The sequence below is a fragment of the Cibotium barometz genome, chromosome 43, assembly GCF_041138505.1.
Source record: "Cibotium barometz isolate CiBa-2024 chromosome 43, ASM4113850v1, whole genome shotgun sequence".
NCBI lineage: Eukaryota > Viridiplantae > Streptophyta > Polypodiopsida > Cyatheales > Cibotiaceae > Cibotium > Cibotium barometz.
The window spans coordinates 24,962,862-25,034,950 of NC_141088.1; the positions used below are offsets into that span (position 1 = coordinate 24,962,862).

At 40.7% G+C, this 72,089-nt stretch overlaps 1 protein-coding gene across 1 annotated transcript; it reads left to right on the forward strand.

Annotated features, from left to right (window-relative positions):
* Positions 1-45,047: 45,047 nt before the first annotated feature.
* On the forward strand, positions 45,048-49,689 carry LOC147613717 (chloride channel protein CLC-c-like). The gene is made up of 8 exons (XM_086781684.1): positions 45,048-45,464; positions 45,565-45,891; positions 46,267-46,467; positions 46,650-46,827; positions 46,909-47,171; positions 47,628-47,900; positions 47,977-49,081; positions 49,209-49,689. The coding sequence occupies exons 2-8, from the start codon at positions 45,641-45,643 to the stop codon at positions 49,362-49,364; spliced, it is 2,427 nt and encodes an 808-aa protein (XP_086637810.1). The 5' UTR covers positions 45,048-45,464; positions 45,565-45,640; the 3' UTR covers positions 49,365-49,689.
* The last annotated feature ends 22,400 nt before the right edge of the window (positions 49,690-72,089 follow it).

A 72,089-nucleotide genomic window follows, 5' to 3' on the forward strand; every position in this document is an offset into this window, starting at 1 on the left:
ACAAACTTTCAAGTCATAGTTCCATGTCCAGAGTTTCTTCTACATTGACACATAACCAACCCCTTGACTTGCACTTAATTGCATAGGTCCAAGGACGGACCTACATCAGGCAAGGAGAGATGTTAATTCCCATTGATGGCAATTAACTAGGCGGACGGCTTCAACAACGGGCCCCACTAGATTTTCTTCAAAGTGTTCGGAGTCATTACAAGTAATTGGCATCAAAGGTTTTATTAATTTGGATGTAATTTATCCGCCCAAGTGGTTTTTTACACTTAATGCATAACTTATGATTTTTCCACTCTAATGAGCTACACAGGATGTAAACAAGGGATGATCGAGCTAAGTGTAATTCTGGCATCGAGTTCACATGTATACTAGTAGTCTAGAACACATTAGATGATAGATTTACTCAATGGCCGCCCATTCCTGGGTGCCCGGCCACTTAATAAGTTTGTATAGAGGAAAACTCATCTAATGAGAGTGGACACGTCCCTTGTGTGAGAATAGAGAGATCTTGCTTCTTATTCTTTCCTCTATCTCTTGTGTGTGAGTGAGAGAGTGAGTGTGAGCTTGAGGGCTTTCTTCTCCACCTCCATAGCTTCTTGCTGTGAGAGGGAGTTGTCCTTGGTCTATCTATCAACATTGTTTGGTGACAAGCAATGGAAGCTACCATTCGAGCTATCTACTACACATAGTGGTGGTTGGAAGGCCTCCCTTGTTGCGAAGATAAATATGGGTGCAACCTTAAGCCCCACAATACATTAATCGGTAAGTCTAAACCTAAAGCTTGATCTATGGGAGTGTGTGGGTACAATGCATTTTTGTTTAATTGCTTTGGCCTTTAGAATTTGGGATTAACAAAAGTATGGGTGGAGCAAGGAGGGGATTATATAGAGAGTCTGCAGATTGATATTAGAGCCTCCTCCCTCTTATTTGTTGTATCTATTACCCTTCATTTTGTATCTTCTACCCATATATATTATGAGTTAGCTTTTCAGTTGTGCCTATATATTTTGTATCTTTTTGTTAATGGTTTGGGAGTGAAGCTTTGCGAGTGGGTGGGACATCATGCCCGTATGGCCTCCGATGGGGGTGAAACTTTGCAAGTGGGTCCATGGCGCTGCTGCCCCTTCACTCACAAAGTTTCATCACCATCGAACGCCGGATGGTTGGGACGGTGTGTTGCCACTTGCTATTTTTTGCATAGTGCCGAAGGGGTCCCCTATGCAAAAAATAGCGGGTTTGGGTGGGACATCACACTTGTATGGGGTGATGTGAGTAAAACCTTCCAAGTGCATCCATGGGATTGCTACCCCTCCATTCCCAAATTTTCACCACCATCGGATGGGCGAGATGGTGTATTGCCACTCGCTATTTTTTATATAGTGCCCAAGGGATCCCCTATGCCAAAAATAGTGGATTTGGGTGGGCCATCATGCTCGAATGGCATCCGATGTGGGTGAAACTTTGTGAGTGGGTCCATGGGGACACTAACCTTCCACTCTTGAGGTTTCACAACCGTTGGATTCCAGATGGGCGGGATGGAGTATTGCCACCTGTAATTTTTTGCATAGTGCCCAAGGGGTCCCCTATGCAAAGAATAGCGGGTTTAGGTGGGGCATCAATCTCGTATGGTGTCTGATGTGGGTTAAAATTTTCAAGTTGATCCATGGGTCCGCTATCCCTCCACTCCCAAAGTTTCACCACTATCGAACATTGGATGGGCAAGATGGTGTGTTGCCACCCGCTATTTTTTGCATAATGCTCAAGGGGTCCCCTATGTAAAAAATAGTGGGTTTGGGTGGAGCATCACGCTCCTCTAGTGTTTGATGTAAGTAAACCTTTGTGAGTGGGTCCATGGATCTGATACCCCTCCACTCACAAAGTTTCACCACCATCGGTGGAACGGTGTGTTGCCACGCGCTATTTTTTGCATAGTGCCCAAGGGGTCCCCTATGCAAAAAATAGCGGGTTTGGGTGGGACATCATGCTCGTATGGTGTCCTATATGCAAATGAAACTTTGCCAATGGGTTCATGGGGTTGCTACTCCTCCACTCTTAAAATTTCACCACCATGGGACAGTGTGTTGCCACCCACTATTTTTTGCATAGTGCCCAAGGGGTCCCCTACGCAAAAAATAGCGGGATTGGGTGGGGCATCATGCTTGTATGGTTTCCAATGTGGGTGAAACTTTGTAAGGGTATCCATGGGGGGCGGCTAACCCTCCACTCACGAAGTTTCACCACCATTAGATGGGTGGGACGGAGTGTTGCCACCCGCATAGTGCCCAAGGGAACCCCTATGCAAAAAATAGCAAGTTTAGGTGGAGCATCACACTCGTATGGTGTCTGATGCAGGTGAAACTTTGCAAGTGGATCCATGGGGCTGCCCATCCACTCACAAAGTTTTACCACCATCGGACGTCAGATGGGTGGGACGGTGTGTTGCCACCCGCTATTTTCTGCATAATGCCTAAAGGTTCCCCAATGTAAAAAATAGCGGGTTTGGGTGGAGCATAACGCTCGTATGACGTCCAATGTAGATGAAACCTTGCGAGTGGATCCATGGGACTGACACCCCAAAACCACCCGCTATTTTTTGGTGAAACTTTGTGAATGGGTCCATGGGGCTACTACCCCTCCACTCACAAAGCTTCACCACCATCAGATGCCAAATGGGCAGGACTTTGTGCTTCCACCCACTATTTTTTGAATTGTGCCCAAGGGGTCCCCTATGTAAAAAATAGCAAGTTTGGGTGGGACATCATGCTTGTATAGCATCTGATGTGGGTGAACCTTTGCGAGTAAGTCCATGGGGCTGCTACCCCTCCACTTGCAAAGTTTCACCACCATCGAATGCTGGATGGGAGAGACGGTGTGTAGTTTTGCATAGCACAAAAAAGGAGTCCCCTATGCAAAAAATAGCATGGCACCTTACATGTACAAACTTGATAAAAAATACAAAATCACAAAATACATAGTCCAATATATAAAACAAAATGTGACACACCTAGTGGATGTCATACATAGAAACATGAGGTCACAGATACAAACGACATGTAGACTGGTTGATACAAAAACATGATGGGATATACATTTACATGATGGCTAATCCTCATGTGAGAGGACCTGATAAGATTCAGGATGATGTGCCTGCTGTGCCTCCTCCTCCTCGGCTCCTGTACAACCCGCTCTTTGCAATGGTCCTTTAGTAAGATGCTCTTCTGCCATGGCTAAGGACTCACCACGTGTAGCAGCAGCTGCATCACTAAGCTCTTGGTCAATCGCATATCGCCTCTATGCTCGTGCTTCATCTCCCATAAGCGAAGATCAGCCTATGCTCGAGCAGCAAAACAGCCACATGTAGACTACTCCACATGTAGCGAAGATCAGCCTATGCTTGAGCAGCAGCTGCATCACTAAGCTCTTGGTCAATCGCATATCGCCTCTATGCTCGTGCCTCATCTCCCATAAGCGAAGATCAGCCTATGCTCGAGCAGCAAAACAGCCACATGTAGACTACTCCACACCAACCTGATATGTGCCTCAAGACCTTGGTCCACCAAACTCTCTGCTCAACTGGGGTGCGTAAAGCAACCTGTCAAGATTGTAAAATAAACTCATCGATGCGAGCCCATCAATGCGGGCCCATCGTACTCTCTGTGCCTCCTCCTCCTCCATATCTATGGGAATATCAAAATCCTCTAGGGCATATCCTCAGCAACATATCCATCATCAACCATAATAGTTAGGATAGCCTACCGATGATGATCAGTGCTATCGATGGGCCTCCATGAGACAAGATCCACAGTCATGTGATGACCCTGGGTATAAATCATCTATCCCCCAAAGGTGATATAGGCCAAACTCTACACTGCATCAACAAGCTGGACACCTAGTAGTCACGCCAATGAGTGGACAAGGCAGTAAAGATGAAACTGGTGGCGGAACCCTAATGTGTACCACTCCCAAGTGTCAAACTCGCAGCAGGCAAACTCCACAAACTGCGGTATTGGTGTCCGTACGTTGTCTCGTAAACCAAAGAGCCTGGCGGCGGGCGGAAGGGGATAGATAGCAATGCTCAGCATCACACCATGGCAATCTGCATCTCTACTACCAAGTCTGGTTCACTCCCTCATGTAGTTCTCTGCATAGTAGTATGCGATCCATCTCTCCACTTCCACCTCATGGATTAACTGTCTGTGGTGCTCAATCTCCTGGTTCCACTCCTGTGACTCCAAAGTGAGCTGTGACACCTGTCGAGACAAAACTCATCTAGCTTGGCATCCTGAAAAGTGAAAGTGAACAATATTAAGACAAATACAAGAAAGCATAATTGAGCAATGGGAAAATAATTTAAACAATGTTCTCACATGGCTAGTGGGTGTGCTGGTAAAGGTGATGCTACTCCAACTCTCTCCTCGGCCTAGCCTAAAGTAGAAGCCTGGGTGTGAAATTGTGTGAGGCCCTCCACAAACAAGATAAAATATAGGTGGATTACTCCCCAATGTAGAAATATACATCATAATTGAATTACTCTAGAAGGGTTTAGGAGAATACCGTGCTAGTGGTTGGCTCCGAGAAGAGAGCCACAAGGTGTCAAATAGACTCTCTAGCATGATGGAATTGGTATGCACAGGGCCACAAGGTGTCAAATAGACTCTCTAGCATGATGGAATTGGTATGCACACCTAGCTCATGCAATGTGGGAAAAATGGTAGCATCTCCAATCCATGACGTGTTCGAAGTGTAGGTGGGAGATGCTTAGCCTGCTCACTAGGCCTCTTGTCCTAGTCCTGAAGCTGGCCTAAACCATGGTCAGTGATGCCAGGTTGACGATCATGATAATCTACCTCGAACCCCAACATGAACTCTGCATATAACTGCTGTGCAAAGTAGATCAGAATATCATGATGATGGGGCAAGGCACCATAATACGCCACATATCTCGTGGTAGAATGTGGGTTGCCATAGTTGCATGGGTGCACCAAGCTACCTTAAGTGGCCCTGTAATTGCGACTTGCCTATCCTCATGAATGAACACCTGTAATGTCCTCTCTTTGATAGAGGGCAGTCTGGATACCTCTTGATGAGTGTTAAGGAAACCCTACCCTAAAGTGTCGTGGGAAGTTGCCTATCCACCAAGCTCGAGCATGGCTCAAGAGTAAACAGAATGTGGGTGAGAGGGAGAGCTTCAAACCCTAGCAAGCAAACACACACACACAAGAGAGAGCAAGACACAAGAGAGATGGATAGCTGAATTTTCTTCTATCTCCTTCTTCTCTACTCAGCCAACATAACATAAAGATAAGAGTACACAATATATGGGTTAGTACTCAACTACTACAACATACAAGGGTTGGTCCATAATGTTAACCCGACTAAATGAGCTAGCGCTATAACTATGCTAGACTCTAGTAATCCAAAATGGCTATCACACAGCCTGTCATCCCACTGGCCCCGCATATAACCCATAATCTCACCAACCATGCCAGTGGTGTAGATGCGGAAGCTATCACCCACGAGGATCATCAATGTCCGCTCTGTAAGTAGCACTAGTTGAGCTCGATATCTCAACACACCCCCTCGAGCTCAACTTCACACACTGCACTCCAAGTAAGCTCCTAAACATGTGGAGCTTCTCCTTCGTGCCCAATTCCTTCGTGAATATGTCAACTACCTGATCCTCTGTGCTGACATATACCAGATCTACATCTCTTACTATAGAAACTTCTCCCTCATAAAGTGATAATGCACCTCAATGTTCTTCATTCTAGCATGATATACTGGGTTACTAGCCAACGGTATGCTATTCATGTTGTCACAATATATGACAACTGCCCTATCCACCACGGGCTCTCCCATGTCACCAAGTAGCTTTTGAAACCAAGCTACCATAGCAGCACCCCTGTACTCTGTCTCTGTACTCGACAAGGCAACTATTGGGTTCTTCTTACTGCTCCAACTCACAGCAACACTCCCAAATGAGAACATAAAACCACAAGTAGATCTCCAGTCTGCAATACTACCAACCTAATCAGCATTTGTGTACCCATGTAATTGTATCTCTGTACCAGCCTCATAAAAAATTTCCATAATCAATTGTGGACTTTATGTACCTGAGGATCCGTCTAGCCGCATCCAAGTGTAGCTTCTTAGGGGCCTGCATAAACTGACTCACAAGTCCAACAACATAGCTCAATTCTGGCCTTGTAATGGTCATGTAGATCAAACTACCCACTATGTGCTTGTATGTAGTGGGGTCCTCTAAAAGCTCACCTATATCTATGGAGCTTTGTGTTTTGCTGCAATGGCACTAAAATAGGCTTACAACCTGTCATACAATACTTGGACAACATGTCCAAGCCATACCGCCTCTGCAATAGCAAAATGCCATAAGGTGATCTCACCACCTCTATGCCCAAGAAATACCACAGCTCACCCAAATCCTTCATCTCAAACTTTTTCTTCAAAAGCATCCTAACATCATGTATGTCTGTATCACTATCACTAGTGATAATCAGGTTATCCACAAAGATGACTAATAGCATGATCCCTCTATCTGTCTTTTTCACATTTAGTGAAAAATCTACATTGGATATCTAAAATCCAATGGTAACAAGATACTCCCCGATCTTGTTTGACCATGCTCTGGGTGCCTGCTTCAAGCCATACAAGGCTTTGCGTAACCTACCTGCACACAAAATGTAGATGTGCATCACTCTCATGACCTGGTGGCTCCATCATTTACACTTATTCTTGCAAATCACCATGCAACAAAGCATTCTTTAAATCCATTTGATGTAAAGACCAACCCTTCGCTACAGCCATAGCAATGACAACTCTCACGGTTGCCATTCTTGGGCTGAATGTCTCCTCATAGTCTATGCCATAAGTCTGCGCATAGCCCTTGGCAACCAATCTTGCCTTGTACACCTGGTACCTGCTCACTGAACCATGTACACTTCTTCTTGAAAATCACCATGCAAGAAAGCATTCTTTGCATCCATTTGATGTAAAGACCAACCCTTCGTAGCAACCATAGCAATGACAGCTCTCACAGTTGCCATTCTTGCAATTGGGCTGAGTGTCTCCTCATAGTCTATGCCATAAGTCTACGCATAGCCCTTGGCAACTAATCTTGCCTTGTACCTACTCACTGAACCATTAGCATTGCACTTGACTTTATACTTCCGCTTACATCCAATTGCCTTCTTTTCCTTAGGCAAAGGCACTAACTCCCATGTATGTTGCATTTGCATCCAATGTTGCCATCTCCTCATCCATGGCATCTTCCCATTTCTTATTTCCAATTGCCTACTCAAAGCAAGTGGGCTCAACCTCTTGTATTGCTTTTACCATGTAAGCATAATGATGGGTTGTATATCCATCTCAACCTGTCAACAGGGTATCTAACCCTCGTAGACTTGCATACACCTTGATCACTACCAGGTGTCCTCAAAATAGCCCTGGTTCTCGTTACACTAGGAGTAACCATAGACGGAATGCCAAGCTCCTCATCAAGGCTCTACTCAGAGCCACTCGAGTCACCATCCACATATGAGTGACCTGCTGACAAATCAGGCACAAAAGGTTGATCTACCTTTTCCTTCCCTTTCCACGATACATGTGTACCTACATCATTCCTCAACCTACCTGACCATGGGCTAACATTGGATCCACTGTTTGAGGACTCCTAGGTCCACTCATCAGCACCTGTGATTGTTGCTTTACATTTGGTGCAACATCAGCACATCTTACATCTGCATCTTATGTTGCCTTCATTATTGGTGCATACGTTAACTACTCATCTCATCGAAGACAGCATCTCTGCTTACTCCCATCACATGAGTGGTAGGGTTATAGCATCTATAACCTTTTGGCTCCATAGCATAACCAATGAAGATGCATTTCTCTGCCTTTGGATCCAATGTTATTCTCACTTGATTAGGAACATGTACATATGCAATACACCCAAACACTTTCAAGTGAGACACATTCGGTCTTATGCCTGTAAACTTCTATTCATGAGTCATACCACCATGAATAGCTGTAGTGAGTATCCTGTTCATAATGTACACAGCAGTTGCTACTACTGCTTCTGCCTAAAAGTAATGTGGCATATTCTTTTCAACCATCAAGGCACGTGCCACTTCTGCAATGTGCCTGTTTTTCCTTTCAATACCATTCTGTTGCGGAGTGTACCTGCACGTAAACTGCCTCTTGATTCCCTGCTTTCTCAGGAAATCGCTGAACTCATTGGAGAAATATTATCCCCCACCATCTGATCTTAGGCATTTTATTTGCATGCCTTTTTCTTTCTCAACCAAGACTTTAAATATCTGAAAGTGAGCAAACACCTCACTTTTCTCCTTTATGAAATAAACCCACACTTTCCTAGTAGGATCATCAATGAATGGAACATAGTACTTGCAACCTGCAACAATTGTTGTAGTCTTGGTCGGTCCCCATACATCTGAATGTATGACATCCACCAATGGCCTTGCACTAACATGCTTTTCATGTGGAAAAGCATGTTTGGCCTGCTTATTACCAAGTTGGCATGCTTCACATACCTTATGCATACCATCAACCTTAAACTTTGGCAAACTTGCAACAATATTTTGGGCCAGCATAGACTCTAGTCGCATTGCACATTCACATGACCAATGCGCTTCTGCCATATGTCAATATCTGCAAAATGACACATGTTCCATGCACAAACATGGCTGCCTTTATCTCAAGCATGTTCACATTCAGTAAACATCTTCCCATTTTTGTTACCCTTTGCAACCAAGTGACACTTATTTTTGAAATCTTCCACAAAACATCCTTGAGGATTAAACCTCACTTCTAGACCCTGCTTAACCATCTGTCCAACAAAAATCAGGTTCTTTGATATATTCAGAACATGAAGTATATTAGCTAAGTACTTTATTTTGCCATCCTGCGTAGACAATGGCACTTTACGAACATGCGCAATGGGATGCGTAGTGGGTAGTAGTGAAAAGGTGAGAGGAATCTACTAATGAGAGAATCGAGGGTAGCATGAGTGAATATAGGGGTGTGGAAAGATTCTAGGAAAAGGTGCCCCTAGATGTAGGGGAGGTGGCACAAATCAAGCAGAAATCAATGATGGGATTAGATGCTTGGCATCTTGTGGATGTACAACCTATAAATTGAGGCATTGGCCTAATGAGAATTTGCTAGTTTTTGAGTATTCATGCCTACATTATCCTATTAGATTAATTGCTCAACACTAATCTCGTCTTAATCATCATCTAATACTTGCTAATTATGTTGATTCTTGCATTTGATCCACCATAGCCCACTCTTGCTTGCATTTTATCATGGTATCAGAGCCACAGATCCATGCTCAACATGTCTTAGCCCATCATCAAGTGGTTTATTCACCTCATTAGCACATAATCATAATTATAACCACTAATCTTCTCTCCTTTCAATAGCCAAGCTATACCCCCAGCTAATGGAGGAGTCCCCTCTCCCTTCAAACACACCCATTTCCCAAGCCCTTTTAGAGGGATGAACTAGACTCAAGGCTCTCCACGCAGCCCAAAGGAAGGCATTTTTCAGCGCAGGTCGACAGAAGCATCATGTTTATCAGGCGCCTATAGATTTAAGGGAACAGCTTCATACGATGAGCTTGCTTCAAATTGGTCTAATTCCTCTCAGCCCGAGGGGTTTTCAAGGGTGCTCTACATGATGATGATCTCAGATTTGAGAAATTCCTCATCAAGCTCTGCATCAAATCTGCAAGTGACTTTGGTAAAATAGAGATTAAGCATTAAATGTTTGATCAAATATTTTGTTTCTTGGCTTGATCCTCTACTAGGCTAATTGCTATTAATGCCCTTGAAAGGATCTGAGCTCATTTGAACTCTAAGGCACCAGATTTGGCCTCCCTGCACACTCTATTTTCTACACACAAAATAAGGGATTATTTCACTAATCAGTGATTAATTAGTACTAATCACTATATTTTGGTATAATTGATGGTTCAAATTTATCATTGGTATCTGATACAGATCTCTATCACTTTAGATTGCAATTCGAAGACGGTTTGATATCCTAACCATTCAGTACAAATCAGTCACCCTTGGCTTTATGTAATTTTTGGTGAATTCATGCTGATAAACTTGTTGTAATCATCATTAAACATCAGATTAGAGTTACCAAAGGGTAGACACTTCCCTTGAATCTTGAATTGGATCAAGAGGTAAGACCCCCTTCACATTAACAGTGCACAAGAAATAACTAAATTTAATGGGGAGCAGTTCCATACATGGCAAACAAAGACCATGTATTTGCTCATGAGAAAAAATTTGTGGGGGGCTAGTTGAGGGAAGAGATGAATGTCCAGAGGAGATTGGGGAGAATGAGTGGAAGAGCAGGAATGAGAAAGCATTAGGACTCATTGCACTTAGCTTAAATGATGAAATCATTCACTACATTGCAGGGATACAGCGGTCTAAAGATGCATGGTATGAACTTAATAAATATTTGGCACTCAAGCAAAAAAATCAAAGATAAATCTACTAATGCAATTCTACAAACACATGAAGGAAAGTGAACCTCTAACCACACACTTGAACAAATACAAAAGCATTAAGCTACTACTAGCAGCCCATTGGGAAGAAGGTAGAGGATGATGAGGCACTAGCTGTGCTTCTGAAGAGTGTGGACAAAGGAGAATATGAGAACATTGTGGCAACCTTAAAGAATGTACCAGAATTGAAGCTGCATGAGATAGAAGGAGCTCTACTAGAGGAGAAAGAGACCAAGGTCAAAGAGAAGAAAGGGTTGGACCCAACAACTGGAGAGGAAAGAGCATTCTACACCCGAGGAGGACTCTCACGAGGACAAGGACGAGGAAGAGGCAGGGGAGGAGGAAGAACCTTCACTTGCCAACAATTGTGGGAAGCCAGGACACATGGCTAGAGACTGCTTCTACATCAAACCAAATGAAGAAGGATCGGTATTGGCAAACTTCATGGTGGAGACTCCTAAGGAGGAAGAGGAGTCAGGACATCTTTTCTGAGAGAGAAAGAGAAAGAAACCCCACAACCCAATGTAACTTGCCCCAACAAAGTAAAACCACCTCTGAGCCACCGAACGATAATGTAGGCCGTGTGGTAGATGTATGCCAGTGAGCACTTTAGTCAAGGTCAGTGAGCACTTTAGTCAAGGTCACGGGCACTTGTAGTAGCCTTGGACACATAAGAGAGAGTGTCAATGACTATGAGTTAGGGACTTAAGGCACTGGTCCGCGGGCTACTAAGTAAGAGAGAAACTTGGTATAGGGTCTAGGTGTGCTAGAATTATTCACTTAAGGGCAAGTGTTGAAATATGCAAGTGAATGGGCGTGTGCAAGAACAAGCCCTTAGCAAGATACTGTAAAAGGGAGTCTGTAATTAAGTGGGTAGCAATGAAAAGGTGAGAGGAATCTACTGATGAGAGAATCAAGGGTAGCATGAGTGAATATAAGGGTGTGGAAAGATTCTTGGAAAAGGTGCCCTGAGATGTAAGGGAGGTGGCACAAATCAAGGAAAAATCAGTGGGATCAAATGCTTGGCATCTTGTGGATGTACAACCTATAAATTGAGAAATTGGCCTAATGAGAATTTGTTAGTTTTTGAGTATCCATGCCTACATTATCTTATTAGATATTTGCTAGTTTTTGAGTATCCATGCCTACATTATCCTATTAGATATTACTCACTAATCTCGTCTTAATCATCATCTAATCACTTGCTAATTATGTTGATTCTTGCATTTGATCCACCATAGCCCGCTCTTACTTGCATTTTATCATACATACACCTAGTATCAACAATACATGTGCAAACCCTATTTGCACTTCCAAAATGCACTATTGCACTGCAATAACCAGATTTCGAGCAGATGTAGTTCTCTACCAGAACTTCCAGAAAACTACTAAAAATACCCTACAATGACGAAACGGGGCCCATAACGTGCCCAAAACGCGAATCTAGCTGAAAAAACTTTTTTTGATAGGATGATATACCTGCCTTGTAGCTCCGCTCCCGTGAAGACAGCTCCTCAATCGGAGATGTGTAACTCCTAGAGCTACTTGGGGGGGGGGTTGTACCTAAACCAAGAAGGGGAAAGAGATGATTCAAAGATCCCTGCCCCCTTCGCACAACGGATTCGGGTGTGCTAGCAGCGGAAGTAGCACTTCTTGCATGGGGCAAGATCCCTCACTCCGGGCCTCGCCCACCACGGATATACGGACAAGAGACTAATCCCTCGATTCTTCCAAAACCGAATCCGAAAAAACTTCCCTCGCCCAGAAAGCACGGGCGATTCTTCCATGATATATTTACTCTAATGTAGTCAAGGTCATTCACTAACCAAACTTATATGACCGAACCTGTAAAGACACTCGATCAGACATCAAGGAAGAAACTTGCACTTGGATCATAGATACCATTACTTTTTTCCTCATTGAGAGGCACAGCCGTTGATTCTTTTCCATAGAACAATTTTTATCTGGGATTTACTTCATCTATCGTACCATAACAGAATTGAGTCTCATTTTAGGGATCCATCAGTCCAGCCAGTCCCATGGGTTAGCCAACCGCCCAACCAACCACTGTAGTGATGGGATCCATTTAAGAATTTGATTAGGTTTTGTCCCAGGTACCAAGGAAAAGAGTTCCCAGGCTCCCTAGCCGGATATTCATGCAAACTTAAAACTAGTCACACCACTTACACACCCAATATGAAATTGCCTTTTTCCACAGATTCAACGAACCATAGTGTCACTGATCATAATCCTCCAAAATATCCGGTTGAATTCTCATTTCCAATTATTCCTTCAATGGTGTACCTATGGCATCATTGGTAACCAGAACGCTCACCACCTGTCCACTCAGGGGCCTTTTCGTTCCTAGCTCATAGTACCTAGCAATATATTCACTTATAAAAATCAAAATGGAATCTCCATTGAAGATCAGTAAGATCAACCAACAGATCCATATAAAAGAGCCATGGACTCATCCGTTTTTGAGGACCAGCAAGGTCAATCAACCAGATCCATGCCTCTCGAATTTAGAAAACAACTCTTACTACTTGTTCCAATATCTTCCCCGATGCACGTGTGGGTATCTTTGGTGACCTAGAGCCCGAGCACCATATGGTCAACATCCTCTAGGATCCTTTGCAGGAGGTCACCTAGCGCTTCACTCATAGGCCGCTTCCTTGGTCCCTCATCCACCGTACCGGAAGTTCACCATTTAAATCGAGCCAAGGCTGGTCAAGACCTCAGCAGCTGACCTTGCTACGCGAGATGTCCTCCATTGACTCTCCGTCAACTGTTGCAACTTTATCAGTTAGGTCTCCACCACGACCTCATTCACAAGACGGTCAAAATACTTCCCCAGCATTCTTGACATAAAATAGTCATTTAAAAACAAGTCATAAATACAGTTTCTATAACAAACTCTCGTCTTTCCACATTGTTCCACATCAATCCACATTATTTAATCCACATCCATTTCATATGCATTCCCATTCTCATCACATCTTTTTCCATCTCATCATATCTTTTCTCAATTATCCGCATCAGTTCTCATCACTCGCATCTACCCATATCCACATCTCATCACATCATATTCATTCACATCACATATCACATCTATCCCAATTTACATCACATCTCATTCATTCACATCCCGATTCACATGACATCACATCTCATTCATTCATATCCCGATTCACATGACCACATCTCATTCATTTACATCTATCCCGTTTCACATCACATCACATCACATTCATTCACATCACATATTGCCCATTCACATCTAACCCAATTTACATCACATCACATCTCATTCATTCACATCCTGATTCACATCTCATTCATTCACATCCTGATTCACAACACATCACATCACATCTCATTCATTCACATCCCATATCATTCATTCACATCCCGACTCACATGACATCACATCTCATTCATTCACATCCTGACTCACATCACATCCACATCATGTCTCATTCATACACATCAACATCCATTCTTTCACATACATCCACATCCATTCTTTCACATACACATCCACATCCATTCTTCACATACACATCCACATCCATTCTTCACATACACATTTGTCAGGTGTTTTTCTGAAAGATCTTTTGGGCCTGTGTACATACGTGTGCGTGGTGTGAATAAAAAACATGGCCGAGAATGCGTGTGCAGGTGTATAGGGTGGACGGTTTGGCTGCAGGCTCGTACAGCTTTGTCCGGAGTGTGGTCTACTGGAGGTTTGCTGGGGATGACTTCAGCCGTTCGATGGCTTTGGAATTGTGTACGCGTCCCCAAGTATAAGTGGGCAATTAAAGGCTGCATTTGAAAGAAGTGTGTAGAGGGCATGGGCAATTTAAAGGTAAATGAAGGCAGTATTGCCTTGGACATTGGTGTGAAATGAAGGCGTGAGGGTGGCCATCTTTAGGCCTTAGGAAAAATAATGAATAATATATACCAACGTGGCCACCAATGAAGTGACCACGTGGAGCCTTGTTAGGTTGCCAACGTGCCACCCTCTCGAAAGTCGTAGAACAGCTGAAGGTGGCCGTTTCGAAAAGAGAAGCAGGGAGTGTAGACGAGATCGCTGCAGAGGGCCGGAAAGCGTACAGGTGAAGAGGGCCAAGGCGCTGGAGTGAGAAACGTGTTTGCTGGTGGGGCGACTGAAACACCGGCGTACAGGCCTTGCGCGGGTGATCTGCACAACAGCAGCACAGCTGGCGAAGATTCGAAGTGGTGGCCGCCGGGTAGAGTGAAGATCTGCCTTGCAAAAGAAGGTTGCAGCAGATGCCTTGTGATGAGTTGGGGGGCTCTCTGGTGATTGTGTAAAGACAGGCGATAGGCTGGTGAGCTAAAGCTGCCGCAGTGCTGCTGGTGGAGACGCCGACGTGTGGGCTGAGGGGAGAGTAGAAGCGTGGTGAGATACAAAGAGGGAGAGCTGTAGCTGCAAGTACAGAGCCACGGGGGTCCTTGGTGTGTGCGCTCGACAGGTGAGAGGCTGGTGTCAAGGGCTTCCCGAGCGTTGACAAGCTGGTGAGGAGCCGCTAGGAGGTGCTGCAGTGGCTGGATAGGTCAGCAATAGAGGGCATCAACGAAAGAAAGGACCAGAGATGTGAAGGGAGCGCAGCCTTGTGGAGTGGGGCGCTGCAGTTGGTTACACAGGCTGGCGTAGAGGCGACTGGAAAAAGGGCCGGTCTAGTGATTTGAACGAGGGCCAACGAAAAAAGAACGTTGAAACCGCCTCGTGGAGATAAAAAAGGTGCAGGTGATGCTGCCTGGCGGGTGATTGCATAGACCGTAGACATGTGGGAGAGGGGTGGCAGCTGCTGGCGTGCAGCTGACGGGCTGGTGACTGTAGCGACTGCAGAGAAGTGCAGAGGAGTCGTTAGGTGACAGGTGGCGCAGCTACACATAGACGGGGGCCTTGGTCATTTTGCAGAAAGAAGTGTGAGAAGGACTGTGCCTTTGATAGAGATTTTCTTTGGAGGATACAGAGCAGACAGGTGGTTGCTGAAGCTGGTACTGGACTTGTATGAAAAGTGGCTGCTGCTAGCATCAAAGAACGATGGGAAGGAGACAGCGCAAGGAGACAGCGCAAGGAGAGAAGTGAAAAGCAGAGGAGCCGCCTTGGGGTGGTTAGCAGTGAAGGGACAGCACAGCTAACAGGCTGGCAAGGGGTTGACAGGCAGAGCATTGGCTGGTGTGGGCCACGTAAGTGAAGACTGGAGCGTGGATGGACTGAGGTGGTGTGGCCTTGGTTCGGTTAGTCAGAGTGGACACAGAGCAGGGTGCCGAGTGAAGCAGAGAGAGATGAGGTGTTGCTACTGAGTTGGTGGGGCCGATAGCATTGCAAAGACAAAGGGGGCAGATAAGCTGCAAGTGGGTTTGGACTGGCTGGCAGAGGATCAGCACACAAAGAGAGAGAGAGAGAGCATGGAGTGAAGCTGTTGTGCTGACGACACATGCAGAAGTGATGGGTCGCAGAGAGTTGAGGGTTAGCTGGTGGGGCGCCCTCTGAAGAGTGAGTGGTCGGGTTCATTCTGGTGTGATTGGTACAGCAGGCAGGCCAGAGGTTCGTGGTGATTGGGGATGTGGTGTATCCTCGGCAGTGACAGGTCTGAGTGAGTGTTTGTTATGGTTGTGTGAGTAAGGCTTCTGTGTTGGGAGAAGCTTGTATACAGTGTTTTCTGGAAATATATTGCTGGGTGTTTGCTTTGTCTACGGTGCCCTTGTTTTCTGCTGTCTATCTGGCGTGGGTTGGGTGGTGAAGTGCGAGAAGTATTCCAGCCGGTGGCTGGTGGTGCCCCCGTTCGTGTGTGTGATTCCAAGTTTGCGAGGTGGAAGGGCTATATAGGCAGGGTTTTCTTTCTTTTTTTCACCTCACATCCTTCTGGTGCCCGCACTGAGGATAGCTCTGGTATTGTTCTTTGCCTAGAAGGGCGTGTGTTCCACTTAGGAGAGCTCAGGGATTGGTACAGGTTGTCATGATGTGGTCCTATCCGGAGTTTCATGGCAGGAAGGGTGAAGATGTGTGTGACTTTTTGGAGCAGATGGAGTTGGCATGCATTAGCAACCATGTGACAGATGAAGAGCAGGTTCTGAAGCTGATAAAGATTTTCTTAAAGGGAGATGCCCGAAGCTGGCTGAAGGGTTTTGAAGTACAGGATGCGGCATATAAGCCACATGGTGTTTTGACCCTAGACAGGTTGAAGGAAGGCCTTTTGGAGCATTTTCAGCAAGTGGAGGATTCTACTGTGCTTTGGTAGGAGTTGAGCATCTTGAAGTAGGTCCATGGGCAATCACTGGATGATTTTGTGTGGGTATTTACATGTTTATGGGGTAAGTGGTGTATGACATTGAAGCAGGAAGTTCCTCCTATGTTTCTGAAGAAGAGCTTGTTTATTGATGGTTTGCTACCTCATTTGAAGGTCAGGGTTTGCTACCTCCTATGTTTCTGAAGAAGAGCTTGTTTATTGATGGTTTGCTACCTCATTTGAAGGTCAGGGTTGGACAGCACAGCTGACAGGCTGGCAAGGGGTTGACAGGCAGAGCATTGGCTGGTGTGGGCCACGTAAGTGAAGACTAGAGCGTGGACGGACTGAGGTGGTGTGGCCTTGGTTCGGTTAGTCAGAGTGGACACAGAGCAGGGTGCCGAGTGAAGCAGAGAGAGATGAGGTGTTGCTACTGAGTTGGTGGGGCCGGTAGCATTGCAAAGACAAAGGGCAGATAAGCTGCAAGTGGGTTTGGACTGGCTGGCAGAGGATCAGCACACACACAGAGAGAGAGAGAGAGCATGGAGTGAAGCTGCTCTGCTGACGACACATGCAGAAGTGATGGGTCGCAGAGAGTTGAGGGTTAGCTGGTGGGGCACCCTCTGAAGAGTGAGTGGCCGGGTTCATTCTGGTGTGATTGGTACAGCAGGCAGGCCAGAGGTTCGTGGTGATTGGGGATGTGGTGTATCCTCGGCAGTGTGACAGGTCTGAGTGAGTGTTTGTTATGGTTGTGTAAGTAAGGCTTCTGTGTTGGGAGAAGCTTGTATACAGTGTTTTCTGGAAATATATTGCTAGGTGTTTGCTTTGTCTACGGTGCCCCTGTTTTCTGCTGTCTATCTGGCGTGGGTTAGGTGGTGAAGTGCGAGAAGTGTTCCAGCCGGTGGCTGGTGGTGCCCCCGTTCGTGTGTGTGATTCCAAGTTTGCGAGGTGAAAGGGCTATAGAGGCAGGGTTTTCTTTCTTTTTTTCACCTCACAACATTCACATCCATTTTCATCACATACACATCCACATCCATTCTTCACATACACATCCACATCCATTCTTCACATACACATCCACATCCATTTTCATCACATATCATCCACTCATATCATTCATTTACATCCTGATTCACATGACATCTCATCACATCTATTCACATCACATATCATCATATCTATTCACATCCATCCATCCATCCATTCATTCACATTTATCTAATTCACATCACATCTATTCACCTCATATCTCATCACCTCTATTCACATAACATCCATTCTTGCATAAGATGATCCTTTAAGAAAACGGGGTTTCTAAGCAAGTTTTTAGTTTGATTTTCTTTTGAATACAAGAGTATTTCTTGAATCGGTATCTCCAAAACTCCTTGATCGGAATTCTGAATTTCATACCAGAATTCCTTGAATTCTATAACCTTGATCCACAGATCAATTCGAAGGGTCTCAAACTTAGTTTCAGATTTGGCAGAGTTTTGAGTGTATTTTTCTAAACTGGTCACACCTTCTTTCCCTCGAAACTGACGAAAGAGTTTGGTCTTGGTCATAGTATGATTCAAGGTTCGAGTCAGATAAGACTTTTCCTGAACTATCTTTCTCAAAAAGGTTTGATAATGCAGTTACTATTTTACTGAATTCCTTTCTTTGAATATTCACTTAACTGATTTCTAAATTAATTATGAACTCCAATGAGGAATAAATTAATCATTTATCTGAATATTTCGATCTCGATAGATCTCCTGAATTTTCTTTTTACAATCTGGGTAAATATAAAACGATAGAAAATTCTCTCTTAGAGTATTTAATTATTCATTTATCAAATACTCATAGAATTTAAGAGAATTCTAATTGTGATATAAAAATTCTTTATGCATCTATTTATGCATAAAAATCAACTTCAATGGGAATAACACTTTTATAAAAAATCCTTTTATACATCTATTTATGCATAAAATCAAATTTAATAAGAATATCACTTTTAAAATAAAAAAGAATTTCTTTATGTATCTTTCTATGCATAAAAATCAATTTTAATGAGAATAACACTTTTGAAATAAAAATAAATCCTTTATACATCATTTCTATGCATAAAAATCAAATTTAATGAGAATAATACTTTTGAAATAAAAATAATTCCTTTATGCATCTTTCTATGCATAAAAATCAGTTTTAATGAGAATAACACTTTTGAAATAAAAATAAATCCTTTATGCATCTTTCTATGCATAAAGATCAAATTTAATAATTAATATCAGTGATATCCATGCATATTCATAAGTGAATATGTACATGGAGTAATTAGAATATTTATTTTAGATGCAAAAATGGTGGGAATTACTCTTTTGGAATAACATAAAAATAAACTTTCTTTTTCACAAAATTCTGTAAAATTTTGCCATAACCTCCTTTGTATGGCTGACCATTTCTCATTTTTATCATTCTATTTTAACTTAAATTAATCCAAATTAGATTCATAGAACTCTAATCTACATAATTTTCTAAAATTTAAGAGAGTAAACAATAAGAAGAGTTTAATTAATCCCTTAGTTAATCTTTCTAGGATTAAGAAAGACTGGAATGTAAAGAAGAGAAGGGGGTGGCCTTTTCATCAGAACCTAATGCATACATACAAAATCGAAAATACTAAGCTTTATGCATGCATTAAGCTCTATGCATAGCGCTTAATGCATGCATAGAGCTTAATCTATGCATAGATCTCTATGCATTATGAATGTATGCATATTTGAGCTTAATCTATACATTAAGCTCTGAATGTATGCATATCTGAGCTTAATCTATGCATTAAGCTCTATGAATAGAGCTTAATGCATAGATTAAACTCTCTATGATTAGAGCTCTATTCATAGATTAAGCTCTATGATTAGCGCTCTATTCATAGATTAAGCTCTATGCATAGAGGACCTACAAAACAAAACCCTTCTTTTTTATAGATAAAAATAGAGGAAAGAGAGGATAAAAAGATAAGAAAGAGAGAGAAAATAGGAAAGCACTTACCTCTTTTTAGTGATGTTGAAAGAGAAGATTAGAAGACCTACAAAACCAACAAAAGGGTGACGAAAGGATTAGTAATGCATACATACAAAAGCCCTTAGAACCTAATGCATACATACAAAATCGAAAAGAGAGGAAAGAAAGAAAAGCATTTACCTCTTTTTGGTGAAGTTGAAAGAGAGGATTATAAGACCTACAAAACAAAACAAAAAGTGAGAAAAGAATTAGTAATACAAAATCCTAAAAGTGTGAATAGCATGGATACACAAGGAGGTGTAAGCCTTATGCATAAGGAGGTTTAAGTATAAGCCTCTTATGCATAAGAGGCTTATGCATAAGAGACCTCTTATGCATAAGCCTCTTAGGCTTATGCATAAGAAAGAGAGAGAGAGAGATATATATATAGAGAGAGAAGAGAATACCATTCAAAAATCTTAAACATAAGAAGCTTATGCATGAGAGAGAGAGAGAAAGAGAGAGTGAAGAGAATACCAATCAAAAACCCTAATTCTAAACATACCATTCAAAAACCATGAATATATAAAGAGGTGGGAGAGACAAGTGGGATAAAGATTACCTTGTGAGGAATCGTCCTTGTTGGGAGGAGACTTTGTGAGAAGAAAACAAAGGGTGAGGTGCAGCCATCTCATGAGAAAGAGGTACAGTATAGGGAGCAGAGGGGAGGGAAGCGAGAATAGTTGCAGCATCGATGCAGGCGGGATTATTCAAAATTATTTTTAACAGAGCATCTATACTCGTGTCTATAGGCATATCTATAGGCACGTCTATACTATATAGACGTGCTTATAGATGTGCCTATAGACGCACCTATAGACACACCTATAGACTCTAGTATAGATGCGCCTATAGCCACGTAAACCCCGCAAAATCGCAAATTCACCCATGGCCCTTCTCTCACTTCCATCTCTCTCTAGTTTACGCATCTATGTTCTCATTCTCTTGTAGTGATCATCAGAATATCAAGCAAGATCTACAAAAGCCACGTGTAAGTAGCCTTCCACCCTGCACATTGTAGCACCACGTACAAGGAGTCGTCCGCCCTGCCTCAATTACTGTGCGATTTCTACCTGCGCTATGCCACTCTTCGCCTACCACCACCGATTGTGTAATAAATGGCCACCTTGCTGTGCCATCTTTTACCTTGCCCATGTGGCCATAGCACCAAAGCAGAGCACATCATAGTTATAGCCTCCAAGCACCAAACAAGGCAACATTGTCACCAAGGAGAGAGGCGACCTCTTCAAATCTCATGAGTAACAGCATGACGGCAACCTGTACAACAGCATTGTATGCCAAAACCTTTGCGACATTGATGGAATATCCTCCAAGTTAGCGGCATTATCAAACTGAGTCTACATCACCAAAATATTTTCACCAAAAGTTTGTAAGACACCAATATGATCAGGCACCCATAAGATGTTTATGTGTGATGTAGGAAGAGCGCATATGTCTAAATGAGTTGATACCTTGCCCTAACTACAAGTAAAAAATAAGATGTAGAAGCGGCCAAATGAGCATGCTAATATGTGTTTATGTGAAAAAGAAGAGTACAATCTTTGTAGAAATGCTGCAACCAAATGAGTATGCAAGCATAGATGTGCACAAGCAAAGCATAAGTGACAACAAAAATGAAAGCTACAAAGAAAGATACAATGAAGAAGAAGGAGAAGCAACAAAATCCTGGACACGCTCAACCATTAAGAAGGGGGATATACTAGCTACTTTGCAGGGTACCATGATTTCATGCACCCAATCTACCATAAGGCACTTTACCATGGAAGCCCAATTCTTGTAAGATGGTGCTGGAATTTATACCTTGAGCTTAATGTTAAATGGAGACATGGAAAAAATTATGTATATACTGCTTAAGCTTAGGATCGAGACTATTATCGCAGCTAAGTGTGAATACTATCTATTTGTATTTGTATATAAGTAGTCTTTTACATTGAGTGATACACATTCATTCCCTTGCTCTTGCTTGCTTGTATTTTGTGTTAGCTCACACATAATGGAGAGCTAGACTAACATGCACAATGCTTAAAGATAAGAACACAAGGGTGTAGAGTGAGAGAGAATGGCTAGCTCTCTACAAGTACAAAGAGAAAGTAAAAAATGAGCAAGCTAGCCTAAGCTATGCTATAATAGATCAGATTGTCATATGTAATATAATAGATCAGATGCATCTCTCCAGCATGGAGTCTCCCTCTGACATAGTGATAATGCACTTTAATGTGCTTGATCCTTGCATGAAAGATAAGATTCTTTGCAAAACAGCCATTGCTCTCTGATTATTAGAATCACCTTCCCAATTGGAATCACTAAAGGCTTACAATTCTAAGTCACCCCCCTTGGCATAGAACAATCCAAGATCTTGAGTGACTTGCAAGTATCTAAAGATATGTTTAACTCCTAGGGTCAATGCATGCTTGGGTGTAGCCATTTTTGGTGAGGTTCAGGGCATTTTTTGTATATAGGTTACTTGGCCGACCCATAACTTATGCATTGCTCAATGGAATTTGACAAACTTGGTATCCAAGCAGTAGTACACATTCCAATCTTCAATATGAGGCCAAAAAAACATAGAAGTAAAATTTATAATCTGATCATTAAATTGTTACAAGTTCCATGTGGCATGTGAGGCATGTGTTCTAAATAGCATATGTCATAACACTTTATGCAAAAACATCGAAAATTTGTTCTACACATACATGCAACCAAGTAATCATTCTAAAGTACACTACGTGAGCTTCTCCTCAACCATAGGACACATCCAATAGAGAACATCTGTAAGATCCCTGTTCCCACCGAGCAACAGATTCGGGGTACTGGCAGCGGAAGTAGCGCTTCTCGCGTGGGACAGGGGTCCCACACTCGGGGCCTCGCCCACGGATATCCGGATGAGAGACTAATCCGTCGGTTGTTCCAAAACCGAACCCGGAAAAACTTCCTTAACCGGAAAGCACGGGCGATTCCACCAGGATAACTTTTTACTCTAACGTAGTCAAGATCATTTCTGATCGAGATGATCCAATTACATCTATAAGATACTTAGTCAGTTCAAGGAAGAAACTTGCACTTGGATCATTGGGATCAACGCTTTTTTCCCCATTCAAGAGGCACAGCCGTTGATTCCTATCCATACAACAGTTACTGTCCGGGATTTATTTTTTCTATCGTAAAAACAAAAGTTTGAGTCTCGATTTACGGATCCATCAGTCCAGCCTAACCCCACCCAGTCCCATGGGTTAGCCAACCGCCCAACCACTGTAGTGATGGGATCCAATTAAGAATTTGGTTAGGTTTTGTCCCGGGTACCAAAGAAAAGAGTTCCAAGGCCCCCTAGCCGGATGTTCATGCAAATTAAAACTAGTCACACCACTCACACACCCCATATGAAATTGCCTTTTTCACAGATTCAACCAGTTTAAAACAATCCTTTAATAAAACCATAGTATCACTGATCACAATCTTCCAATTTATCCAATTGATTCTTAATTTTCCATCCTTTCTTCATCAGAGTATCTATGGCATCATTGGCAACTAGAACGCTCAGGAGCCGTTTCGATAGTTCCTAGCCCATGATACTCGGCAATATAATCACTTATCAAGATGGACTCTCGTTGAAGATCAGCATGATCAACCAACAGATCCATATAAGGAGCCATGGACTCATCCATTGAAGACCAGCAAGGTCAATCAACCAGATCCATGCCCGATTTCAGAAAACAACTCCAACTCTGTTCCAATATCTTCCTCGACGCACGCGTGGGTATCCTAGGCGACCCAGAGCCCGAGCACCGTATGGTCAGCACCCTCTAGGATCCTTCGCAGGTGACCTAGCGCTTCACGCATAGGCCGCTTCCTTGGCCCCTCATCCACCGTACCGGAAGCTCACCATTTTAATCGCACCGAGGCTGGTCAAGACCTCGGCCGACCTTGCTACGCGAGACGTCCTTCATTGACTCTCCGTCAGCAGTTGCAACTTTATCAGTTAGGTCCACGACCTTAATCACAAGACGGTCAAAATGCTCCCCCAGCATTCTTGACATAAAACAGTCATTTACAAACAGCATTTACAAACAATTTACAATACAATTTCTATTTTAACTTTCATTTTTCCACATTATCCCCTCATCAATCTACATTACTTATTCCATATTCCATTTATATGTATACTCATCCCATCACATCATTTTCCGACTCATCACTTCAGATTCCTCCACATCACATATCATATATTCACATCCATACATCCACATCTACATCCATACATCTATTTTCACATCCATACATCCACATCTACATCCATACATCTATTTTCACATCCACATCTACATGCACATTCATGCATCCACATCCATACATGCACATCTACATGCACATTCACATCCATACATCCACATCTATATGCTTACATTCACATCTACATGCATACATCCACATCTCTATGCATACATCCACATCCACATCCACATCCACATTCACATTAACCTCCATACCTCTACATCTACATGCATACATCCACCTCCACATTCACATCCACATCTATACATCTACATCTACATGCATACATCCACCTCCACATCTACATCCACATCTACATCTACATGCATACATCCACCTCCACATCCACATCTACATCTATACATCTACATCTATACATCTACATCTACATCTATACATCTACATCTACATCTACATGCATCCATCCACCTCCACATCCACATCTACATCTATACATCTACATCTACATGTATACATCCACATCTCTATTCACATCTACATCTATACAGCTACATCTACATGCATACATCCATATCTCCATTCCCAACTACATCTATACATGTACATCTACATGCATCCATCCGCCTCCACATCCACATCTACATCTATACATCTACATCTACATGTATACATCCACATCTCCATTTACATCCTCATCTACACATCTATTTCTACATGCATACATTCACATCTCCATGCATACATCCACCTCCACATTCACACTCACATCCACACCTCTACATCTACATGCAAACATCCATATCTCCATGCATAATAATATTCTTTTAATTAATCTAGGATGATAGTTCCTAGAATATGGTAGGAAGTCCTCTTTTTATGCTTTGAATGAAATTATTTTATGCGTAATTTCTATAAAAATTTTGCCATAGCTCCGCTACTATGACTGATAAATCTCAATTTTTTCTAAGGGATAAGGCTCATTATTAAAGAAATAATTAGAATGGTCTCTAATTGGATCATCAATCCATAATGGTCTCTAATTGGATCATTAAGAAAATAATTAGAATGGTCTCTAATTGGATCATCAATCCATAATGGTCTCTAATTGGATCATTAAGAAAATAATTAGAATGGTCTCTAATTGGATCATCAATCCATAATGGATTGAATCATCAATATACATAAACTAAAAGCATAGAAAAAAAACCGTTAATTTGGCCTCAAGCATAGCTTAATCTTGGATTAAGGAAAAGCCTTATGAAAAGTTTCATTTGGATTGAAAAGGGTCATGAGTATGACCATTTCTTAAGTGAGAGAGAGAGAGAAAAACCATTAGAATTAAATATAAATTAAATTTTATGTAATTCTTTACTATCATTACTTAATTAACTTCAATAGCATTTCAAAAACCATACCAATTAAGCTTCTCAAGCTTGAGAGGGGTTGAGAAGAGAGAATCATTGAGAAATTATAGAAAAGATCAAGATTCAATATACTTACCTTATAATTTGCTTGATTCTTTATTCACGGTAGAGGCCCCCAACCAATCAATTGGTTTAGTATGTTGATGGAGCCACCAATGGGGATTGAAGAAGAGAGAAGTATCAAAAACTAGTGAATTATTAAAGAATTCACAGTTCTTGGCATAGGTGGAGTAGAGTAACAATGCATAAGACACTCTATATTTTGGCTTAGGTGGAGTAGAGTAACAAGGCATAAGACACTATATATTTTGGCTTAGGTGGAGTAGAGTAACAAGGCATAAGACACTATATATTTTGGCTTAGGTGGAGTAGAGTAACAAAGCATAAGACACTATATATTTTGGCTTAGGTGGAGTAGAGTAACAAAGCATAAGACACTATATATTTTGGCTTAGGTGGAGTAGAGTAACAAAGCATAAGACAATATATTTTTTTCAACAAGGGGAGGCTTCTATTTATAGGAAAATTTGAGCTCCTAACCAAACAAACTGATTCTAGAATTTTCCAAGTCAGTTTGGTCACTTTTTGACCATTTTTAGGTGAGTTAAGCTAACTTTTTGGAACTAGACTTGAATGAGGAGAGAGGAGAGATGAAATATCTCAATTTTTATGAGTTTAAAACTCATTCAAGCATGTGAAATATGCACCTCCTTTAAAGAACTCTCCTTCCTTACATATGTGTCATAGTTTTTTTATTAATAAACCTTGTACATTTTCAACTCTTCATCTTATGTGAAATATGCACCTCCTTTAAAGAACTCCCCTTCCTTACATATGTGTTTTTTTTACTAATAAACCTTGTACATTTTCAACTCTTCATCTTATGTGAGCATTTACTCCTTTTTGGATACCCAAAATATCTCATATTTTTAATATTGCTCATAGTTTTTTACTAATAAACCTTGTACATTTTCAACTCTTCATCTTATGTGAAATATGCACCTCCTTTAAAGAACTCCTCTTCCTTACATACGTGTCATAGTTTTTTTTTTTACTAATAAACCTTGTACATTTTCAACTCTTCATCTTATGTGAGCATTTACTCCTTTTTGGATACCCAAAATATCTCATATTTTTAATATTGCTCATAGTTTTTTTACTAATAAACCTTGTACATTTTCAACTCTTCACCTTATGTGAGCATTTACTCATTTTTGGGTATCTTCTTTTTACAAATTGGATTTATCTCCTCCCTACACATGTATTGATGCTATTGGCCCATAGGAACCTTAATTGGACCATAATCTAAAAATTTCTGAAAATCTAGACCCTTAGACTAAGGTTCTTTATACCTATTTCCAATTAATTCCAATTGCACATTGGAAAATTCTTTTTGAATTTCTGTTTCAGGGGAACTTATTTTAATAAGATGAGTTATTTTTCTATCCAAAAATATTCATAATCTGAATATTCTCTCTCTAGAATAATTTTCTCTCTCTAGGCTAAAACAGTTAGAAACAAGGTCTTTATATTTCTGAAGAGTGATTGATTACAGGGGAAGATACTAGACATCAAAAAAAGGGTTGGGGGAGGAATCTTACATTCTACCCCACTTAAAAAACGCGAGATGTCCTCATCTCGCAACTTGGGATAATTTCGCAAGATGCACGAATATGAGACTTAGAGAAAAATTTTAATCAAGATTAACCACCAAGAAAGTCTTAAAGAGGGCAAGATAAGAACAAGATTTAAACTTTATTCATTCTCGGAACTTATACAGTAAAGATAGAAGAACTCTTTACACTTCCATAAGCCCGTCCATCATATGGTCACAAAAGCAGTCCTCACAAGCTGCACAAGTATAGGGTAACTCATCTATGGGAATGATTCTGCTCGTTATTGCCGCACCTATCTCAGTGGTATGAGGTGATCCAACAAAAGGACCTCTGAGAGGCAAGCCAAAAACGGGGTAAAGGCATATCTTCTCATGAGGAAGAAAACACGCCAGTAAGAAGACCCGCTCAGAAAACCCAAGATGCCTTGATCTCATGACGCAGTAGTATCGGGGACCCAAACCCAAGGCTTCGATAACCATGGCCAAGCGGACATTGTTACGAAAGTGCTGCTGACCCCAAGGTGTTACCCTAGTTATGTTTTGATAGGTCCGCCATTTGGTCTACGCTACAGAAGTTCCTAGGTGAGGAAAAAGTGAGCGCTCATACTGTTCTATAAAGTCTTTCTTCACAGACTCTCTTGCGTCTTGAAGGTGAGAAATCATCATGGATAAAACTAGCTCTTGTTGCCAAGCCATGAAGGAGATTAAGAAAGAAAGGAGATTGATGGGAGTAAGATTACTGTGAGCGACAAGTAAAAGTTACGACTTATATAAAGGAAGGAGCTAGCGTAACCTAGAAGCCAACGGTAACTTGCCACTGAAGTTTTACCGTCTTTCCAAGATTTGAGTTTGACACATTTTTCTATAGAAGGCATTAAGAATTTTGAGATGAGGAGATAAAAGAAGCTTGTAGGCTAAGTCACCTACTTTCATTGAATTCAGATATAAGGGTCACAATATCTGGGGGATAACTTCTTATACTCCCCAAGAGATAAAAACCTTGGTATCCAAAACACCGATTCTCACTTCCGAACTCATTGTTCTAAATCCTTAAAACAGGTGGGACACCTGAGAAGTATTCTAGGGAAAGGGTCTTCCTTTTTTTTAAAACAGAAACTTTCTTTTATTTTAGAGAGGGAATAATTATGAGATCAGAAGGGAGATTCTTACTCCTGTATACCTCAAAGGCTGGGGAGGAATCTTACATCCTACCCCACTTAAAAAATGCGAGATGTCCTCATCTCGCAAGGTAGAGGACAACTCTTTTTCTTAAGATCCAATTTTATTCTGGGGTTCCTTATATTCTGGTCAACCCAACAGAATACTGGGATAAATATCCCTTATATAGAACTCATAATTAAATAACAATTCATTCAGATCTTATCATTCATATCTTTAACATGATAATGGTCCATTATTAGACCGAAAAATTTCCTTCTGAACATTCCTTCACGAGAATTTCAGTTAAGCTAGTCCTCAATTTGACATCCCTTAACTTGATCTACCGATCAAGTATTAATAGTAGCAATCTGACAGCACAACCCACTAATCTCATAGTGATTTGCTGAATTCATTATCATCATTCTAGTTATGAATATCATCACAGGGACTCGTCCCATTCCCCCTCATTGTGGTTTCATTATATTTCAACTAATTTTTAAAAATCATCATTTTTCAATCAGAATTTTCAATCAGAATCCAAATCAATTCATCCATTCTCAAACAGAATTAAAAATCATATCAATCACATTCGAAATCATCATCTAGATAGCATTAACGCTTATAATTTCAAGTCTTAGATTTACTCGTATATACTGTCAGTAAAGAGCTGTAGTATACTCTCGGTATATACGGGTAATCACGGCCCTTGGAATTATAAGGTAAATACCATCATGTCTAGGCCTCAAGCAAGTCAGGGTTCTATATAATTGCAAAACTTCCATTTGAAGACCCAATTACCAAATTACGACTTTCAGTTTGAATATCAAATTGTATGAATTATATCACACAATTATAACCTTTTTGTGTTTCTTGATAAATTTTTGACATATTTGTCTTCTCAGTTGATCTTTATTAACCAAAGGCTCTGATACCAACTGTAAGATCCCTGTTCCCACCGAGCAACAGATTCGGGGTACTGGCAGGCGGAAGTAGCGCTTCTCGCGCAGGACAGGGGTCCCACACTCGGGGCCTCGCCCACGGATATCCGGATGAGAGACTAATCCGTCGGTTGTTCCAAAACCGAACCCGGAAAAACTTCCTTAACCGGAAAGCACGGGCGATTCCACCAGGATAACTTTTTACTCTAACGTAGTCAAGATCATTTCTGATCGAGATGATCCAATTACATCTATAAGATACTTAGTCAGTTCAAGGAAGAAACTTGCACTTGGATCATTGGGATCAACGCTTTTTTCCCCATTCAAGAGGCACAGCCGTTGATTCCTATCCATACAACAGTTACTGTCTGGGATTTATTTTTTGTATCGTAAAAACAAAAGTTTGAGTCTCGATTTACGGATCCATCAGTCCAGCCTAACCCCATCCAGTCCCATGGGTTAGCCAACCGCCCAACCACTGTAGTGATGGGATCCAATTAAGAATTTGGTTAGGTTTTGTCCCGGGTACCAAGGAAAAGAGTTCCAAGGCCCCCTAGCCGGATGTTCATGCAAATTAAAACTAGTCACACCACTCACACACCCCATATGAAATTGCCTTTTTCACAGATTCAACCAGTTTAAAACAATCCTTTAATAAAACCATAGTATCACTGATCACAATCTTCCAATTTATCCAATTGATTCTTAATTTTCCATCCTTTCTTCATCAGAGTATCTATGGCATCATTGGCAACTAGAACGCTCAGGAGCCGTTTCGATAGTTCCTAGCCCATGATACTCGGCAATATAATCACTTATCAAGATGGACTCTCGTTGAAGATCAGCAAGATCAACCAACAGATCCATATAAGGAGCCATGGACTCATCCATTGAAGACCAGCAAGGTCAATCAACCAGATCCATGCCCGATTTCAGAAAACAACTCCAACTCTGTTCCAATATCTTCCTCGACGCACGCGTGGGTATCCTAGGCGACCCAGAGCCCGAGCACCGTATGGTCAGCACCCTCTAGGATCCTTCGCAGGTGACCTAGTGCTTCACGCATAGGCCGCTTCCTTGGCCCCTCATCCACCGTACCGGAAGCTCACCATTTTAATCGCACCGAGGCTGGTCAAGACCTCGGCCGACCTTGCTACGCGAGACGTCCTTCATTGACTCTCCGTTCAGCAGTTGCAACTTTATCAGTTAGGTCCACGACCTTAATCACAAGACGGTCAAAATGCTCCCCCAGCATTCTTGACATAAAACAGTCATTTACAAACAGCATTTACAAACAATTTACAATACAATTTCTATTTTAACTTTCATTTTTCCACATTATCCCCTCATCAATCTACATTACTTATTCCATATTCCATTTATATGTATACTCATCCCATCACATCATTTTCCGACTCATCACTTCAGATTCCTTCACATCACATATCATATATTCACATCCATACATCCACATCTACATCCATACATCTATTTTCACATCCACATCTACATGCACATTCATGCATCCACATCCATACATCCACATCTACATGCACATTCACATCCATACATCCACATCTATATTCTTACATTCACATCTACATGCATACATCCACATCTCTATGCATACATCCACATCCACATCCACATCCACATTCACATTCACCTCCATACCTCTACATCTACATGCATACATCCACCTCCACATTCACATCCACATCTATACATCTACATCTACATGCATACATCCACCTCCACATCTACATCCACATCTACATCTACATGCATACATCCACCTCCACATCCACATCTACATCTATACATCTACATCTACATGCATCCATCCACCTCCACATCCACATCTACATCTATACATCTACATCTACATGTATACATCCACATCTCTATTCACATCTACATCTATACAGCTACATCTACATGCATACATCCATATCTCCATTCCCAACTACATCTATACATGTACATCTACATGCATCCATCCACCTCCACATCCACATCTACATCTATACATCTACATCTACATGTATACATCCACATCTCCATTTACATCCTCATCTACACATCTATTTCTACATGCATACATTCACATCTCCATGCATACATCCACCTCCACATTCACACTCACATCCACACCTCTACATCTACATGCAAACATCCATATCTCCATGCATAATAATATTCTTTTAATTAATCTAGGATGATAGTTCCTAGAATATGGTAGGAAGTCCTCTTTTTATGCTTTGAATGAAATTATTTTATGCGTAATTTCTATAAAAATTTTGCCATAGCTCCGCTACTATGACTGATAAATCTCAATTTTTTCTAAGGGATAAGGCTCATTATTAAAGAAATAATTAGAATGGTCTCTAATTGGATCATCAATCCATAATGGTCTCTAATTGGATCATTAAGAAAATAATTAGAATGGTCTCTAATTGGATCATCAATCCATAATGGTCTCTAATTGGATCATTAAGAAAATAATTAGAATGGTCTCTAATTGGATCATTAAGAAAATAATTAGAATGGTCTCTAATTGGATCATTAAGAAAATAATTAGAATGGTCTCTAATTGGATCATCAATCCATAATGGATTGAATCATCAATATACATAAACTAAAAGCATAGAAAAAAAACCGTTAATTTGGCCTCAAGCATAGCTTAATCTTGGATTAAGGAAAAGCCTTATGAAAAGTTTCATTTGGATTGAAAAGGGTCATGAGTATGACCATTTCTTAAGTGAGAGAGAGAGAAAAACCATTAGAATTAAATATAAATTAAATTTTATGTAATTCTTTACTATCATTACTTAATTAACTTCAATAGCATTTCAAAAACCATACCAATTAAGCTTCTCAAGCTTGAGAGGGGTTGAGAAGAGAGAATCATTGAGAAATTATAGAAAAGATCAAGATTCAATATACTTACCTTATAATTTGCTTGATTCTTTATTCACGGTAGAGGCCCCCAACCAATCAATTGGTTTAGTATGTTGATGGAGCCACCAATGGGGATTGAAGAAGAGAGAAGTATCAAAAACTAGTGAATTATTAAAGAATTCACAGTTCTTGGCTTAGGTGGAGTAGAGTAACAATGCATAAGACACTCTATATTTTGGCTTAGGTGGAGTAGAGTAACAAGGCATAAGACACTATATATTTTGGCTTAGGTGGAGTAGAGTAACAAGGCATAAGACACTATATATTTTGGCTTAGGTGGAGTAGAGTAACAAAGCATAAGACACTATATATTTTGGCTTAGGTGGAGTAGAGTAACAAAGCATAAGACACTATATTTTTTTCAACAAGGGGAGGCTTCTATTTATAGGAAAATTTGAGCTCCTAACCAAACAAACTGATTCTAGAATTTTCCAAGTCAGTTTGGTCACTTTTTGACCATTTTTAGGTCAGTTAAGCTAACTTTTTGGAACTAGACTTGAATGAGGAGAGAGGAGAGATGAAATATCTCAATTTTTATGAGTTTAAAACTCATTCAAGCATGTGAAATATGCACCTCCTTTAAAGAACTCTCCTTCCTTACATATGTGTCATAGTTTTTTTATTAATAAACCTTGTACATTTTCAACTCTTCATCTTATGTGAAATATGCACCTCCTTTAAAGAACTCCCCTTCCTTACATATGTGTTTTTTTCACTAATAAACCTTGTACATTTTCAACTCTTCATCTTATGTGAGCATTTACTCCTTTTTGGATACCCAAAATATCTCATATTTTTAATATTGCTCATAGTTTTTTACTAATAAACCTTGTACATTTTCAACTCTTCATCTTATGTGAAATATGCACCTCCTTTAAAGAACTCCTCTTCCTTACATACGTGTCATAGTTTTTTTTTTACTAATAAACCTTGTACATTTTCAACTCTTCATCTTATGTGAGCATTTACTCCTTTTTGGATACCCAAAATATCTCATATTTTTAATATTGCTCATAGTTTTTTTACTAATAAACCTTGTACATTTTCAACTCTTCACCTTATGTGAGCATTTACTCATTTTTGGGTATCTTCTTTTTACAAATTGGATTTATCTCCTCCCTACACATGTATTGATGCTATTGGCCCATAGGAACCTTAATTGGACTATAATCTAAAAATTTCTGAAAATCTAGACCCTTAGACTAAGGTTCTTTATACCTATTTCCAATTAATTCTAATTGCACATTGGAAAATTCTTTTTGAATTTCTGTTTCAGGGAAACTTATTTTAATAAGATGAGTTATTTTTCTATCCAAAAATATTCATAATCTGAATATTCTCTCTCTAGAATAATTTTCTCTCTCTAGGCTAAAACAGTTAGAAACAAGGTCTTTATATTTCTGAAGAGTGATTGATTACAGGGGAAGATACTAGACATCAAAAAAAGGGTTGGGGGAGGAATCTTACAACATCTGGTATGGTTTAAGGGACCTCCAATGTCGTGCTAAAATTTTCAATACCCATTCAAGGGCACGCTCCATAACTTTTTTTTGGGTTTGTTGAAAACCTAAATGGATTGAAAAAATGGAATCCACACTAGTGGAACTAGTGCATGGTGGTCTTAAAACACTGATAGTTGGTGATATTAGTATCTTGATTGACCCTGGAATGGAAGAAATTGAAAATGTTCAATTTTTGCATGTGCAAAGATCTTTTAATAAATCCAATACTATTTACAATTTTTCCTTGCTTCTTTTTCCCTGCAGTTCCTTGCTATATGACTCATAAGCATGTCAAGGGTCATTGCATTTCACATTGCACACAATCAAATCCGATAGCGTGCCCTTTGGCCTATTGGTGTTTTGAAGCATTTTAGGCCACATTCCACTTGCTTAGGGGCAAGATTTTGCTGACGTGTATCACCGGAGGGGGGAAACCACGGCAGGTGAAAATTTGAATACCCCGTGGACTTTCGAATTTTCAGGCCTCGAGCTCTGTGGTGAATATTTTGAATAAAGTACATAACCTGCCATGCTGTGTTAAAACCTACTGCCTCCTCCTACATTGCAAGGTATTGTGTTCGTTTTCTTTGTCTTCTTTTCTTTGCTCTGTAAGACATCTTCTTTTCTTTACTCACCTCACCAGCTGGCTGGTCTTTGTCTGATCGTCTCCATGGAAATGGCAAGATACACCTCGTCCCCCGCCCTACAAAGCTGCACAATTTGGTGTAGCATTGTATTCTTTACCCTGATAAGTTGCCTTCTTTGCTTTGCTCAAATGACGAGCTCGGTGGTCTCTATCTGATCGCTTTGCTTTGCTGGCCTCACCACCTCGGTGGTCTCTATCTTCTTTGCTTTGCTCGCCTCTGAAGCTAGATGATCTCTATCTGATCATCTCCATGGCAATGGCAATATGTAGCTCTTCATGGCTTTCAGAGAACCAGACAAAGGCGGCGAGATAGGAACGCTGAAAAGCTTGGTCAAGGCACAAGGAACAAATTACAGGACGAGGAAAGAAATGGCACGGACGAGGAAACAAGCTCAAAGCAGCAACACAAGACACTTTTGCAATGTATGCGGAGGGAGAAACAACGAGAAGACATAAGACTCCTTGCAGAGCAGCAGATGGACGCATTTGAACATTGCCATCGGAGCAAAGAACACGAGCTATGGCCAATCGATTGGTGGGAGAATTCACGGCAGTAGCATCAGGCCATTCAGATGAGTACAAGTCTCGTGTCATTAGAAGCTTTACCGTGCACCCTAAAATTCATAGAGTGACAACCCTACCAACACCTCAGGAGATGCACGCACAAGAGACACTACTTTCTAGCCTGAGAGATGGCCTACAGAAAGTGAAAGGGGTGCACATATTAGATCAACTAGCTACAAAGAGGGCGACATTAGCTATGTTGGTATCCCCTAAAACAAAGAAGAAATGGCTTGGATGCACAACGTCGAAGATGAAACACACAAAATGTTTTTATGGCATTCATCTCGTACAAATGAAACATCGTGTGATTAGTGCGATACCAACAACCGCATTGGTGATTACTTATACAATACTACCACTGTGCTGGTTAAACCACCACCCTGGTGACCACTTATCCTATAGTACTAGCATCGTGCTGGTTAAGATCTCTAAAAAGAGAGACCAACCACTTCCTAGTACTACCACCGCGCTGGTTGTGGTCCTAAAATAGCTTAATTAAATTAAATATCACTGTGCTAGTGACTACCACCGTCCTAAATTAAATATCGTGTGATTTGTTTACTGCTGATACCAACCACCGCGCTAGTGATAACTTATCCAATACTACCACCGTGCTGGTTGAACCACCACGCTAGTGCTTGTACTACCGCCGTGCTGGTTAAGATCCCTAAAAAAAAGAGAGACCAACCACTTCCTAGTACTACCACCACGCTGGTTGCGGTCCTAAATTAGCTTAATTAAATTAAATATCATCGCGCTGGTGACTACCATAGTCCTAAATTAAATATCATGTAATTTGTCTGTCGATACCAACCACCGCGCTGGTGATAACTTATCCAATACTACCACCGTGCTGGTGACCACTTATCCTATACTACCATCATGCTGGTTAAGATCCCTAAAAAGAGACACCAACCACTTCCTAGTACTACCACCGTGCTGGTTGCGGTCCTAAATTAGCTTAATAAGGGAAAGTTAAAAGTTGTGATCCTGGGCCTTAATAAGGGAAAGTTAAAAGTTGTGATCCTGGGCCTTAATAAGGAAAAAGTTGAAAGTTGTGATCCTGGGCAATAATTGAAGGATAAACATTGGCAGTAATGAATTTATTTCATAGATTATACACATCACTACATTTCAGAGATTATACATCTCCTTTTTGCTTTGAGCTCCCTTCACCAGATTGCCTTCCATGCTTGGGCTTCTTCCTTTCTTGCTCCTTCGGGCAGGATGGGTTCTTTTCTTCGATTTCTTTGAGCTCCTTCAGCCTTTCTCGCTCCTTCTGGTAGGGTTGGTTCTTTTCTTCAGTCTTCTCTTCAAGCTCCATGAGCTTGGATTTCTTCTCTTTAGGCTCGTTTCCTTTAGCCTAGTCAAGTTCCTTTCTCTTTTCACGTGTATGAGCAATTTGGAATGCCATTGCAGCTTCTACTTTCTCGCTGTGGATATTCGCAGTAGGCAGGCACATCATTTTTTCCCAAGACAGCAGCATTGGCACATCAAACAAACTCTACATCATCTCGATTTTGCATGCACAAACACCCCAAAACAAAGCAAATGTAGAGGGTGGTGGCACTGGGGCCATCTGATCATGCATTCATCTATGATGTGACCTTTGCACAGAGATCACGTAGGAGCATTCATTTGCATCGCAAGAGGATATTCATCCAATTTAACTATTGCGATTGTGAGTATCACAATCTGATCTGCGTCTTGATTCCTGCCTCTCTCATCCTGAGGGTGCGGATGTTCTCTTTTAGAACCTCCACTTGCTCTGCTAACTTTTGGCACAAGCTGCATCCGATTCTATCATCTATTGTCGAATCTCCTCAAATTCTTTAGCAATGTCTGCGAGGCCCGTTCCAAGACATCATTTCTATGTTGGGTTTCAATCAAGGTCTGAGACTGCTTCTCAAAACTCTAACAAGAAAAGGCAAGCTCATCGGCAGCCACATTGTAGGTCAATTGCAAGGAATCGAACCTGTCTCACCAATATTGGGCAGTCTCATTGTGTCGTTCACTATGGCTGCTCGTTGCCTCTTCTGCATCCTTCTTGGCATTGAAATTATTTTGCAGTTCTTGCATCAGTAGCCTGGTTTTCTGCATTCTCCTTTCTATCATATCATCTTTCTCAATGTTCAATGCATTCTGCATGCTACAGAGCCGTTTGTAGAGGAGCTCCTTTTTGGCTGTCTGATTTGCAAGTGTCTGCTTGGTCCTTTCTAGCTCTTCCTCTCCATCATCCCCATCCGTTCAAATATCTTGAAGCTGCTGATTCAGCTCCTCGATGTGCTTCTCTACTTCTTCTATTTTCTGTTTTTCTATCTCTGCCAATCTTTAGCGGCCTCAGCTTGCTCTCGTTGCCTGCAAGGCCTTCGCTTTTGCCTCCTCTATGCTCGCTTCTGCACCCTTCCTGAGGGTTCTCTCATGTTGGGCTGTGTATGCTGCATTGGTGGCTTTCATGTTCAGAGTTTTGATTCTGCTTCTCGACTTGCTCAATGCATTTTTTGAGGTGATTCCCCATCAGGTACATTCCAACACTCATTGCTTGAGGTGACAATTGGGATTTGCCATTCAAGAAATTGTGCAAGTTAAGTAGCATGCTCTGGGAGATCGCCTTTGAGAAAGAGATCGGACGTTTATTCACTATCTCTACTACTACTTGAACATGCCAGAATTTCACTGTTCCCCTCGTATAAATATCAGGAAAGAACTACCTTATCTTTTTCAACTCTTTCTGATAATCATCAGAAAGCAGGCAAGCTCGAAACCTTGATTCCACCATCTGCACTAATCTAAGCGTCGGGGAATAAATCTAAAACATCCTTTTTCTTCCACTTCTTCTCCAAGAATTGTGCTTGCAAGTTGCCTCCATGAATTTTTAGTGCCTTTTCAATCAATCCTTCATCGATGTTGATCTTGTTACCTTTATAGATGATGAATCCATCTATATATTATGTTAACAAGTTGAATGATGTTAATATACTTCAGGATATTCAATCTCTCCTCAACGGAATCATATGATCTGCAATACAACAAACCTTGGTACATATTAGGAATCCCTAATAGAAGATTGTATGTAGGTGTGCCTAACCGAGGAAGTGAAGAGCATGCTACCCAAGTTTGGACCCAGGACCAAGAGGTGGTATCTCAAGGAGAAACATCTTGTTTATATTTTTGTGGCATTTGTGGAAAATCCCTTGGGTACTAGATCTATGGTGAAGGTTTGGTCAGGCAAATAAAGCTCCCACCCAAAGGCTTCACCACTGAGCCTATGATGATAGCCTGTGTACAGTTCGGCTACCATGTGTCTTGGAGTCAATCTTCTTTTGTTTGGGAGGATAAAAGATAGGACATGCTTTGCAATTTACTGAATTGTAGTAAATATGAATTGAAGTAGGCTGAGGGTTCAAGAGCTTTGTAAAAGGTCTCTCTTCAGTGTTAATATTACAAATATTTTCTTAGAGAAAAAAAGGAATATATTTTATGCCCTATGCTCCTCTCTAAGGTAGAAGCCAATCAACATCATCATTTTGGTAACTGAACAAAGTAATTGAAGCATGCAAATCATTTCAATGATTGTGTCCTTGTTCCTTTAGATCTCTTGCCTATTTATTACTAAAAATTATCTAACTAACTTCATATTCTGTCAGTTTATAGGATACTAGTGGTTAGTGTTTCGTTCTAGTCTACTAAAACTCCTCAATAAGTGGATAGAAAAGCCATAAAATGCAATGAAAAAAAACCCACCAAGTACTAAAAGGCCCACAAATCAAATCAAAATCTCAAATGCACAGGTATTGAGTAGACTAGTTATGTGGACATTTGATTATCACCAGTACTCCTTAACTTCTTTTCCTCATACTAGTACCCCAACCCCACCCATCTCTTCTAGAGGGACAAAACCCAATCATCATGTGATCGACATTAGGAAGGGGAGTATTTTAACCACTTGGTTAAAAGAGTTTCATCGACAATGTTTGCACACATTTGTAAAAGAGTGTCGTCATTAATATCATAATTCTATCATTTGACATTGTAAAGCACTCTAAAAGACGCGCTTTTGAGTCTTGTACATCAAGGTCATAACATGAGAAACCTGGTTAGAAAGGCCAAACACTAACATTGTAAAGCACTCTAAAAGACGCGCTTTTGAGTCTTGTACATCAAGGTCATAACATGAGAAACCTGGTTAGAAAGGCCAAACACTAAATCTTGGTAATTGATTATGGATGTGTCTCAGGGGTCATTTACTCCCAAGTGGCCTATTGAGAAAAGGCTTACAAAGTATAAAAGTCAATTTGTTATATTTTTTGTAAAGATAATTCTCCATACCATGCAATTGAGCTAGTGTTTTCTCTATTCTTACTACTCTTGCTTCATGAACTAGGATTAGTGAGTGATCAAGTGAGAAAATTTGTCACCCAACCCATTGAATGGGAGCAAGTGTGGCGTGACAACATATGTAGGAGGGACATAATGATCAATCTCTCAATGAGGGTTGGGCTCTTGATCTCTGATCGAGCTCGATTGAACTTTGTCAATCCCCACCACAATATAGCTTAAAGCGACGAGGATGAAGAAGCTCTTAATAATAAGGGGCTTTCCAATTCAAAAAGTGAAATAAACAATGCAAAAAGGGTACTTTTATCATCTTAAATTTTAGAAAAAGGATTGTATATAAATTATTAAAAATGTAGATAGGGGGCTTGAATGCACATGCTACATAGGCTTTTCTCATGGTGATGACTACCCTAGGATTCCATTCTAAGATTCTTTCACATTACCATGTGTTGAAATGTCCTCAACATAGAATGAGTGAAAAATATTATGCAAGAGATGAGGTGCAATGAACATTACATGCTTGACATGCATATATACAATTTGATTATAGTCTGAACAAAATAATGAGTTATTACTTGAGTTCACTTTAATTTGGAAATTTAAAACCTACATTTTACATTTATTTGTATTATAAATTTTTATTTTACTATATTTATATCTATTTCATGCTTATGATTATCTCAACAGTATTACTTTCCTTGTAATTTTTAAATTTATTTATATTGTAATTTTTCTATCAATAATATTGTAATTTTTTATTTAATCTACAATCACAATAGTATGAGTTTTTCGTTTTATTACCATCTTCCCTCTCTACTCTTTAAGATATAACTTTCTTTTTCTAATCTCTGAGGTAAAACTCACTTTTGCTTATTCCCTACCATCTTAGTACTAAAACCTAGGGCCTACCTAACCACCCTACCATCTTAGAGCAAAGTCCTAGCATACCCTACCATCTTAGTACTAAAACCTAGGGCCTACCCAACCACCCTACCAAGTATTTCCTACAAATCTAAACATTACCCTTATAAAAATGTTAAATGTCCTTCTCTACAACAACCTTAGTCCTTGTTTAAAACAATAAATTCCCCCCTTCACACCACTAAGAATTAAACTTTCGTATTACAAGATCACACTCCACATGACAACATCCATGTCCCTACTAACATGCCACCCCTGCTTATAAATAACTACGCATGGAAAGATGCACTCATCTCATCTCATCCAATCATAGTAAGATGTGGGGCTATGCAACAACAACATAGCTTCTCCTATTTTCTAAAGAGGCATGAAAGGAGAGTATGAACATGAAATTTTACAAAGTCTTTGGCATCATGGAATGCATGCTAAAAGAGGATTTTTGAAAGGTTGGCACTTACATTTTCGAATGTAGCAAGCATGTGGGGTTTTTTTTTTCCAAATCTAAAGTTTCTTCTACAACAATCTTAGTCCTTCCTCAAAATAATAACTTCTCCCTTTAAACATTTTGAGAGTCTTTACTTTCATGATCCTCTTGAGCGACGTCGGTATCTCCACAACTATAATAAGATATGAAAAGGTAAAGCAATGCATACGTAGCATTTTCTTTGTTTCCTAGTAGTATTATAATAGAGAGGCATGCTAGATTCAAATGATGGGAGAATATGAACATGAAAGTGACTCTTTAGAAGGGTATTTGGTGCCATCTATTCATAGGGTGTGCCTTTTCAATGTTTGGAACTTGAATTTTGGTGCATAGATAGGCATTGGGGCACCTTCTTAAATGTTTTATTTTTTTTCTTGAAAAAAAATTACCATACCTCTATGGTTCCTTCTACAACAACCTTAGTCCTTTTAACTTGAAAAACACTATCAAACCTCTATGGTTCCTTCTATAGCAACCTTAGCTTTCTTCAAATAATAAATTCTCCTTTAAACAATCTTTTTTATTGCCAACTCACAATCACACCACATCACCCATGTCCCTTCCAATATGTCACTCTTCCCTTGTAAACACCTAATTATTGCAACACGCACTCATCTCCAAGATCATATGAAGACATGGAAGGTCACAAAATACCGACGTGGCTCTCTTTGTTTCCTTAGTAGTATCAACTTAGGTGTAGAGACACATGCTGCATTCAAATGATGGGAGAGTATAAACATGAAAGTGACTCTTGAGGGTATACATTAGGTACCTTTGGAAAGTATTTGGTGTCATTTTCAAAGGTTCACACTACTATTTTAGCCACATAAATAGCCTTTTTGCTACATTCTTATTTTTTCATTTTTCTTAGAAAACATTATCAAACCTTTACAGTTCCTTCTCTATAACAACCTTAGTCCTTCTTTAAAATAATAAGCTCCCCCTTTAAAATTTAAGAAATATGCCTTTTAATTGCCTACTCTAACCCCACACCACATCACCAATGTTCCCATCAATATGCTAGTAACACATGGCAAAATGCACTATCTCCACAATCATAGTAAGTCATGGAAAGGTCATGCAATGCCTACATGGTAATGGAAAGGTCATGCAAAGCCTACGTGGCTTCTCTTTGTTTACTTAGTAATATTAACTTAAAGCTAGAGAGACATGCTGAATTCAAATGATGGGACATGAAGGTGACTCTTCACAAGGGTATACCTTAGGTATTTTTCAAAAGTCCTTTATTCATGGGATGTATGCTAAAAGAGAATTTTTAAAGGTTGGCACTTAAAGCCCTAAAGCTTGTGGGGAAATTCCTAAATTCCTATCTTGGGAACCCCTATCAAACCTCTATGGTTCCTTCTACAATAGCATTAGTTCTTCTTCAAAAAAACAAATTCCCCCTTTGAACATTCAGAAATATGTATTTTTAATTCCAACTCCACATCACAACACTCACGTCCTTACAAACAAGGCAAAACACACTCATCTCCACAATGATAGCAAGACATGGAAAGGAAAATTTGAGAAGGAAAAACACACCCATCTCCATAATCATAGCATGACATGGAATTTCTCTTCTACAATGTTTTCCTAGTATTCCATTACGATTTTGCTTTAAAATTTCCAAAAGGCCTTTATATATTTTTTGGGATCAATAGTATATATTTATATATAAGTGCTGAAATAGGTCTAATACACTTTTAAAACAAAAACATCAGAACTTTCCTCACTACAGACCACTAATTTTCACTCTTGACTTCATGAAGGAGTTTACAAAACATAGTATTCCATTAAGGAGTTTACACCCATCTCCATAATCATAGCATGACATGGAATTTCTCTTCGTTTTCTTAGTAGTATTACAATGTTTTCCTAGTATTCCATTAACTTGGTATTTCAAATTTGGTCAAAGAGTTTCTTATCATGCAGATTTCGGCACAGTTAGGAGCCTCACAAAACCTTGACCAGAACGTCAAGATTACGATTTTATTTTAAAATTTCCAAAAGGCTTTTATATATATTTTGGGATCAATAGTATATATTTATGTATAAGTGCTGAAATAGGTCCAATACACTTTTAAAACAAAAACATGAGAACTTTCCTCACTACAGACCACTAATTTTCACTCTTGACTTCATTAAGGAGTTTACAAAGCAAAGACCATCTCTGTTCCTCTAGCAAAAAGCTAGACTGCTCCCAAGAAATCTGATAGCCTAAGATGATACAGGCCTCCAGCATTGCTTCTGTGGTACAAATGATAGGAGGATATCAAGGCATGCTGAATTCAAATGACAGGAGGATATCAACATGAAAGTGAGAGTTGACAAAACGTATACCCCTTGGGTAACCTTTAACGTATACCCCTTAGGTAACCTTTAACGTATACCCCTTAGGCACCTTTCAAAAGTCTTTGGTGTCGTGTATTTAATTGGATGCATGCTGAGCTGTCTTGTAAATTTTCCCCGGGGAGCTCGGAGCGCGTACAATAGCGTACAATATAAATAGTAAAATTATTTGTATATATATATGGGGTGCTTTTCACATCATACACAGAGGTGGAGAGCGCACGCAGGGTGACGGCGGGACAGGCGAGGTAACCGCTTCTTAATCCAAAGTTATCGATCTCGCTTAATTTCTTAATTGGTAGCGGATGCGCTCTCCCTTCACCTTGTATTTATTTATTGTTTCTTTCTTGCAATTGTCTGAAGACTGATAAGGATGCCTATCACCACGTCAACCCCCCACACGCCACCCCGATGCGCAGGCGAGCCCTGCGCCGTCGATTGGGTGCCCACGTCAGCGCGCGCACCTCGATCTCTTTCCAGGCGCCACCCCGATGCGCAGGCGAGCCCTGCGCCGTCGATTGGGCACCCACGTCAGCGCGCGCACCTCGATCTCTTTCCAGGCGCTTGCCAGCTCCGAGAGCCTGCTGGCTGGCACCGGTCAGCATGCCAGCAAGGACCACGTGGACCTTTGTCGTACGCACTTAAACACGCGGCAAAAAAAACACCCCCCCACTATAGCCCCCCAAAAATAACCTTTTCCTTTAAAAAAACACACAACTTTTCTTGCTTTGCGCGCCACGCCCTTGTATTTCATTTTTTTTAAAGCATAAACATTATATTATATACATCCTGAACTTTGGAAGTACGAGGTGAAAGAACCCTTTGAATTTCATCCCCAATGCCCATCATCATCAACACCAACATGTTCCCTCGGACATTTGGGACAATCTGAGGCTTGGCTAAACGTTGAAACCTGAACCATGTCGATTCTCTCCCTCTGGTCTCCCTCTAGTAGATATCTATAGTATATACACACCAGTGCTCCCAAAAAAAAGTGATACTCCACTACACCAGTGCTCGAAAAAAAAGTGATACTCCACTGCATTTAAACCGACCAAAATTAAGAAAAGCTGGTTGAGATTTTAAGTAGCCCTTATTTTAGGAATCATTTTTCATATAGTTTTGTTATAACATCGGGATGTAGTAAGATTTCAGAAACAAAAACTAGATAGATTTAAGAGTTGTCCTCCTTATTTTAATTGGTTGAAAAATACAAGCACTAATACACTCTCTTCCCTCCTCAAATTCCAATGCCTCGACAAAACAACACGAGGATTTGGAGTCCGTAGACTCTATGCCCTTGGAGTAGTCTCTCACACACACTACACATGTAAGTGTGCCGAATCACCCAAGGTGTACTATGCTTGTTACTCATAAGATGTGACAACAGATAGCACATCACTCTCATAGAGAGAGAGAGAGAGAGAGAGAGAGAGAGAGAGAGATCACAAGTGGTTTTGAAAGTTGGGCAACCATAGTACATCACTCACATGATCAGCATGATCAACATAAAGATTTTATGTTTAGATATGCTTCATATATCTTTCGAGTCCATCACGTTACTTGGTAGATAACTTGGTAGTGTGAGCTTCTCCATATTGCATGCTTCCATGGTGAAGTTAAGTGGACTTGAAAATGACATTTGGACATGTATGCTCAGGTGGCAATCAAGGTTCAAAACGTTAAGGGTTGTATGGGGCTCAATTATTTCTTCACACTTAAATTCCAAAGATTGTTATTAAACTGGGGTGCAAACCATCAGCATTGTATGGGTTGTGATGTTGAACTACATGCAAACTTTACATCATTGCGTGTTGATGTAAAGTTTACATGTAGTTCAACATGCATGTTCCATGTGAACAACCTCTTCGTTTAAGTGTGGCTGGTGTGAAGTGGGGGGACCTTTTCGCCATGCACGAGATTGGGGTAAGGTTGGGTGGGGCCAATTTTCTCCTGCATGACACGAACACTCCATCGATCCATCATCCAATCTGTTAAAAATTCGAAAAGAAGAATGGGCTTTTATAGCTTCTCCATTGCGCCACCCTAAACATCCCCAGTGCCCACCTATACACAGGTAGCCAAAGCCAGGTCGACAAACATCCCCAGTGCCCTCTTCATGATTGAAACAACACCTGGTTATATCTATCATCTGTCGGATTGCTACATGCATTTGCAGTGATCGGCACGCCCTTCTTTGATATGGGTCTCTGCCATATCCCAAGAAGGGCTCCGAAGCTTTCAAAATTGAGGGCTCTTTCCACCCCTGACAAAACTCTTGCTCACCCATGGGTTTTTGGTACAAATTGATCTCCCTGGCCTCTTCTTGAGTTTATGGTGCCTTTATCCTCATCGCCCATCAACGTCTTGCCTCAAAATTATAATGCTTTCTTGCTACCTTTCAAGGCCCCCTGCAGCACCCAACCGAAGAGGGCGAGGTTTTACTCTCCCCCATCGCATTTTCTTGAAGCTTGCTTCTAATCATCTTCAATGATTTGTTGCTAATGTATCGGTTTCTTTGATGTTCTTTAATTGCAGTTCAACGCTTATTTAAGGCGGGTTAACGCTAATCTGTGTTACCGCGCACAAGAGAGTTTTGTATAAAGCTTCTCACATGATGGATCAATTGGATGAATCCTACGATATGGCCTTGTACAATGAACACAGCCACACAGATTCTACGTTAAGGGATGATTTTGTATTGAAGAATGAGGATGCAACAACCATTGACATGGAGAATGGATGCTCAGAGCCTCTACTACCAAGCACACTTTTGAAAAGAGGGTGTAGCGCGGTGCCTAATGGAACCTCTCAGACGGCCATCATCGGCATCAAATGCTCGCACATAGAGAGCCTTGACTATGAGTAAGTTTCTCTTCAATGCATAACTTTGCATAGCCTCATATACTCTATCTTCCGATCAAACCCAATGCTGCTTTGATTGATTTTTGTTAAAGTTATGAATAATGGTCTTGTAATGAAGTGTGGCGGGCATACATGTGATGCCATGGGGGGTGACACCATGCTGAGGCTTGGCGTGCCATGCAGTGGCTTACCAATTTATTTCATTCTGTGCGGTGCAGTGCTTGATATGACGTGTCATACCATGCTGTATCTTGCCTTGCCATGCCATGCCATGCCATGCTATGTGGGGGTGTGCCATGCTGGTGCCATTCATGTCCATGCAATTTTGCTTGCAAAGATGGGTTCTTTCTCATATAATCCTTTTTCTTCTTTCAGGATTATGGAGAATGATGTGTTTAAACAAGATTGGAGATCAAGGACTCGTGTCCAAATACTGCAATACATCGTCCTCAAATGGACGATGTCATGCTTAGTAGGCTTGTGTACAGGATTGGTGGCCTTTGCAATCAACATGGCTGTTGAAAATATAGCTGGCTACAAGCTTCTCCAAACAACAAAATACCTGAATGAAAACAGGTAGATGATGACATCAATTCTTAGGCATGTTGCGTTGTAGCTGATTGAAACTGGATATTAGTGTGAAGGTGCAGGCATTGGGGAGACCTGAGTGCTGTGGAGAGAAGCTAGGTTGAGATTGTATATTAGCAATACGAGGGTTAAATGCACGTGCATTTAATCCATTCTTTTTTCCATTGCAGGTATGGGGTAGCGTTCTCCATCTTTGCCGGAAACAACATGTTGCTTGTGCTTGCTTCTGCCACTCTTTGTGCATTCATTGCACCTGCAGCAGCAGGGTCAGGGATACCTGAAGTGAAAGCATACTTGAATGGTGTTGATGCCCCCAACATCCTTGCACCAAAGACCCTTTTAGTGAAGGTAATGTGTCATTTTAGTTAGCATACATATAGAAACTGAGATGTTGATAACCGGTTCTGAGAGTTGTGAATGATAACACAGGTATTTGGGAGCATTGGTGCTGTAGCAGGTGGCCTGGATGTTGGGAAAGAAGGACCTTTGGTTCATATAGGATCTTGTATTGCATCACTTCTCAGCCAAGGTGGCTCTAGACAGTATCGGTTGACATGGAGATGGCTACGGTACTTCAAAAATGATAGAGATCGTCGAGATCTTGTAACATGCGGTGCTGCTGCCGGAGTTGCTGCAGCTTTCCGTGCCCCTGTTGGAGGAGTGCTATTCGCATTGGAAGAAGCAGCATCTTGGTAGTAGCCTGTGTCGATGTGTGTGTGTGTGTGAGAGAGAGAGAGAGAGAGAGAGAGAGAGAGAGAGAAGAAGAAGAAGAAAGAAGCAGCAGCAGAAGGTGAATGAGGAGGAGAAGCAGCAGAAGCAGAAGGAGAATGAGAAGGAGAAGGAGAAGGAAGAAAGAAGAAGAAGAAGATGCAGAAGCAGAAGGTGAAAAAGGAGGACGAGCAGAAGCAGAAGCAGAAGCAGAAGCAGGAGGAGGAGGAGGAGGAGGAGGAGGAGAAGGAGAAAGAGAAAGAAGAAGAAGTCAGTTGGATAACCACAACTGCAATTGAGAAAGAAGAAGAAGAAGTCAGTTGGATAACCACAACCACAATTGAGAGAGAGAGAGAGAGAGAGAGAGGGAGGGAGGGAAGCTAGGGAGGGCTATCAAATTGATTGATGCTTGTGCCAATATTTTTCTTAACATTTTGCAGGTGGCGTAGCTCCCTGTTATGGAGGGCATTCTTTACCTCTGCAACTGTGGCCATTACACTGCGTTTAGCCATCAATTACTGTGAAAGTGGCAACTGTGGGATGTTTGGAACAGGCGGCTTGATCATGTTTGACATGGGGATTGTGTCAACCTATGTGGGGTTTATGGAACTGATACCGGTTGTCATATTGGGCCTGCTTGGGGGCTGTTTGGGTAGCATATTTACCTTCTTTAATGGGAGAATCGTGAAGGCATACTCGGGTTGGCATGCCAGGTGGGCACTCTAGCCATGGCTTATTTGCTTATTGATCATTGTTTTGCATGCTTATGGAGTTCGTGATGTTCTGCAGGCATGGATCGTTGGCCAAACTCACTCAAGCACTTCTCGTGGCTTTCATCACTTCTGTGTTCATGTTTGGACTTCCATGGTTGGGAACATGTACTCCATGTCCACCTTCTCTCAGTGCTGAAGGTGATCAGTGTCCTTCAAGTGGTTTGTCCGGAAAGTATAAGCAGTTTACTTGCCCTGCTGGCTATTACAATGACCTTGCCGGTCTTCTCCTCAACACTAATGATGATGTTATAAGGAATTTATTCAGCACAAACACTTCAAATGTGTTTCAGTACAGTTCTCTACTGATGTTTTTGGCATCTAGCTTCTTCCTAGCTTTGGGCACTTACGGCACAGCAATCCCATCAGGTCTTTTCATACCTGTGATAATTATTGGGGCAGCATATGGTCGTCTCCTTGGCAAGTTTATGAGTTCTTTTAGCAACTTGGATGAGGGTGTGTATGCATATCTCGGCGCTGCCTCCCTGCTAGGAGGGTCGATGAGAATGACAGTGTCTCTCTGTGTGATTCTTCTCGAGCTCACAAACAACCTTCTTATGCTTCCACTGACTATGCTTGTACTCCTCATCTCAAAGACCATTGGGGACCTCTTCAACCACAGTGTGTATGAGCAGATACTTCACATTAAGGGTCTTCCTTTTCTTGAAGAAAAACCAGAACCTTACATGAAGCACCTGACAGCCATGGATGTGTGTTCGTGCCCTCCAGTCACCCTATCAGCAGTAGAGAGGGTGGGGAACATAGTGGAAGTGTTGAAGCTCACCGATCATAACGGTTTCCCTGTTCTAGAGCATTCATCTTCCGAACCTCCTGTACTGTATGGTCTTATACTACGGTCACACTTGCTAGTGCTGCTGAAACGGGGAGAGTTTTCCAATGTACAGTTTTGCTCCGTTGATTTTGCAAAGCCTGGGTCGGGGAAGGGTACAAAGATTGAGGATATAGAATTGAGTGCAGAACAACTGGACATGTATCTAGATCTTCATCCATATACAAACACATCCCCATACACAGTTGTGGATAACATGTCACTAGCTAAGGCCTTCTCATTGTTTCGGCAACTTGGTTTGCGGCATCTCTGCATTGTGCCAAAAACTCCAGGGGTAAGTGTGTCACCCATTGTCAAGTGGTGCGAGCTCCTGTTGCCAAGTGGCACAACCTCCTTTCAATGCTTTATCTGCATCAATTATGCCTGTTTCATGAGCTCTAAAGGGGTTTTTGTTTTTGCAGACGTCTCCTATCTCGGGGGTATTGACTAGGCATGACTTCATGGCTGAGCACGTTCTTGGACTGTATCCTCATTTGAAGGCTAGCAAGTGGAGTCGATTGCGTGTACGACCCTCTCTAATCACCAAAATAGCAGAATGGTGGTGCTGTACTAGATGAGCTTTCGTTTCATTCCCACCCCCGCAGCAGGGTTTCATCTCCCTTATCTTATTTAATTATTATCAACCTATTTAGTTTCTCAATTCCTGCCATTTTTTGGTTCACAAGAATAACAAGAAGCTGTTAGTTCCCATCCCAGCTAAATCCGTTGGGTCGTTGTACAGGTGGTAGTTCTATTCTTTTGTTACTCATGAAAGGCAATCTCCTTTCAATAGATTTGATATTACCAAGTCCATTGCCATGGTTGTGGCAAGCTGCAAGTCACTGATCTGGTCATTGTAGTTTAACACTCTCAAGTGCTGTTTGCAGTCTCTTGCCTCTTGTATTTTGCTTAATGATCTGGTGTCCGGTTCTTCTTCATTATGGTATCTTGTTTTGATTGTTTGGTTGTATGAAAGAATCTCGAGTCAGTACACCACGTTTCTTCATGTTATTACTGGGAAAGTTGGATGGATTACACAGTACTACAGGATGGGCCTGAGTCTTATTTTTCTTCTTGGTCTTTTTGAATAAAGAAGGTGATGGTTTATCATGTCATGATATTTGGAAAATACCTGCCAAAGTCATGGTGCTGCCAAGGCATTTACCATAGCTAGCTGCAGGGAAGCCACAAGTCCCCTCAGGAACCAAGGAAGGGTTAGCGTTTTAATTTGCAATTACAATTCTATGGCTACTGCCAACATTAATCTACACCAAGAAACACATCCAAATTAGACTAATAGGACTTTTCCATGGCCACATAAGATCTAATAATTTTATGCATGGAATTAGCATTTCCATATGTAGGATTATGAGATCCACACGTGCAATTCCAATCCCACATCCATTGCAATTCCACACGTGTGCAACTCCAATCCCACTTCCACACGATTTTCCACATGGAGAATTAGATTAATCAATTCCATGAGTATTTACTGTCTCATTTTAATTCCACTTCCACGTGTCAAATAACCCCATGCATGAACTAAGGTGTTATGGAATAAGGAGGTTATAGATTATTTGTGTATTAAATGTCATGGAATTTTACAAAAGCTTTGTTGGTGAGATGATAAGCAAACAAAGTCTAGTATATTGAGGCATGTGGTTTAAAAGCTAGATATAATTAAAACGTTGAATGGTCTTTTAGATATGTTGCACATATGTGACATTGCTAGAATATGCTGTAGGTGATATTGAAGCACATTATATAGTTTTTCATACACATTATATAGTTTTTCATAGATGCACCTAGGAGAAGAGGTATCTTGAGACCTTTGCTATCGATAACTTATATCATTAGTATGGTTCGGAAATGTATGAAAATTTTTTTTTTGGGGAACAATAGTTATACAAGTAGCCATCCTAATTCGAAATCCCAACCTCTCCCATCACCCTAGCCTACAAATGACCAATAAACCTTGTCATAGGCCTTATCTAGATCAAGTTGCAGCAATATGCACTTTTTATGGGTTTTCAAGGCCACATCCCTCCCTAGCATGGTTGCATAGATATTGTCATAGATTGACCTGCCTTTTATAAAGCCATATTGTCTCTTAGATATAATTTCTTGAAGAACAGGGATAATCCTCAAGGAAATGACTTTGGCTAAGATTTTATATATAACAGTCAACAAAGTGAGAAGTCTCCTGTGATTGAACCTATTGCATGCTGCTTATTTGGGAATAAGTTTCACCAGCCCCTCTTTCAAGTCTTTATCCAAATTATCAGAATTAAAGCCCTCTCTACATATTTTCCATAGAAAGTCCTTTAAGGATGGCCAAAAGGAAATAAAGAATTCAACAGATAGACTATCCCACCCAGGGGGCTTCTCTCTCCCCAACTTTAGAAGGGCCAACCATGATTCATCTGCATCCACCTCTCTCTCAAGCCACTTGGCCTTATCTATGTTCACTCTATGATTAATCAGTCCTAACAGCTTATTCTCAACTTCAAACTTTTTGCTTGAACAATCTTCTTTCAAGCTAAGAGTGGAGCCTAGGAATTCTACCCACTTCTTGGCAATCAGATCAATTCCCCCCAATCCTTGCCCATTTTCATCTATGATCCCCCCACCACTTCCCTATTGTTTTTCTCCTCTGCTAATCTGAAGAGACATTTATCTGGCTTCCTTTTGTTACTAAAGGTTTTCCATTTTAGCCTACTTTCCTCTTCCCTAGAAAATTTCTCATCCTCACGTTTCAGCCCTATTCGACACCTAATATATAGATTTGTCTCTTCTTCTATGAGTTTCCCTACTTGTCTCTGGAGAGCCTTTGCTAATGAGATGTAGGGTATCTTTAGGGGGGTGAAAATTTGAGAGAAAGAAGACAAGAAAGGAGGAGATGGAGTGAACTGATGAAAATGTATGAGTTCTAGCATGAGCACCATGCTTGAATGTTATAAATATGTAGAAGGCTCGATCTGATGAGAGTACAATATCCTCTACCTAGATGACATCATAGTGCAATAAGCAATAATTAGGGAGGGTTGAAAATTGAGAGCTGAAGAAAGAAGACAGGAAAGGAGGAGATGGAGTGAACTGATGGAAGTGTATGAATTCTAGCATGAGCACCATGCTAGGATGTTATAAATATATAAAAAAATGAGAGTACAATATCCTTTACCAAGACGACATCACAGTGCAATAAGCAATAATAAAAATACTATGGCATGACATGGAAAGCTAAGAAATATACTAGAACTAGTATATTTTTACTATACGCATCTATCCTTGGATGTTTTTTTTAAAAATTATATGTATGCGGTGTTAGAATGCTAAATTTGTGAATGAAATTCTTTTAGAGTGCAGTAGATTGATTCTTTGTGCATTGAAGTGTGATGAATACTAAAATATATGGGCAAACACAAGATTGGCCTCTAGAAAAGTTGATATGGGTGAATCTAAGGCAAGGCATGGTCTATCCAATCACAGAAATGAAAAAGTATGTGATTGCACCACCCATAGAGGAAAAATGATGCACAACTTGGTCTAAATTGTGCAAAAGTTTGGGTTGCACTTGAATCTCGACACAAAACTCGATGGAGTCCAATCGAATAATTACACATCGTAAGACAGAAAGATGGAGAATCCATCTGGGACTACATCAATCGGATGAGATATCTCCACTCTCGCTATAACGATAGAGACAAGTTCTTTGACGAAAGACTGATCGGGTGATTCCTAGAGGGCCTTGAAGACGTAGCCTTGCATAACTCCATGTATGCTCTAGCCCACACTTCCTTTGGAGCAATGCTATAGAAGTGCCATGGATTTCAAGGATAATTTCAAGGGAACTCATTCCTAGGAATTTCATGAGGGCACTTAAACTACCAACATAAAATCTGAAGGAAAGGGAAAAGCGTCCTCTTCAAGACAACAAGTGGACAATTAGTATCTACACTAATGCATCAAATGACACAACACTGAAGAATAGGCCAAGGTCGTGTGACCAGGTTGGGAAACCCCATCTTTACCCAAAGAGGGAACTAGTATGATGCCTAATTTATCGAGCTAACCACACTATTACGGAGTGTCCACATTTGAGACCCTAACCCACTCTTTACTTTGCTTACTACCAAAGGTGGGGCAATCACGAAACCTCCAATTGTTACCACCAAAGAGCTACTAAAGCATGGGATCTACCCTAGGCTTTGCCTAGACAACCATTGGCCTTGTTAGCCCCAGTGCAACACAATGCACCTCAACTAGAAGTAGCCCCAAGAGGAATCCTTAGGGTGCCCGAGGTACCCTTACCACCCCAAGTTCTTCTGTCGCAACCACCATTACCTCAAGTGACCCCTATTCACCACTTGACCTTAACAAAAATCTGTAAAGAAAGTGAGGAGAGAGAAGCCATTAACAGTACCACCTTTAAACCCATTGAGTCAGGCAACAACCCACCCTCACAGGTCCTAAGTCATTACATGATGGAGGGTGAGCACATGTGCCTTGTGTACCTAGCAGCCCGCAAACCCACGGGGGACAAGACTTGAACAACATGGCTAAATGATTGCCTATGCAATGCTATCATTGTGCTGGGCCTCATCAAATAACTAAACAAGACTTGAACAACATGGCTAAACAACTACCTATGCAATGCTATCATTGTGCTGGGCCTCATCGAATCGCTGAGTGTTCGATCAAGAAAGGGATGGCTAGTACTCCTGTGAGTACTCCTACCTTAACTTCTTTATGTACAGGCTATGGGATAGACCATATGTACAAGGAGTGTCCATTAAGAATGGGAATAATTGGGAAAGGGAATAAAGCTAAGCCTAGCACTAGCCTTAACCTGCTGAGCATACAAAAGGGCTTCATACACACGATGCCTCTAAATGCAATCGCTAGAATGCAAAGTAGAAGGAGATCCACAGCTCACGCTGCCACCAAAGCATCTACATCACAAAACTAGGGAACCCGGGGACATGCAAGGATCTTATCCCCTAAAGAAGTCCCTGAACAAGCACGCGCAACTAGGCACGGAAGAAAAAGGCCACAAAGATCAGCAAAGGGGATAGCCGTGTGGTCATAAAGAGCAGGTTCGATGAGGGGACAACCACCAATGTGTCATCTTCCTCATCTGATGAGGAGAAGATGATACCATATTCCCCTCAAGCAAGAGGGAAAATAGATCCTAGTCGGCTACCCCGAAAATTAGCAGAATACCCAAACACGAAGGAAAAGCTAAAGGCCGCTGTTGGTCATGAAGTGTCAAGCTCGATTAGAGGAGGAACCCCAAGCAAGGCACGTTGCAAAAAGTTCCCCTATGCCGAACTTAGAACTAACTGAGGAAAACCAAGAGCTTGACAGAGGTCCTGACAACCAAGCTTTCCCTGAGAAACTTTCTCAAAAGATTGATCCAAAAGCCTGCTAGTCCTGCACAGGTAGACCCTATTTTCTGCATATCTCAATAACCTAAGGGACAGTCCCCCAAAAAGAGTTGACACAGAAGCTCATATCCCGATACCCACCCATTCCAAGAGACATCGTAGGTCTTTCCTCCTTCCTCTCCTCACAAGTCCAGATTCCCATTCACACCTTCAAGGCAGCACGAGTCTATGGAAAGATTTGAAAGATTGGATGAAAGGATGGCTTGAAGGAACACGTGAAACTAGGGAGCTCTGAATGAGATTGATGAGGATGGATTCACAGAACCAGATGGAATCACCGTCATTCACATGGTCCAAGAGTAAACAAGTTAGGGTAGTACTTTAAAGGAGATGAACTTAATGTGACATTTCCCTTAACTTTTAATGACCTTCAAGTCACCGCCATCCTAGATGGTGGGGCCGGAGTAAGCATTGTTACCAAACAATGGTGGGAAAACTTGGGAAAACCTCCCATATATGACACTGCGTTAATCGTCAAACTTGTTGAAGGAGCCACTGCAAAGCCCATAGGTCTTTTGCAGGATTTGAGGATTAAGATTATCGGAACCAACTTCCGACACACCTTTGTGGTAATGAGCTTTTGCTAGCAGGCTATTTCTTATGATTGCACCTTGGGATGAGGGAAACCAGAATGATCTATGACTGGGACACGGATCATATACTGAAAGAAAGATCGGATGCTAAAGGTCAGCCTACGCTCTTGGAAGATCCATCCTATGAGTGGGGGACCCTTAGCAGAGGATTCGATGACAATAACAAGATCCACGATAGTCCACCTATGCCAAACATGCCATAAAATGTTGGATGATGAATGGAATAGTATGGAATTTGCACCTCTCTAGAGCCTGAAGACTCTAAGAACTGGATGCACATCCTTGCTACCATGGACATACTTCCAAAATGCATAGGTACTTGATTTTCCATGGCCAACGGGTAGGAGATCACATCCCTCTGCATGCTCAGGAACACAAGTATGCGTGATACTACAATTTATGAAATGAAACGGTAAGCGTCAGAGAGGAAAGGCCGTTTTGGGAAAGACACCCCTACAAAACCCATAAATTCGAAGGCTTCGTAGGAAAGTAGGAATATATCTTCCGGATAGAATCGGAAGAACATTGGTTGAGATATATGGAAGCTTGACACACATTCCTACTTCTGCCAAGTTTGGCAAAAGGAGCTCGACGAGTTCCCCATTCCAATGAACACCATGACAAAAAAGGAGAAAGAATTAGTCGATTCCTAGCCCGAACCCCAAAAGCTTTGTCACTATGTGCACAAAGTACGAAACAAAAAACTGGCGCTAGTGGTTGAGAAAGAAGCCAAAAAGCTACTAGAGGAAGAAAGCGCTAAAGCTGAGGAGGCTAAACAAGTCCCCAAACACTTCAGGGCCTACAAGGTAGGAGACCATATTATACAATACGAAAAGGTCCAAAGAATCCATGATGGGAAGCCATGAACATTTTAGGATGGTCCGCCGACCAAGGTCAAGAATAGTAACCTGACACGCCCAAGGGAAGATCCAAAACCCGTCAACATAGGGAAGACCTCTCTGCCAAAAGAAGAGAATGACCTTATCGCTCTTCTCATAGAATTCCAAGATTGCTTTGCATGAAAGTATATGGATGTGAAGGGTGTACACACCATTCCAATGGTTGAGGGATCAAGACCAGTAAAGCATGAAAGTATATGGATGAAAGTATATGGATTGCTTTGCATGAAAGTATATGGATGTGAAGGGTGTACACACCATTCCAATGGTTGAGGGATCAAGACCAGTAAAGCAGAGAGCCTACCCTATGAACCCCAAATATTCCAAGATTGTCTTGGAAGAAATCGAATGACTCATATATGTCGAATTCACCTACGAGATAGAGCACACGGAATGGGTTTCATCCATAGCGATAATGCCCAAAAAGAATGGTAAAGTGAGAGTTTGTGTAGACCTCAAAAAGGTCAATGCTGCCATGATCCAAGACCACTATTCATTTCCCTTCACAGAGCATGTGCATGAGCATAGCTTCCTTTATGTATTTTTTTGGTTATAATCAAGTGCCGATCGACCCAAAAGATCAACATAAAATAGCTTTTGCCCCATCAAATGGGACACGTATGCGTATCGAGTCATGCCATTTGGGCTGAGCAATGCCCTAGGAACCTTCCAACACGTAATGTGCATAGCTTAAGGAATATTTACGAAAATCCCTTGAAGTCTTCATGGATGACCTTTGTGTCAACTCTACATGGAAAGCACATCTATGGTGTCTGAGAAAAGTGCTAGAGAGATGTTGGCTTTACAGGATCTATCTCAACCCTCTAAAATGTCATTTTTGGGTCGAGTATGGAGTGATTCTAGGACTCATTGTCTCAGAAGATGATATCTCCCCACATATGACAAGGTAGTGCGACTCATTCTTGAGCTGCCACCCCTGACCAACTTCAAAGGAGTCCAATGATTCATGGGACATGTCGATTATTATTGGCGTTTCATCTTCATGTATGCTAACATTGCTCGTCTCCTTTATGGACTCTTGGTGATTTCTAAGTGGAAAGAGGAGTGCCAACAAGCATATGATACCCTAAAAAACGCATTGGCAAGTGCTCTATTATATGCACATTATGTGTGCATATACTAGGAGGCTAACCCACATTAGGCTTGTGAGCATGGGAGCATGGGAACAAGCTCTAGTGGAGCATGGGTTAGGGCTAACCTTAAGGGTTAAGGTTAGGGTCAGGCATCCAAGAGTCACACATGGGAAATGGAGAGTCAAGAGTCACTTAAGGGCCCTCCTATATAATAGGGACATGGGGCACACTCAAGGGAGGCTTGGGGGCTTGGAGGCTTAGGCTATGGTCTCTTGTGTAGAGGATCATATCTACTCACCTACCATTTCACACTATAGCTACATGCTATTGGATTGGAGTTATATCTCTTGATGGTATGGGACATCAACGTAAAGGTATGATGCATTTCATTATATTTCATGTGTGCATCCCTTGGGCTCTGGGGTGGTCGGGTGGTTGAGTTTATGCCTGATTTATGCATGCTTATGCATAACAATTATCTAGAGAGATCTTAGGGTTTTAACAATGGTATCAGAGCAATCTCTAGTTAATTGTTATTATTTTTCTTTTTTATTATAATTTTTAGTATTTTTTTGAAGTAAAATTTAATATTTACTAATAAAAATATTATTTTATTGATTTGTGTTGATGATTTGCACGTGGATCGTCGATATGGCGATTGGAACGTGTGTTACTACTATTCAATGGACGAATCGACGTTGCGGAGAAATTTCGTGAGTTTAATGCTATTTTTTCTTATTTTTTGTAGTTTAAAATAAGCATTAATGAAAATTTTTACAAAAATACCATATATTTTATTGTGGATATTTTTGGTAGAATGGATTCCCTAAATTTCTAAAATTTTTGGGAATTTTTTTCCTAATTTTTTAGATATTTTTTGAGCATTTTTATGGTTAAAAATGTATTTTTTATACATTTTTGCTGGTTTTTCCGCGGGTATGCGATCAAATTTCTACCGATTTTCTGCTGAAATGCAGTAGGGGGCAGCATGTTGATGCATGAAGTGCTCTCTCGTGTGCGTGGGACCCTCTCCGTCTCTCAATTTTTCCTTCTTTTTTCCTCTCCCCCCCGTGTGAACTTCTCTTAAAAGGGATTTTTTAATTTAATATTAATCATAATTAATATTTAATTATAATTAAGCTTAGTTTAATTAAAAAGATTAATTAAAGCTTAATCAGCCTCCTCTCTAACAGAGAAGGAGAGGGTGGAGAGAGAAGGGAGTGGAGAAGATGGAGAGGAGATAAGAGTGAGGAGAGATAATCAATCCCTCTCCATTTCTACGCGCATGCCGGGGGGGTCGCTGGTGGAAAAACGATCCCCCTCCTAAAAATAATTTACATAAGCTTTTAATTAACATTTATTATGGTTTGTTTTTTATTTTTTTAATGAGTTTTTTTATTTTAAAAAAAGCTTTTGAAGTTTTTTAACCCAAAAAAAGCTTGAAAAAAGCCTTAAAAATAGAGGAAATTTGACATTTGAGAAAAAAAAATCTCTGAAAATTTCTGAAATTTTTTCTCTTTAAAACTTTTGGCTTTTCATCTTCCGGGAAACCTTTTGGCTTTCCGCTTTCCTGAAACCTTTTGGCTTTCCAAATTCCGGAAAATCTTTTGACCTTTCAGATTCCGGAAACTTTTGACCTGTCACATTCCGATTTTTTTTTGTCTTTTCATTTTCCCGAAACTATTGGCTTTCCGTATTTTGGGAAAACCGTTGGGATTTTGAAATTTTTGGACCGTTCGTATTCTAAATGCGTTCGGGGTAAATTAAAAATTTTAAAAAATTCTTAAAAATTAGTGAAAAATTAGACAAATGTTATTTTAAATTTTTGGAAAATGTGGGGTTGGTGTTTGGCATGTGTTGTGTCCATTCGAGCACCCGTGACCATTCAAGTTCCTTTAAAAATATATTTTTTGACCTAAAAATTTAAAAAATCTATTAAAATTATAAATTGAACGATGGGAGTCTCAAGAAAAAATAGGAATATTCTAGAAATTATTTTTAGAAATCCTAAAAATTAGTATTTTTAAAATATCAATGGTATTTCGACAAATCTAATTGCTAAAAATTTTCTGGAAAAATATAGGTTTGGAATGCCATAAGATAGGTTTGGTGGAATTCAAAATTATCATATTTTGAGGCCCTATAAAATTTGAAAAAATTTAGAAAAAATCATGATAATTCTTTTTCTTGAGAATTTAATATTTTTGAGGGTTATTTAATGTTGAAGTACGTTTTCTCGTGCTGACATTAGATAGATTTGGGTTATTCGTATATTATTAATACGATTATATCTCGTATTAGTGGATATTTCTATTTGGATTAATTCTAAACGATGTTTTCATGATTTTTTACCATTGTTTAGCCCTTCTTTTTGGACATGTTCCTTAATTTCTTTTGATGGCTATAATTTGCATTCAAAGTGTGTTTCATCTTTGACACTTTTCCATGATAATTTATTTTGCACTTGTTTAAGTGTGGTTTGTGCTTAATTTCTTAAACCTAAGACAAATTCTATCATGGGTTAGTTGATCGGTTTGTTTTGGTGGATTTTATCGGTGGATGTTTTCCAGACTCATCAGGTTCTGCCTAGATCACTTGTGTCTAGGGTTTTCTTATTGAGTGCTACACACGTGTTTCACTTGCTTACTTTGGAGTTTTGCTTGAATGACACCACGTTCATATACTCCGAATTGATGAGTTGGCCACCAATTTTAATGCTTCTTTTCATTAGATGGTATGCATTAATTTTTATGATCAACTATGATTTTCATGGATTCGAGGAGCTTCTATACTTTTATCCATAGTTTTATAAGGATCTTTTGATCTTTTGGATAATATCATGTGCTTTGAAGGTAGCATTTGCCTTCGTTTTTTGCACTTAATTTTGGAGTATATTGCTTGTACTCATACATATTCCAACTCAAATTCCTAGTTGCTTATGTATCTAGGTGAGCTATTTTTCTACCCTACTAAGTTTATTGTGTTTTGGGTAGTTATCATTAGAAAGGAGCCAATAATTTAATTTCTTTTCTAATGATGTACTCAAAAAGAGTTATTCCTTGATGTGGTCTCAGGTATATAGAGATAGGTTTTAGTATGTGAAAGTCTAGGACAAGGCTATTTTTTTCCTTTTATACAGGATTTTATTCATATTTCCTAGACGGCATACTAGGGAGTTTCAAATTATTAAGGTATGTATGGGTGGTATCATGGTGGTATGGAATGCTAGTGATCCCTCACATATATTATCTTATGGGATAATTTGGGCTCAAGATTATTGCTTTGTTTACATCACTTAGCATGTTGACCTCAACATTCAAAGACAATCTCATTTTATAAATTCACTAGAAGTTATAGTGTGAGCATTCTCTAGATAAACTTCTTTTATCTATAGCCTGCATGTATTAATGAGTGTAATCTCGTCGACATTTTCACTTGTTGAAATCTCTTTCTTTAGATTTTAATGAGTTTACCTTGTTGTGTTTGGATTAAGAAAATTTGGATTTTTCCTTTGTTGGCATTTCTTTCTCTAGTTTCGTACTTTAGGTGATTTATACAATCAACCTGATGGTTTACGGATGGACATATGTGACTCATTGAGACGCTGATGACTCTCTATGTTGATATGGGTAACTCGGGACGTCGATTATTCCATGTGCAAATGTGGGTACGTCGGGGCGTCGATGAATCCCTGGTTCCTGCTGTTATAATGCCATATTTTCCTACTTTATTTCGAATGGTTTACAACGAGGAAACTACTTTGAGTATTAATTACTTTGATCATCCGCAGTATAATGGGCAAACAGAGCATATGAATCAAATTATAGAGGATATGCTTCGTGCATATGTCTATGGAAAAGCATCAAATTGGAAAAATATCTTCCAATGATGGAATTTACCCATAATAGTTTTAAACATACGGCTATTGGTTTTAGTCCGGTTATGCTTATGTATGGGGGACACCTATTAATGTCGGTCTTGAGGACATCGAGCTTGATGCATCGAGGGATTTCTTGCGTGATATGTAGAAATGCTGACCGAAGCTCGGGATTCTATCAGGAGTGGTCAGGATAGGGCATGGTTCTATGCTGATAGAGGACGCTCAACTTGGTTTTTTGAACCAGGAGCATTGGTTTATTTAAAAGTTCCTAAAGATTCTCAGACTTTGTCAATAGGAAAATGCTCAAATTTATCTCCTAGATATTATGGTCTATTTCGATTTATACATTGGATTGATACGGTTGCGTATGAACTAAAACTATCTCCAATTGTTAGAGTTCATCCAGTCTTTCATATCAATAGATTGAAAGGGAAACTAGGAGGTGAGGATAACATAGTTACTCCTCATCACCAAGAACTCGTTGAAGTCGAAGAATTATCTTATGTTCCGTATGAACCTGATAAGGTTCTTGAATTCAGGGAAAGGAAACTTTCTAGTTGACTAATCCCTGAGGTTAAAATTAGGTGGAAAGATAGGGAAATAGACCTTTCGACTTGGGAGTCGGTTGAGATTGTTCAGCGCAGTTCTCCTTCTTTTCATTGCAAGAGTGCAATGTTTTGAGAGAGGGGAAGTATGATATATGCACATTATGTGTGCATATACTAGGAGGCTAACCCACATTAGGCTTGTGAGCATGGGAGCATGGGAACAAGCTCTAGTGGAGCATGGGTTAGGACTAACCTTAAGGGTTAAGGTTAGGGTCAAGCATCCAAGGGTCACACATGGGAAATGGAGAGTCAAGAGTCACTTCCTCCTATATAATAGGGGCATGGGGCACACTCAAGGGAGGCTTGGGGGCTTGGAGGCTTAGGCCATGGTCTCTTGTGTAGAGGATCATATCTACTCACCTACCATTTCACACTATAGCTACATGCTATTGGATTGGAGTTATACCTCTTGATGGTATGGGACATCAAGATAAAGGTATGATGTATTTCATTATATTTCATGTGTGCATCCCTGGGGCTTGAGGGTGGTCGGGTGGTTGAGTTTATGCCGCCACCTGATTTATGTATGTTTATGCATAACAATTATCTAGAGAGATCTTAGGGCTTTAACATGCTCCCATCTTGAGATCCCCTGATTGAGAAATCATATTCCACGTCCACATAGACGCATCTACCTTTGCAATTGGTTATGTGCTAGCTCAACCCGAAGAACACAACACGGATTTCCCTGTTAGCTTTGCCAATCACTAGGTAAACAAAGTAGAACGAAAATGCACCATCATGGAAAGAGAAGGGTTGGCCATGATCTATACTATCTAGAAGTTTCACCACCATTACCTTTTGGCGACCAAATTTGTTTTCTTTTAAGACCATCAAGCTCTTCTCTATGTAGTAAACAAAAACAAACCGTGTACCACGAATATGTTAAAATAAACAAGTGAATAGGCTGTGTGCGGGAACAAGCCCTTGGGCAAGAGGCTATAAAAGAGAATCTGTAAATGTGAGAGAAGCTGTGAAAAGGTGAGAAGTATCTATTGGGAGAGAATAAAGGGTAGCATATTAGCTCATTATATTGCTGCAAATTTAACATGGTATCAGAGCCTAGCCTAGAATCCATCAATTTATGAGCCCATTATCTTGCTAATCACTTGCTAATTAAGATTAGTAGATAATTAAGATTTTTACCTCTTTTTCAACAAGCTCTCTACACCCCCAACTAATGGAGGGGCTTGATCTCCCTCTAGGCTTAACAATAGCCTCCAAGCTCTTAGCCATACATAGTCATACTCCCAAGGCTTCAGCCCATCCAATCAGTGCGCCAAACCGCCACTCGTAGAGCTGTCAAAATTCGTGCATCTGCAAGCGCAGGCGCTTGTTTTTTGAGAAAAAAAATGAGATCTCTACTGCTCCAGATGAAATGGATCTAATTCCTCTTGGCCCTAGAGGTTTTCAAGGGTGCTCTACAAGCTAGTGAAGACAGTTTTTGATTTAATCAAGTCTACAGTGAGATTCAAGCTCTTCATCAAATGTGCAGAGGTGACTTTGGTAAAACAGAGATTAAGCATTCAATGTTCGGTCAAATCTTGTGTTTCTTGGCTTAATCCTCTACTAGAGTAATTGCTGTTCATGGCCTTGAAAGGATTTGAGCTCTTGAACTCTAAGGCCTCAGATCTAGACTCCCCGCATACTCTATTTTTTGAACACAAAACAAAAGATTAATTTGCAAATCAGTGATTAATCAGTATTAATCACTATTTTTTTAGTGCAATTGAGGGTTCAAATTAACCATTGGGTATCTGATACAAATCCCTATAACTTCAGATTACAATTCGGAGATGGTTTGATACTCCAACCATTCCGTGATTTGTTACCCTTGGTTTAATGTAATTTTTGGTAAAATTATGCTGATAAATCTATTGTAATCATCACCTAAACACAAGATTGAGTTGTAAAAGGATAGACACTGTCCTTGAATCTTGAAATTGGATCAAGAGGTAAGACCCCCTTCACATCATCATGAGTACGGCACAAGGGATAGCCAAATTATGGTGGGGAGCAATTTTACACATGGCAGACAAAAACCATGTATCTACTTATGAGGAAAATTTTGTGGGGGCTAGCTGAGGGAAGAGATGAATGCCCAGAGGTGAGAGGGGAAAATGAGTGGAAGAGCAGGAATGAGAAAGCATTGGGACTTATCGCACTTAGTTTAAATGATGAAATCATTCATCACATCACAAGGATATAATGGGCAAAAGATGCATGGGATAAACTCAATAAATTATTCGGCACTCAAGCAAAAAATTCAAAGATAAATCTATTAATGCAATTCTACAAATTGGGTATGAAGGAAAGTTAACCTTTAATCACACACTTGAACAAATATAAAAGCATTAAGCAACAACTGGCAGTTGGAAAAAAGGTAAAAGATGATGAGGCACTAGTAGTGCTTCTGAAGAGTGTGGACAAAGGTGAATATGAAAACATTGTACCAACATTAAAGAATGTACCTGAATTGAAGCTGCACGAGATAGAAGGAGCTCTACTAGAGCAAGAGACGAGAGTCAAAGAGAAGAAATGGCTAGACTCAACGACTGGAGAAGAAAAAACATTCTTCACCCGAGGAGGATTCTCTCTCGAGGACGAGGACGAGGAAGAGGCAGAGTAGGAGGAAGGACCTTCACTTGCCACAACTGTGGAAAGCCAGGACACATGGCAAGAGACTGCTACAGAAAACCCAGTGGAGAAGGAACGACATCGGCAAACTTGATGGAGGCTCCTAAGGAAGTGGAGTCACATCATCTTTTCTGAGAGAGAGAGAGAGAGAGAGAGAGAGAGAGAGAGAGAGAGAGAGAGAGAGAAACCCCACAACCCAATGTAACCTACCCCAATAGAGTAAAACCACCTCTGAACCACCGATGATGTAGGCCATGTGGTAGATGTATGTGTGAGCACTTTAGTCAAGGCACGGGCACTTGTAGTAGCCTTGGACATATAGAGAGAGAGAGAGTGTCAAGGACTATGAGTTTAGGGACTTGAGGCACTGGTTGCGGACTATCAAGTAAGAGAGAAACTTGGTATAGGGTCCACGTGTGCTAGGAGTATTCACTTGAGGGAGGTGTTGAAATATACAAGTGAATAGCGTGTGTGCGAGAACAAGCCCTTGGCAAGAGGCTGTAAAAGAGAATCTATAAATGTGAGAGAAGCTGTGAAAAGGTGAGAAGTATCTACTGGGAGAGAATAAAGGGTAGCATGAGGAGATTTAGGAGGTGTGGAGATATTCTGGGAAGAGGTGGAGAGAATCAAGCAAAAGAGGTGGAGTGAATCAAGGAAAGATCAGTGGGATTAGATGCTTGATGTAAACTCTATAAATTGAGGCATTGGCCTAATGAGAATTTGCTAGTTTTTTATTATCCATGCCTACATTAAGCTATCAGCACTAATTATATCATTAATCTCTTTTCTAATAATGTTGATTCTAGCATTTGATCCACCATAACTCATCACATTGCTGCAAATTTAATAGGATAGAGTCACTAGATGGCTCCTAATTCTGCTAGAATTTGACTTTGTCATCACTCTCAACATAAAGGCTCCCAACATGTATTGGCCAACCATATTTTGCACATCCCTAACGAAGAGCCACCGATGGGTGTTGATTGATGACCTACCATATGCCCCCCATTTACAGCTATGTTTGATTATTAAATGGGGAGAAAAAGTCAAACACTCTCGCTATAATGGACTACCGACCGAAGTGCCAATCACAAAAAAGGACCAAGCAAGATGCCTCATCCCCCCCTATTATCAATTAATTACAAGATAACTCTATAAACAAGGAAAGGGCAGAATCATGCGATGTTGTGTCTGTGAGGAAAAATAGGTCTCTATTTTGGAGCAAGCCCACTTCGGAACTGTAGGAGGGCACTTTGCAGTAGATACCACTGCTCAGAAGATCCTACTAGTAGACCTGTGGTGGCCAGCCTTGCTTGAAGACACCGCTCAATATGTCAAATGATGCGATGAATGCCGTCTAGTGATTCCACAAAATAAGGAAAGAATTCCCTTAACCCTTTCATGTCCTTACAACCATTTGAGAAATGGGGAATCAATTTTGTGGGACCCATTTGTCCAGCTACCCGGTACATCATAGCAGCCCAATGACTATTGCACAAAATGGGCCGAAGCTAGGGCCACAAGAAAGGCCGATGTGAGGTCCATGGCAAAATTCCTTTACAAGTGCGTGATCACTCTCTTTTGGTGCCCTCTTGAGATTGTGAGTGACAATGGCACCCACTTCATTAATGAAGTAATACAATTCACAAAAACAAGAACCTATGCACTATCCTGACCAAGACCATAGAGGCAAGTTGCAATGACTAAGAATAGAAGTTGTCGGCTACACTCTAGGCTTATTGCATTGCACATAAAGTGGCCATTAACACAACACTATTCAGCTTAACCTACAACACCGAAGCAGTTATACCTATGGGATTCTTGGTGCCAAGCTTAAGGTTCATCAGCAATGTCCTGAGACTAACCGGCTTTTTGAGCTTGAGAAGCTCAATGAAACAAGTCTAAGAGCTGTGTATGGTATGATAGTAAAAAACTAAAGCACAAGCAATGGTTGATGAGACTAGCTCAAGGATAAGGAGATGAATGAGGTGGATATGGTCCTCTACAGCACCAAAAATCACAAGAAGAAACTCAAAGAGGGCTAGGACCTTTCCTAGTGTGACTGAAATAACTCCACAAGGCGCAGTGCGCATTAAAACTCTTGACAGTGTCAAGATGGATGGTTATTTCAATGGTAGCAAACTAAAACGCTACTACATCCCAGAATACACCTCAAAAAAGAGAAAAAACATAAAGAGGATGAAATGAAAAAAACAACACAATGGGAAGCTAGGGAATGGCAAGCAAAGCTTAGGGCAAACAAATCATAGTAAACATGGCCCAAGTAGTTGACCTTGAGGAAGAGGACTGGGATAGAGATACAATGTAAAGAATAGGAGGAAGTTGCATGATAGTGTGAGGATGAAGGCATATGCAAGGAGGAAAAAGAGGCTTAACATAGGGGGCACCAAGATGCAAAACCTAGGGAGGAATTAATAGATAGTTTTCTAGAGTGTAAAACTTGGTCCAAGAGTTCCTTGTTTCATATTTTCAATGCATCTTAAATCAGGGTGGTTTGTTAAAAACAATCCACTCTCCAAAGAAAATGTATGAAATAACAATCAATCATCATTCTAATAGAGGCCCTATTCCATCTCAATAGGTACTCATATGAGTACCTATTGTTAGCAATGGTGAGGACACATCAATCATGAGCAAAGAAGAGATCGCCAATCTAGGGGGTAGAGTAAAAGAATAACCAAGGGAATAAGACAACCCCATGTTAGGCCCTCAATCACCCACAAGATCTATGTCCAACATCAATAGGACTTTGGCATGAACTCCATTGCACCAAGAGGAGAAAGTGCCTTACATGATGGCACAATGCAATGTCAAGAAGTCAAGCTCAAATAATGCTCTGACTAGCGCAACCTACTAATGTGACCCAAGCGTAGGTTCTAGTGGCACATGGATAGATAACACTATAAGTGCCACATGGGCATGGTTAGTTGGTGCGCATGGTTTAGATAATCATGTAACACTATAAGTGCAACATGGACATGGTTTGCTAACTAGGTTGACACAATGGTGGGTCCAAGCTTAGATCTGCTAGACACAAATATGTTTGATTTAACTACAACTTATTGTTGGGGCAATCCAATGGAAGGAACACAATGGCCTACATTGCAAGAGTGGTTACCAAGATAGATTCTTCATAGGGAACACAAGTCTTCCTATACTATAAAAACCGATAATAGCTACAAATGTAATCAAGGCAATAACATACAGTAATCTAGCTATAGTAGAGAAAAAAGTAGATGTGGAAATAAGAACATCTAGCCTAGCTTAAACCTCTAGATATTTTCATAGACTTCAAAAGATTAACCATGCTTAAACCACTATGCCTAATCAACCAAATCCATTGCCAAACAAGGGCAACAAGCTATGGAGCCCAATGTCTAGAATACCCTTAGCTTAAACACAAATACTAGTAGCTCCCAGGGCACTAATGGTAGGAGTTTGAGGAGTACATCTAGTATAGCATATGGACCCCAATGTAGTTGGACATGGAATTCCAAGCCTAGTCTTATTTGCACTAAATGGCATATTACCAAATCCAACCTATTTATACCCCTCCATCACTTATTACACAATATTTGTGCTAAGAATGCATCGTTTAACATGGATCTTTACTGGCTCTATTTGTACTTATACTATTTAAGAGCATATTTAATATATTATAATTCCTTCTTTTTTTATGTGTCATAAAGCATTTTTTTTAATGACACTCCCAAGTCTTTGCACATTGCTTGGTTTTATAACATGGATCTTTACTAGCTATGTTTATACTTTTAATATTCAAGAGCATATCTACTATACTATAATTCCTTCTTTTTCTATGTTATAAGCACTTTTTAATGACACTCCCAAGTCACGCACATCTAAGTCCGCTACTTGGGTTAACATGGATCTTCATTTACTATGTCTGCATTTCTAATGTTTCAGGACATCTTTACTACATTGTAATTCCTTATTTTAAATGTTGTAAGCACTCTCACAATTCTCCAAGTCTTATAAATCTAAATTGTAAGCACTCTCACAATTCTCCAAGTCTTATAAATCTAAATTAAAACATGAAGAACTCACTGAAAAGAAGGTCAGTTTGAGTAAAAGCCTTGTAACTAACAATAAATGCCCTCCAGTCACTTACTCCTAGGTGGCCTAGTTAAAAAGGGCTTACAAAGTATAAAAGCCAAAATTTTATGTTTGTAGCTAGGCATTTTTCTCATGATCGAGGATTAGGAGTGAATGAAGTTGGAGATTACCATCCATTGGGTGTGCAAATGCAAAGTGGTGTGACAATGCACATGGGAGGGATGTGACAAGAGTGAGCTTTCTTCAAGAGTTGAGTCTTGTGCATTTCTCAAATTGGAATAAACTAGCTAAAGCACTACAACATATTTTTAAAAAACTAGGAGGAACCCACTCTTAACAAGCTCTTGGGGTGGATAAATTTGATAAGTTTGGGGATCCATCCAAGATTTGAAGATAATTAGTAGATTTGTAAAGACTTTATACATAAGGATAATGTTACCAAAGTGTAAGATTTAGGGTAACTTTAGATGAAAAGGCAAGAAATTTTTTGATAATGGTTTTTCTTGCTTATCCTATCACACGCATGCGCTTCACCATCTTACCTACACATGTAATGGAAGCCTATCTTTTATAAGGTGGTGTGGACTTTATGAAATAGCTTTATCATGTGTAAGGTGGCATGGACTTTATGAAGCAACCTTATCATATCCTCATCATGTGCTATAATACCAAATAGGGAAGTCATGTACTCCATGTATATATTTTCTTAAGGCTATAAATAGTGGCTATGGGCTATTTTTTAAGTTATGGTTGACCAAGTGTGAACAACCATTTATATATATGTACAAGCCTCAAATTTCATGCTTGTCCTTATTGAGAATTGAGACCCAATTATTGGTCAATAATTGTTCATCAACCCTATCATAGGCATAGGGCCCCACTTGTTGCCACCTAGTTATTAGGCAAAAAGAAAAGGTAAGCTTGTTCAAAAACACATGAGCCACTAGATGTGACTACCATACGTGATGTGACCCAATTATTGGTCGATAATTGCTCACCAACCCTATCATAGGAATAAGTCCCCACTTCTTGTTTCCACCTAGTTTACTAGGTTAAAAAAAGGTGAGCTTGTTCAAAAACACATGAGCCACTAGATGTGACTCTACCATACGTGATATCAGCCACCATATGAGAGCCACAAACATAAGGTGGTCCACTAGTTAAGAGATAGCTAGGCGTGAGTCTAGCTAGACGTTGTTGGAGTATGCATAGGTTGAAGCTTATATGAGAGAGAGAGAGAGAGAGATTGTTGACAAGATCACCTTTATTGATAAGCAAAAGGTTTACAATGGGTGATAGCTAGCCAATGGGTGGTGTTACAATGTGCTTGAGGATATGAATACAACAAGTGGAAGGGAGGAGGCCTTTATATAAGGAGGCCATATGCTAGCTAACTGCACATGAAGCTAGCCGACTGCCCACAACTTGCATAAATATGGAAAATAACATAATCCCCCAAATAAAAGGGCTAGTTCCAGTGCAGTGAACTCCAAGTATACAGAATGATGAGCTATTAGACAAACCACACCCATAATCCCAGTGCAGTGAACTCCAAGTATACAGAATGATGAGCTATTAGACAAACCACACCCATAATCCCCCCCAACGGTGGGCTACGAACACATCACATCCCAAAACCTCAAACGATGAACTTGGAACACATCCAGTCCATAATCTTTGCTACACCAAGGTTGACCTTGTCCTATCAAATTTTTAATGCTTGGAACTCTGACTCATGGTTCCCATGCACTAGAAAATACAATTGCTAGTAGCCCCTACTTGTGCTAGAGAAGAACACCATCCTGGTCCTCCCAGGCCAGATTTGCCCTATGAGCCCTAGATAAGTGACTAAAAGTATATGTATCACTGTCCCATGTTGTGTATTTTCCCTTCTTGTAGGATGAATAATTTCCCTTGTCCTTATCCTTCTACTTGGACAAGTAGTCCTTAGACAGATATCCTTTTTTCCCACACGAGTAGCAAAGGACTCCAACCTTTCTTCTACACTGTAGAAAGTGCTTGATCCTAACCATTCTTGACCTTTTCCTATGAAACGAGGACGGACTTTTCTTCCAAGAGAGAAGGGAGCTAAGGTCATCAAAATCCAATTGACTTGTTGTGACCTGGCACCTGAAAGCCTGAGAAACCACATCATACTCAAGGGGAAACTTTGTGAGGATAAGTGTAGCCAACTGAGCAGAGGATAAGGCAGCACCCATTGCCAGTTAACTGGTCATGGATAACCTTGGCCTTCATAAGGAATGACTTCATAGAACTACCATAAAAAATATCAAGCTGTAGAGTTGCCCTTGTAGAGTAACTACCCTCATCGATGAATCTCGAGCATAGAGATCCTCCAACTTGGACCAAACCTTGATGTGCACTAGCAAGAGTTTGCAACTTGGACCAAAGCTTGATGTGCATTGGCCGGTGAGACCTCCTTCATAATGGTCCACACAAGCATCGAGTGCACCTTTGAATCACGATCCTCCCAGTCTTATAATTTTACATAGGTCCAACGCCTCAAGTCCTATGGTGGATGCTCGCGCATCTTCTCACTACCCTAAATAATCTCCCACAAACCCATATCAAAGAACCAAATCTGCATATTCAACTTCCAATGATCATAGTTGGTTCCATCCGACTTGTCCTCCTTATTCGTACAAGGGGGAGCCATATCCACAACAACAACAAACGCCACAAAAATGCAAATCCAGCAGCACTCCAAGACTTCTCTCGAGCACTTTCCAATGGAGAAAAGCACGAGGACCAATCAACTCCCTCTCAAATCTGAGAGAGAAACGAGCTAGGCAGTAGCAAAACAATCCACCACAATGCATCAGAAACACCCAACCAAAGGGAGGGGAAGCCGAGGAAGAAGCAAGGCTATTAGGGTCGCTTTCTGGGCTACACCACATACAAAGAAAACACCTCCACTATTGTCTGAACAAAAATAAAAATAGCCATAAAACACTAGCACCAAGCTGCAAATTGCTCAAAAAAGAAAAATGCAACACCCTTAAGAAAGCACCTTGGCATGAGGCAAAATTCTCACAGGGGGAAGAAGCATAAGAAGAGGGAGACCACTAATGAAGTAGAGGCACCGAAGAAGAAAATACAACATCTCCTCCTTTAAGAAATGCAACACTTCAATGAAAATTCAGCACCTTCAAAACACAAGAGGAGAGGGAAGCAAAAAACAACTTAGAAAGGCAACCGGGACCTAGACATCTGATACCATGTTGTAGTGCAGAAGCGAAAGCATAAACAAAGAGAGAGAGAGAGAGAGAGAGAGAGAGAGAGAGAGAGAGAGAGAGAGAGAGAGAGAGAGAGAGAGAGAGATAGCAATTGTTGACAAGATCACCTTTTTTGATAAGCTCTAAGAGGTTTACAATGGTGATAGCCAGCCAATGGGTGCTACAATGTGCTTGAGGATGTGAATACTTTGTGAATACAACACGTGGATGAGAGGAGGATTTTATATAGGGAGGCCATGACTGGCCGACTGCACATGAAGCTAGCGGCCCCCAAATAAAAGGCTCGGTTCCCATACACAGAGATGCACAAAATTCTAGCAGACTTGACGTGAGCCACCAAACATGAGGTGATCCACCAGACAAGAGAGAACCAAGTGTGAGCCCAGCTAGATGTTTCATAAGCCACCAGTCATGATCCCACATAAGGCATGGGATCATCTAGGCATGAATCTACCAAGATGTGATGTGATTTAAGCCACGAGACGTGATGTGAGCCACCAAACGTGAGGTGATACACTAGACAAGAGAGAACCAAGTGTGAGCCCACCAGGGGTGAGTCTAGCTAGATGTGACATAAGCCATGAGTCGGTGATCCCACATAAGGCATGAGATCATCTAGGCATGAGCCTACCGAGATGTGACGTGATCCACTTCAAATGTAAGCCATTGATATCTTGAATGTATGACCTTTGGTGTATCTCTCCGTGACTCCTTGATGTAAGATAATGGTGGTAGCTCTTGTTAATCCTAGAATTGTATTAACATTCCCCCCTTCCTAATGACAATCGCGTCC

What these genes read in the sequence shown, in the direction of transcription:
- LOC147613717 (XM_086781684.1), top strand. Translation starts at nt 45,641, where the DNA reads ATGATGGATCAATTGGATGAATCCTACGATATGGCCTTGTACAATGAA. An exon ending in TACTCGGGTTGGCATGCCAG is followed by an intron (nt 47,901 to 47,976) that starts GTGGGCACTCTA and finishes GATGTTCTGCAG; the next exon opens with GCATGGATCGTTGGCCAAAC. An exon ending in TTGTGCCAAAAACTCCAGGG is followed by an intron (nt 49,082 to 49,208) that starts GTAAGTGTGTCA and finishes TTGTTTTTGCAG; the next exon opens with ACGTCTCCTATCTCGGGGGT.